Genomic DNA, 72,089 nt, shown 5'->3' with positions numbered 1-72,089 from the left:
TAATTCATCACCATGGCAACCAGATTGCGTCGTTTTTTTCAACCCACTTCAGATGAAACCAGTTTAGAGGAATTTACTGTTTATCGGACCACAAATGAGGTAATCATTTTTGCAGCACACCGTCTCTGTTTCTCTCGCCCTCTTCTTACTTCCTCATTTCCTCCTGGTGAGGTGTCCGTCTGGCTGCTGCTGCACCGAGGAGCCGCACCGCCGCATGCCAGCCACAGCGCACCGGAGGACGGATAGACATGTTGCCGAGGTCCGTCGTTTGAAATTAAGTTTCAGGACGTTTTATAGGTGCGCCGTCCACCAGCACCAGCAGCTCTCGCCTCAGATCACAGCACCGACACCGCACCGGGCTGCACTGTGATTCATTTATTTCTCTAACGGGACTTTTCTCTTGTTTTCTCTTGAGCTGAAAGTTGTGCTCCCCGTCGTTCGGACCTGTTAGAGACCGGCAAACCTCCAAAACGACATCGACTGCTTTCCGTTAATTTATCTCCAGCAGGAGGAGGAGGAGACGGTAGAGAAGAGAGCGAGTGAGAGAGACATTCAGTGTGTCGGGTTAATTCTGCCGGTGGGATTTTGTGTAATTCACTGTATTGATTTCACCTGTTCACCGTGCACACAAATGCCATTGTGAAAATAAACACATTAAACTAAGGTGGAGAAACCTAAAAGATAAAATGAAAACCCTCAGTTAGCTGATGCAACAAGTTGGGCTAACTAACTACATCTAACTAGCTAACTAACTAGAAAGACTGACAGAAAAACTGATTGCTGCTGCTCTGACTCAAACGAGCATGAGTGCGCCTGCAGCGTGGAGGATGACGTATGACCTGCAGCTTCTACTATAGTCATAAGTCATATTCCCATTTTTTTTTTTTTTAACTTTGAGCACAAAATGACACAAGTTATTTGTCCCAAAAAATTGGTGTTGCTAATTAACTTCAGTCAGTAAATGACAAGCAATGGCAAAATAGACTGGAGGAGGACTTTAATCTTTTTTTGTTGGGTTTCTGTCTACACCGTCAAACCTTCAGCTAACGCTGTACTGCTGGCTACAGTAGCCAGGACACTCCTACACTAATAATCATAGTTTCCCAGTACAAGAAGCAGTTAATGACTTATACTATGCTTATACTTTGATCAGTATGAATATCTTAAAGTTAGCTAGATCAGTGCAGAGGTATTAGTATTAAGAATATGCTTGTATGAACTAGATTTTTGGTATGTGTCTGTACAGATTGTGATCCAAAATGTTACTGAAAGGCATCACAATTCTTCAAAATATTGAATTCTTAGAAGGAAAACTGTTTTGTTGTTCGTTGGCAATTTCCAGTGAGAAGAGCAGGATGTGTGCACAGGAACAATTTACTATTTTGCATACTCAAATGTACTGTGCTACTTAAAGTTTGAACAAGCAACAAGCGTCAGAACTGGTATTGGTACATTTCCAAACACACCCAGCTCAATCAAAATGACACATTCAAATCACAGCCTCTCGTACTCTAACCAGATCATTTTCCTTCACATATCTTTTTTCCTATACTGGTAATGACGGCGGACCGATTTCTGCTCTACAGGTGGGCCGATCCACGTCAGCTTTCCGTCGGGGCTCACTCTAGCAGAGGTTCAGAGGAAAAATCCACTGGTGGTGCGCGGAGGACGCTACAGGCCGCCCGACTGTGAGGCGAGGCACAAAACAGCCATCATCATCCCCCACAGACACAGAGAACACCACCTGAAGTTCCTGCTGTACTACCTGCACCCTTTTCTGCAGCGGCAACAGCTGAACTATGGGATTTACGTCATCCATCAGGTGAAACACAAACACAACCAAGGCATATGTTATACACTAAAGCAGGGGTCAGCAACCTGCGGCTCCGGAGCCGCATGCAGCTCTTCAGCTCCTCTCCAGTGGCTCCCTGTGGATTTTTAAAAATGGAAATGAATTACTGCTCTTTGTTTACATTTTCATTTTTATTTATCATTGTTGTAGGTCTATGGTACAACGGTACAACGGAGTATTAGGGCCACATCGAGGAAACAAAATAAATCTGGGATTTCGCGAATAAAGTCATAATATTTCGAGAATGAAGTCATAATATTTAGAGAATAAAGTCATAATATTTAGAGAATAAAGTCATAGGTTTACGAGAAAAAAAGTCGTGATATGAGGATAAAGTCATAATATTATAAAGTAGTAATTCTAAGTGTTATTTTCTTTTTTCTCGTAAAGTTATGACTTTATTCTCGTAATATTACGACTTTTGTTTCTCGTAAAGTTATGACTTTATTTTTGTAATATTCCGACTTTTTTTCTCATAATATTATGACTTTATTCTGGAAATCTCAGATGTTTTTCCCCCTCAATGTGGCCCTAATACTCCGTAGTACATTTACACTGTGGCCCTCGCTGCATTAGACTTATATACTATAGACTTAGACTATAAACTTCATCTACCTTCATCACAATGATCAAATGTTTTGTGGCTCCAGACAGATTTTCTTTATTTTTTTTGGCTAAAATGGCTCTTTTGATAGTAAAGGTGGCTGACCCCTGACCTAAAGGAAGAGTCAACAGGTGGATAATAACATTTAACCCAGTATTAAATGTTATTATATACATAAGGTCATTTTCTGTTGGATGTTATCAGCTATCATCTAGTTGATCTACCTCGTTTGGTGTCCGCTACAGTTCAGACTGGATGAAGAGTGCCCTCTAGTGTGCTGTCACTGCATGTGCATGTTGGAGGATAAGAATGCTCAAGTGGTTTAGAGGGTTTAATCTCCTGAGCTGCTTGTGGGAATTGATTTGTGTGTACTCCTCAGCACTTTATCTCTTACACGTCTTGAGCTGGATTTTGTCATATTATTGAATCTTATGATCTGTCTCGTCTCTGCTTAGCGGATACCTCAAAATAAGTCTGGTAGGTTGATAATTAAGGAATAAAAACACCTGGATGAGGCGGATAGAAGAATATGATGCAACATTAACATTGTGGTAGAAGTAAGTAGTATGTCTATTATGTATATTTACTCAAGTGTATATCATGAGATATTTTTATATTGGGAATCGTGACGTACTATTTTGTTTATTAAATAGGGCTGTCACTCAATTAAAATATGTAATTGTGATTAATCACACATTTTATATTTGTTCAAAATGTACCTTAAAAGGGAGATTTGTCAAGTATTTAATCCTCTTATCAACATGAGAGTTGGCAAATATGATTACTTGATGCAAATGTATGTATATATTTATTACTGGAAATCAATTAACGACACTAAACAATGACGGATATTATCCAGAAACCCTCACAGGTACTGCATTTAGCATAAAACAATATGCTCTGATCATAACATGGCAAACTGCAGCCCAACAGGCAACAACAGCTGTCAGTGTGTCAGTGTGCTGACTTGACTGACTTGCCCCAAACTGCATGTGATTATCATAAAGTGGGCATGTCTGTAAAGGGGAGACTCGTGGGTACCCATAGAACCCATTTACATTCACACATCTGGAGGTCCGAGGTCAAGGGACCTTTTTGAAAATGTAGCGTATGTTTGGAGCGTTATTTAGCCTCCTTCACGACGGTCCATCGTTGGTACCAATGGGTTCCTTAGGTTTTATATGATGCCAGTATCTTCACTCTAGCTTTAAAACTGAACCTGCTACAACCTAGAAGATGTGTTAAAGAAATTAGTGGCGTTAAAACAAATTTGCGTTAATATGTTATTATCGCGTTAGCTTTGACAACTTGAGAATTAAAACTATAAAGCAAGAATGATTAATGTGTTCCAGTTTGACTTTTCAGATTTTCCCGTATTGATATACAGTAATACTATGTTCGATTTTTTTAACTGAAGAAGCTCTGCTGGTTATGTGACATTACTTTCCATAGGACTTGTAGACTGGTGTGTAAGGTGAGAGGATTGTAACATGCAGCCAGCTCTGACATTAGTTGTCTTTGTTCCTCTGCAGGCCGGAAACTACACTTTCAACAGGGCCAAGCTGATGAATGTGGGTTTCCGTGAGGCCATGAAGGAGGAAGACTGGGACTGTCTCTTCTTCCACGACGTGGACCTCATTCCAGAGGACGATCGCAACACATATGTCTGCGACTCCAACCCCAAGCACGCAGCCATCGCCATGGACAAGTTCGGCTACAAGTACGTCCTTTCTTTGTCTGTGAATGTCCGTTGAAGGGTTTCGCTCTTCACGGGTAGACCCATGAGCACATGCTACGTTCCACATTTATTTGAAACACTTTAATCCTCTCCAGGCTTCCGTACAAGATGTACTTTGGGGGAGTGTCAGCTCTGACGCCGCTGCACTACCTCAAGATGAACGGCTTTCCAAACAACTACTGGGGCTGGGGTGGAGAGGACGACGATATTGGAGTCAGGTGAGAATAGTTTTAGGCCAGATGCTCTTGAGAATGGGAGATTCCACTGTGGAGATAATGCATCCATAGCCAGTCAGACATTTGCCCTGTTCAGACCTGGTATTAACATGCGAGTGCAGTGATCGGATCACAAGTGGACGGCTCTAAGTACAGGTGTGAACGCACTCAAGACGCATTGAGATCTGATATTTCAGACCACATTCAGAGGTGGTCTAGGCCATATTCATTTAGCAGTGTGTACGCGAATGTGTCATGGGCCACATTAAGGACCGTCTACTCAACTGATGTCCCGCTGGGATCAGCGGGTCTCTGCGCTCCTCAGGCGAGTAGACTGCCTCGCGACATGGAAACGGCCTCTGTGCTCGACTGTATTTTATTTAAATACATCTTATCTATAGGCTACATATCTACAGACTATCAGACTGGGAACAGGAAATGCATTATTATTATCATACTGTTAGAAATGTGTCTGTGTTTTTGTTCTGATGCTTTGCACGGACCTGACACCCGCCTGCTCCCTCTCATCGCCGGCTCTCTGAAGCTCTGTCCCCGCTGTTACTTGGCAAAGGCAGCGGTGCCGGCGGCTCAGAGGTCTCCGGGGACCGCCGGTACAATAACCTTTTATTTTGATGTTAATAAAATGTACCAGAATTCACGTATATGTCGGATATTACTACTGACATTCATGTAATAGTACGTCACAACGTCTTCTGTATTAGCCGTGTGTTTACTGCGTGTTTATTTGCATATAGAGCGAGGCAGTGAGATCGGATCACAAGTGGAACTGGAGATGCATTCTAACGCCAGGTGTGGACAGACGTACTTGGAGCTGTCCACTTGTGATCGCATCACTCAGGATGCACGTTAATGCCAGGTCTGAACAGGGCCATTGAGGTTTCCAGTCTCAAAGCTCTGACTGAATGACGTCTGAACTGTGAATTCAGAGTAGATCTCTGATATGACATTAAATTTGTGCCCAAAGACTAGATTTAGTTTGATAAGGAAAAGTGCCGCAACATTTGTTCTGATTGGTCAAAAGTCTTGAAATTTGGTACAGACATAGTTTGGGAAAGTATTTAACAACAACTTTTACAACATTTTTAGGCCACATGAAAAATCTCACTTTTATTAATAGTCAAAATCAGGATTTTTTGATAAATGAGTAAAAACACTGACATTGTGTTTATATAATGTTTTCCATATGAACTATTTTTTTTTTTTACACTGCACATGTGTGCATAGCTTTGATATTCAACTTGAGTTCATAGATACCAAATACTTACTATCAACTGTAGTTTCTGAGATATTATCATACTTTATCTAGTCTTTGGGCACATGGGACGACTGTTTTTTCCTATTATATAATGGAGTTTATTGCAAAAACAGTAGTCTCATGTGCCCAAAGACTTTATATAGTATGATAAGAAAAAACGTTCTTCACGTTTGTGCTGAGGAAAGAACACTTCCACAAAAGGAAATTTAAAGTTCCAGTTATGGGCACAAATGGGTTAATACTAAACACTACTACTATACTGTTCTGTAAAAACAATGAAAAGATGTAAAAATGATCACATTCCAACTCCACGATCCATGTTTTGGGTCATGTCCTCTTGAACCACATAAGGAGATGTGTGTTGGTCTGTTTGAAAGACTGACGTTTGTTGCTCGTCTTCTCAGAGTGACTCTGGGGGGGATGTACATCACTCGTCCATCAGTGAGGGTCGGCCGTTACAAGATGATTAAACACAAGCTGGACAAAGGCAACGGTGTGAACCCAAAGAGGTACGGTAAACAAATTGATGCATTTGGTTTCATGTGAGCCGAGTTTGAATTTAATTTGCATGCAGACTCATAAAATCTGAAATGTGTTGAAGGGGACAAAGTCTGTACTGCATCATGGAAACAGCAAGACACTTTTTGCTAAGTCGTTGTTTTTACCGTCCTCGGTATTCTCCATTTAAAGGTTCAACATGCTGGCCAAGACACGTCAGACCTGGAAGATGGACGGGATGAACACAGCTGAATATGAGACAATCGCACGTCAATACATGCCTCTCTACACCAACATCACCGTCAACATCGGCACCGAGGCCGGTCTGCATCCGCCTCCCCCGACACAACCACCGCCTCCTTCCAAAGCTGCAGGCAAACCTGCAGTCAAAGCGCCTGCCGAAGTCCAAGAAAAAGGCCCAGCCAAAACCCCTGCCAAACTCAAAGAGGGCCTCTCATAGGAATAGTCTACCCAGAAGAGAGCGCTAATCATGTTCCACTCTGCCATAACTTCAATGGGATGATCCCATTAGTACATGCTGTAGGACGGCATTCCCCCCCACTTCGTTTTAAGCTTTTTCATCAGAATCAACATCGTACTTCCTGCGGATAGCGGAACGCTCATTTGCGTGATTAAAACACCTGATTTATTAAAAAAAAAACAATTTCCTCAACCCTGAGGTGACGGTTCTCCACCCTGGATCCTGTCACATTCTTCTTCCAAGGGAGCCACAGTGAAGAGTGGAGGGTAAAAGTTGGACTCTATGAGTTTATATATCTACAGCGCTGTGGTCGCTGGTTAAACCTTGTGATGCCTTAGAAGCTTGTTCTTTTTTTTTTGTCTTTTCACTCGTACCTTACATTATTTAGAATATTGGGTTTGGTAGAGCAGTAGCTGCGATTTCCAGCAGTCACACTAATTTTTGTTGTCTCAACGCCAATGAACACATAAGGGACAGGGACGGTTTCTGGTTTCCAGTTGAGCGTGTGAAGCTGCTACAACGAATGAAGGAACTTGACAGATTTGTGTGTTACTGTTGCTACTATTACTGCTTCTGACATAACTGCGCACATATCCCGTCTGTCTGCAAATATCTGGGTTCTCGTTTAGAAGCGGTTCCTCCTACGCAGAACTACAGCTGATCTGTTCAGTCTAATGTTTTCAAAGTTGTGAATGCTGCACACAGAACTTTGCCTCCTTTAGTGCTACATTTCAGTGCCGTACACCAAGACCAAGGTACGGTTCCTCTATGTAGCGTTAGTGCGTTCAGTCCAGCCTTTCAAATTTCAGCCAATATCTACAACATTTGATTGAGTTTTCTTTTTTTTTGCGTGTTTTTGTGTATTTGCCTTTATCAAATAGAGCAGGTCTTGGTGACGGTGATCAGTCTTCTGCCTTCAGATGAGCTTGAGATTCACATCAAAATGGAGTCTGTCTTGCTTATCATTTCTTTATATACAGTATATGTTGATTATGTGCAGTGTACTCTATATATATATTTATATATATATATATCTCCTTATGTAAATGTGCCCCTAAAGAGTGCTGGCTCCCTCCCGTTAACACTTTATATGCAGTCAATATTTATAATGTATCTTTTGCCCATCTCCTGTCTTTAATCTAAACATATCGTTGAGAAATGAACCAGAAAAAAAACATTTGCTCTGCACAGAAAAAGAGTAAAAGAAAAGTCACTTCTGCAGCACTGTCAGGTCCACAAGTAGAGATTAGTAAATGCTGCTGTTTCAAGCTCAAGGTACTGTAGCCAAATGTATCCATGTAGACAAACGAGTTAGTTCAGTACCTTGAGTACTACTCATGATTTAACTGGAAATCTTAAGAACAGTTCCTGATATCTTTAACAATGTTGTTATCCCAGTTAGAGGCTCACCAATAAGGAAACAAGCCGTGTTTCTTTCCCCCTTTTTTGTTCTTTCAATCTTTTCATTTCGAAACAATTTGTCTCCTGGTGTAAGCTTCAATATTGACCCAGTTTCTCCTCAGCGGGACTCTGAAAGCCAGTTCCTTTAATAACAAGTTATCACACGGAGACGTCCGCTATTTCCTTTTCCACTAGTGCCCGTATTCTGCATGTCGACTCTCCTTCTCTCCACTCTGACACATTTGATTGTAAAGACGAGAATACGAAAACAGCCCCCTCCCTCCAGTGAGAGCGGCGCCGGCTGCGCTGGCAGGTGAACGGGCTGAAGCCAAAGACGACTGCATGGAAAGCTGTGATGATAGATACAAAAATGTGAGCGTGTGTGCGGTATACTTCATATGTTATGAATGATTTCTTTAACACTGTAGTATTCTAGGCCCATCATCTCTTCCTATCAATATGTGTAGCATTTTTTAATTCTGTTCAGAGAATCTCAAACCGACATGTATTCAGATTTCCCCAAATTTACGAACCACAGATGGAAAAAACAACCTTTTCTTTCAGTGAAGGGATGAGGAGGGTTTATGATGATTATAAAGTGGTTTCTTTCTTTTTTAAAAAGCTGTACTGAAAACTTACTTTTATCTTCATGTCATTGTGGTATTTGTCTGCAGAAGTGGACGACACAAGCCTGTGATTTTCATAAATAGATGACTATATTCTGTATTATCATTTTGATGTGAATTCATATTCAACCCCTGTGGCCTTAGCAACACACACAATACTCGTATTTCATCACTTAGCCACTAATACGATAGCATCTTTATATAAAGACTGAATATGCATGGCAACGAACCTGTTAGTGATGGAATGTACTGAGAGCACAATGTCGGGACGATACATATCAGTGCTCATCTAGATAATAGGAAGCATGCTGAAGTGTCTGTGTTGTGAACTGGAAAACTGTCTCATTGTGACTGTAAATGCAAGTTTCCATCTGCCGTGCTGAGCGCTCCTCACACATTCGAGGATAAAAGCGGGGCATTTCTGAGCAACATATACAAAGGAAGCTTCTATTCCCAAAGTCACAACGTACAGTCCTCCATCATTATTATCATTTGTTTTAAGCTGCTTTATATGTTTGATGTGACTCCGTTTTGATGTGGATAAGCTCAGCAGCAATAGAAAGCAGTCATCACAGGGTAGTACTGAAGCAACCAAGGGCAATGTGACTTTGTGAGTTATTTCTGCTCTCTTTATGAATTCTGCACAGTACAGAGTGGCCTTAAATTCATTAATAAACTGATTATTCAAAAGATTTTTGTTTTTGTTTTCTATCTTTTAAAACAAAGTAGAGCATGGGTCAGAAGCATATGTCCTTCCCGATACATACAGTGCATGCCAAGTGCAAGGGAAGCAAATACAAATGTATATCAACAAAAAGTATCCAAGGAAATAATTTGAAATAAGAAATCTACATACTTCTAGTTGAATTTCTAAACATTTCAGAAAGTCTTGGAATGTAAACAGACCATCTTGTCTCTCAAAATTGTTTAATGTGAGGACACACTTTTTGCTCATTTCTGCAGAAGTGTAATGCATTCACTTTAGAAAGAAATATTTGCAGTGTTCTTAATTAATGAGAAATTAAATAAAATATATATATATATTTATATAAATATATATAATGTGTATATATATATTTGTATTTATATATATTTATTTATATATATATGTATATATATATACATATATATATATGTATATATATATACATATATATATATGTATATATATATATATATATATATATGTATATATATATATATATGTATATATATATGTATATATATATATATATGTATATGTATATATATATATATATATATATATATATATATGTATATATATATATATATATATATATATATATATGTATATATATATATATATATGTATATATATATATATATATGTATATATATATATATATGTATATATATATATATATGTATATATATATACATATATATATACATATATATGTATATATATATACATATATATATATATATATATATATATATTAACTTCTCAAGTATTGTGAGTATGTTATGAAATTTTGATGACAAGTTGTTTGCAGCAGTACCGGTAGGCTATGGAGCTTCAAGCAGTCCAACCAGAGCGCTGCAGAGGAAACCACACATCCCACTTCCTCTCAATTTGTGGCTTAGATAGACTGAAGGATAGACCCCTTTTCTGTTAGTAAACGGGATGAAGTATTTTTTGGGCGGAGCGTTAAGTGGAGGCAGAATAATTCTCTGAACACGTCAGTTAACGCTGGTTAGCAACTTTTGTTGGCTTTTTTTAGTTGTTTTTTTTAAATAGCTGAAGAAAATACGAATGACTTTCAATATATTCAGTCATTCACTCTCCAGGACTTGTTAGTTGAGAAAGTTAACATTAACCAACGGGACTAGATTAGCCAACCCCTAGCCAACGCACAGTGGCTGTTAATAGCCAAGGTTTTTTGAGAACACCTAAATTATGCTCAGTAAGGATGACTTGTGCAACCTTCAAAGTCAGACTCATACCTACATACCTATACGTGAAAGATTATCACATTTTGCTGGGTTGTTTGGAGTTGGTTTATGCATGTGTTGTCTAAATTTGCACAATGTGCTCAAAAGTTTTAAAGCTGAAGTAGGCGAGATATGATTAAAAAGTTATTTTTATAAAACGGTTGCTATACCGTGACAGTAGTACATGAAACAGGTAACCTGGAAAAATTCATGTTCCTCTGTGTCCTCCGTTGCTCCGTTGATCATCTGCAAGATTTCACAGACCGGAGGAAAACAAGCAGTCAGAGCTGATCTGAGGTCTGCTGTCCAGCTGACGTCTCTGAGAGCCGGCTGTCAATCACTCGCAAACTCCGACCAAACGGTCAAACTAGGCACCGCTGATCAAATATGAATCAATATTCTGTTACGTTAATGCCTATTTCTCTCCTCAGATGTTGTCAGAATCATCTTGTAGTGCATGGTTTAGCTGTAAAATGAAAAAAGTTTGTGACGCGGCCACCATTGAGAAATCTGGTGAAGGAACGCCAAGTTCCGGTCAAATGACACTCTCTAAATGAAATGACCTGTGATTGGTCAAAGTCTCCCGTCACGGGCTGCCATGAGGAGGTGCAGAAGTCTAGTTTTCTCTCAGAACACTTGAACTACAATATGCTGAAAGGTTATTATGGGATTCTTGCCCAATGATGCCAAATATATATATATACTGCCTACTGACACTGTAACTGTCAAAAAAATCTGACTGTAATGAACCAAGTTTGGGGAAGATTGGATGAATATACGTCATTTAGCCACAAAATCAAAATGACAGAAAATCTGTTTGGTTTGATTGCCAAAAACTTTCCACCAAGTTTAATTGACATTTTAAGAAATTTGAGATATCTAGTTAACTTACAAACACTGAAAATCATCCATTAATTGGGGCATTTAGTAATATCACCATATTTTTATTGTTCAGCTAATGGGGGTTGAAATGTGATGATCACCCTGAGACGTTATTGGCCCATAAACGAACCATGTAACTTGTAAGTTCAGACATAGAAGTCACCAATATTGCAGTAACACCAGTATTTTTATGATTTCAGTAACCTCTTTAGTTTTTTCAGACCTCAGATTTTATGATTATTAAAATGGCTAATGACAATCTAATGGAAAAAGGTGCGATAAATAAGAACATGAAGCATCCCAAAGAAACAAAGTCTATCTCTGCAATTGAAATTTCAGAATTTATTTATAAACATTAACATACACATAATGTTTGAGCAGTGTTCACAGTCTTATGCATTCAGATGCTGAAAAACATTCACAGATGGTTGTTCGTGCCTGCAGACATTTCTTTCTTGGCAAGTAAAGGAGCTATCAATCAAATTCCTGACATGGCTGACGTTGATGTTAAAGCACAACCAAAGCTATTTCAAGATGTCCTCTTATTACCGCTTCAAATTACCAAACTGTATTTCGAAGTTTGTAACAGGTTTTATTACAATATTTATGTGTGCAAAAATGAGGTGCCTACTCTCAGTTTACTCTTTAGCTCAGTGGAGATGCATTTTAGATGCTATCTTAGGAAGATACCAAAAGTTAGGTGACCCTGACCTACCCTGAATTATCTGTAACCGCTTATCCTATTCAGGCTCGCGGAGGGTTGGGGGGCTGGAACTGATCTCAGCTGATATTGAGCGAAGGCGGGGTACACCCTGGACAGGTCACCAGACTATCACAGGGCTGACACACAGAGAAAGACAGCCATTCACGCTCACATTCACAGCTATGGGACATTAAGAGTCAACAATGAACCTGCATGACTTTGGACTGTGAGAGGAAGCTGGAGAACCTGCAGAAAACGCACGCTAACACAGGAAGAACATGCAAACTCCACACAGAAGGGCCCCAAGCCGGGTTTGAACCTGCTTGAACCCTCTTGCTGTGAGGCGGCAGTGCTACAACAAATCCTTAAATGCTTATTTTTTAGCTGCTGTTAAACTTGATGTCATCGAACTTGACTATCTTCCCGTCACGAGTCACCACTTCTTTCTGCTCCCATGTTCCAACCTCCCCGTTTTTCTCCTCAAAGCGCCGCACCACCACCCTCCCTGTTGTGGGTAGTTTGCAGGGCAGATCCTTGGCAGCCTCTTGGTACAACTGCATTTTCATGAAGTCTCGCGTGAGCTCGGATCCGCCTGTCGGCACCAGAGCCTGGTTTTTATTCTTGTCCTCTGTGCTCCGAGGGAAAGGAGAGAGGTGCATTGCGGCTTGAGGGTGCAAAGTTTTGAACTCTGGTTTGGGTAAACGCTCCCAGCTCAGCGGCGATGGAGACTTATTGTGTGTTAATGGATCTCTGTTAAACGGTGAAGGATCTCTTTTAAACGGTGCAGGATCTCTTCGGTTCATTGGTGATGGATCTCTGTTCGCTGGTGAATGAGCTCTGTTCATTGGTGATGGATCTCTGTTCGCTGGTGAATGAGCTCTGTTCATTGGTGATGGATCTCTGTTAAATGGTGAATGAGCTCTGTTCATTGGTGATGGATCTCTGTTAAATGGTGAATGAGCTCTGTTCATTGGTGATGGATCTCTGTTAAATGGTGATCGAGCTCTGTTCATTGGTGATGGATCTCTGTTTGCTGGTGACGGAGAAGGGTTTCTGACATTAATTTGAGGTGTAGGTGGCTTAAGGTGCTCTTTCTGAACGGGCGTATTGGTGACGTTGCCTGCACCTGCGGCCCTTCGTATCTCACTCATGACCCCACCCACAGAGGCCCTCAGACTAGGGTCGGGGTCCACCATCCTACACACAGCATGGCAGTACGGCTGACCCTGATCCTGCAGGATCTCCTTGATCTTGGCGGGACAGACGCTGGGCGTGTACAGCCGAACCCGGGCCCAGAGCTCAGCGATGATCTTACCCATGGCCCACACGTCTGAGCGCTGGTCCCTCTGGCTGCCCCTCTGCAGCACCTCGGGGGCTGAGTAGGCCTCGTTTCCCATGTCAATGGCAGAATTGAGACCAAATCGGAAGAACTTGGCCAGTCCCAGGTCGATGATGACGGCTCTGTTTGTGTTATGCTCTACCTGGAGGACAAATGATGTTTAGTCTGTTTGAAATATTGTCTTACAAAATTACAAAGCATGTCTCAGAGCTTTAAAAGAGGGATAACACTACAATAAGACCATCATTCAGTTTCAGCTTCTGCCCAATGATTATAAGTTTCATGGAAGCAATGCTGAAGAACTAGCAGAACTCTGTTAACCCTCGAGAAGACCATCAGGTTAAAGGTCCCATATCGTGCTCATTTTCAGGTTCATATTTGTATTTTATGTTTCTGCTCGAACCTGTTTACATACTTAAATGTTAAAAAAAACTTTATTTTCCTCATACTGTCTGCCTGAATATACCTGTATTTACCATCTGTTCGAAACGCTCCGTTTTAGTGCATTTCAACGGAATTGCAACAGAATTGTGTTGCTAGGCAACCGTTTGGGTCCATGTTTACTTCCTGTCAGCTGATGTCGTTTATGTTTGAAACTGAGTAATGGTCTAAACATTGTAGATTTGTGACATCACAAATGGACAGAAATCCTGACAGCTTGTTTCAAAAGGCAGCGTTTCTGAATTCAGGCTGTGTGTATTTCTTAATGGATTGAGCCTTTTGAAACTTTAACAGAATTTATATAGCACTTAAACTTGCTTTATAATATAAGAGACATACAAATGTCACTTCTTACAATATGGGACCTTTAAAACGTGTTATCTATCTTGCAGCAACCTTATTAACAACCTCATTTTACTTGAGACAGAGCCCAGGTTTTCTTTATGTACCACTGTTTTAGAGCTCTTTATTGTATGTATCAGCCTTCAGAGCACCTATATGCAAAATTAAATCTTTTATGTTTTAGAAATTTTGATAAATGAATATGTGGCTGTAACACTTTTGACATAAACCCTTCGTACAGTAGGCTGCTGACAGCCTGCGCAGGCCTCCACTCACCATGATGTTCTCAGGCTTGAGGTCTTGATGGACAATATCTCTGGAGTGGAGGTGAAGCAGCCCTTCACACATGCCAACGATGATGGAGCCTTTAATAGACGGAGTCAGCTGCAGAAACGGAAATTTGAGATCAAGTTTAGCTGGACTGGCATCAAGTGTCACTCACATGATTATTGAAACTTCCTCACATTGAGTCGCACACCCTTTTCCTTCAGGCCTGAATGGAACGGCTTTTCTGAAGTCAACAAGGCGCCGGTTGCATAAAAACAGACCTAGTCTTTGTCTTAAATATAACTTCAAGTTAGACACTTAAATTAACGTGTTGCATAAAGCTTCCCTATGATTGACTAATGTAAAGATAGCCTGTCGCGCAATGCATTATGGGTGAAATAAGACAAGAGAAACAATGGTGGATGCAACAGAAACAGTGACACCACACCAAGTAGCCAATGGGAGAAAAATAACAGAGAAGGTGAACAGTAGTAAAGCAATGGATAAACAGTTGAAATTTGCTAAAAGTAATGGATTAATAGTCTTAAACTAAGTTCATGCAACTGGCCTCCAGATGTGATGTGAACTACAAAGTCACATTTAGATTTGTCCAGATTTCAGTCCTAAAATTCAAGCATGAGATGATATGATGACTCTGAGTCTGATGTTTGGTCCATGTAAGAAGGAGATTTTAATGCTAAACCAATACACACTAAAAGAACACAACGTGTCCCAAATGTCCATGGTGACCTGTCTTATTTTTGTGCAAACCATGCAGACAGGGTTTTAAAAGAGTCGTCATCATGGCCAAATTGGGCTTACACACAGACTTTAAATCATGTAGTGTTACTGGCTTTTCACAGTTTCATAAGAAGCAAATGTGGTTTTACAGTTGTTTGTACTCTAGGTACTTAATTACACCTTGAAATCATGTGTCTTTAGTCTGTTGACATGATAACTTTACCTGTATTTTAGACTTTGATGCTTTGAAGATGGTGGTCTCCAAATCCTCTCCGAAGATGAACTCGAGAGGAATAACCCATTTCGCGTCTTTGAGAGTTATGTTGCCCAGTAGTTTTACTATGTTGGGATGAGTTGCCTTGCTGCAGGTCAGTGTTAGTCATGGAGAGAAAGAGAAATTGACAAATTAGCATAAAATGAGGAACCAAAAAGATACTTTACTGAGTAAAAGTAATTAGGGAATAAGGGGGTAAACAAAATGTAAGCGTTTAAAGGTCACATATTATACTCCATTTAAACTAGTTATTATAGGTCTCAGACACCTCCAAACCATGTCTCTGAAGTTTTTTTTTCAAAAAAACAATCAGATCATGCATTCCAGCATGTCTCTATAACCTCTGTTTCAGCCCATTTCCAAAAGTGCTGATTTCTGTGTCTGTAGCCTCTGTCTCCTCCCACTCTGCTCTGATTGGTCAGCGTTTTCTGTCAATCAAACGTCCTCAACAACAGCGTCACCCTCCCCCTCCCTCCCGGAGAAGCTCTCGAGTGGAGAGATAGCAGCTAGAATAAAGTTTATAAACCACTTTAAAGTTTATAAACCAGAAACTTCACCCAGCGCACGTTACCGGAGGAATCTGATCAGAAATCGGCGACACATGATGAACATCTGCGGTCCAGATTCCAGGTTTTCCTGACGGTTTCTCTCAGGTAAATAATACTATTTATATCTCTGTTAGTTAGCTCAGTGTTTACCTCATGCATCAACTCTGTAAACCGTAAACATACACTCTGTTTTACGTCTGTCTTTACAGATCCATCTGTGAGAAATGACCGACAGAATCATCCCAGAGGAGAGCAGACAGCTGAGAGCAGACAGCTGAGAGCAGATAGCTGAGAGCAGACAGCTGAGAGCAGACAGCTGAGAGCAGACAGCTGAGAGCAGATGGCTCTGTTTACATGGAGATACAAAGCTAACCCGGTAGCATGTAGCTAACCCGTTAGCATGTAGCTACATGCTAACGGGTTAGCTACATGCTACCGCTATGACACGGTGTGTAAACACAGCGACCATCAGGGTGGAAAATAGAAGATGTGAAACAGTAGTCAGTTCATTATTTCTGCTAAAAGATAAATGTATGGAAGATCAGAGTAATGGTATATTATTTACAGTAGTAGCTGTCTCTGTGTTACCATGACTACAGACCACCGGAGCTTAGCTTACCATAGTTTACCAGAGCTGAAGACTTTCTCCTGTACCATGTTAACATAACTAACTAACAGGTGAGATGATTACAAATGCTGTGAATAATTAATATTGTCATCTGTCAACTCAAATAAAGTTTGACTGTGAAACAGAAATGTGTTGTGTTGCTTACAAGTCACTATTTATTTTTCGGTTGTGAAATGATTTGCACATACCAACAACTTCTTTGAAACATGTCTGGGCATAGCACCAGCGAAAATAAAGTCCATCCACTGGGTCTTCAGAGGATCCGAAGTGGGTACATGGTGCAAGCTTTTGTGTGGAGTATTGCAGCCAACAACAGAACAAGCGGGTTTTCCTTTCAGCATGTTTACTAGTAAACAGTCGAAATAACAATGGCGGACGCAGCTTGCTGAGCCGGCTACTCCGTGGGCGGGGTTACCAAGCCGGGGTATGGGGGGGGGTTGCTGTTCTGTTTCACTGGAAACAGGAAAGCCATATATGGCTTGCATTTCTGCCTAATGACGTCAGAAGACTAGGAAAAAAGCGAATTTTTTTTCTGCACCCATTTCCGGACAAACGGAGGAGGAGAAAAAGAGAGAGGATGGTCTTTTATGATACTATGGTGGCCTGTAGACACACTGGGGACAGATATTGATGTTTAAAAGACATGGAAAAGTGCATTTTGCATAATATGTGACCTTTAAGAGAGACCTAGATGTAAACTTCTCTATAAATACTTTTTAAATCATCATATTCAAAACGTTTTACAATAACATTTTTTACATCTTTTCTTGTAAGTATATCATAATTAGAAAATAAATGATTTACCATAAACCCAGTAACAACACTGGGTACTTTTTGAAAATGTTAATTACTATGCATCTTCCTTACGAGAAATTAGGAGTTTTTGAAAGAATGGTTTGACCTTAGCACATATTTTGGTTGTGAGAGGCCTTTATTGTTATTATACTCTATTTTCTATTATTTCTATAATGGCTTTATAATGTAGGTTTAGTTTAAACCTGCATTAAAGTTTTGTTAAATGCGAGATTGGGAGCATTTCTATTGCCTCTGCACGGCTCTCAACATGGCAACAGCTGAGCCGACAGCTGGTATATACTGGTGCTGACAGCGCTAACAGTGTAAACAACGGCAACCTTATTGACAGAGCTAACATTGTTAACCTGGAAGGGAACCAGAGGGTGGGCTGCAACGGCACCGTCAGTCAGGATGCCGTTATCAGCTGCATCGATGCAGAGCGGCGACAGCGAGCTAGCCGGTGGGGCACGCTCACATGCACTAAAAGCATGTGCCGCTGACCCAGCGATGCCAACAAAGCACAGAAAAGCTAAAAAAACAACAACACACACACAGAGGGAGACTTCATTCTCTGCTCAGGTAGACATTACTCCTCTATTTGTTTAGCAAATATTTGCTGCTATATTAACGCTTTGAATACCGTATAGCCTAGAGCACCTTTAAAGTCTCTGAACACCCACACAGGTGTTTTCAGTTATTCTGGCTGATTAGAGCTCTGCTCAGGTGGAAGGTAGGTGGAGCTGTGATGGGAATTCATTATGTATTATATAACAAATCTTCATCTACCAATAAGAATGATAAAGGTGTAATTTGTCCTGCCCTAACAGGTTCAACGAAGCTCACAGGTATGTATGTCAATCAATGAGTTTGTACATGCCCACACAGTCCTAAGAAGAGCTCTTATCAGCCAGAAGAACTGAAAACACCTGTGTGGGTGTTCAGAGGCTTTAAAGGGACTGTTTGTAACTCTTGTAAGCGTATAAATGTACCGGGTCGGGACACATGCGCGCTCGCCTGTGGCCGGAGTCTCCGCTGCCTGCCTTCGCACACACACCGCGCGTTCTCGCTCCATCTCTAGACGTGAACGCGCGCTCACTACATACTGCAGGAGAGTTAGTTTAGCTCTGAGAATATCTAGTGAATGATCAGTGGACGTTTGTGCAGAAATAACTGCTGCAGCTCCTCCAGACCAACAGAGGTTTTCCGTGTCTTGTGAAGTGACGGGGCTCCGCAGCGAGAAACGTTATCGTCTCCGACCGGGAGCCGGTGCCGGTGTCTCACTGCGGGCGCGCTCGGAGACGATAATGTTTCTCTTCCTTCTTCAGCCAGCAGGAAAAGCCAACACTAGTATCAGCAGTGATTCATGGAGAGACCTCCGTCTGGTCAGCTAACATTACTGTCAAGCAGGTGAAATATGATATTGTGGTTTTAGCTGACGTGTGTCGCCTCACTGTTTTGAGCGATGCTCGTTCATGTCTATGTAGAGCGAGCACAAGCGTGAGCAACAGGACGCTGACTTTCGTTGACTTCACGGCCAAAGGTGTCGCTGTTAACAAGCAATTCTGAAAGTTACAAATAGTCCCTTTAACTGTAAATGTATACTCTTTTTTTTGTGATGGGATAGGAGTTTAGGCTAAGGAATTGAGGCTTTATTGTACAATAAGTACGCTGGGATGATTACACAGCTGTCTTTTTCTGATATTTTGAAACTTAGGTGTTTTACCTTACAGCATTTTAAGAAATCAGCATACTCCCTTCATCTTTTTAATGTTCCACTCAGCTATTTTTGAGTCAAACATTAAGAAAAAAAACCCTTGTACTTACTTGTACACTGCACACTCTCTCTCCAGGTCCTTCTTACTGATGAGATGTTGGGGGACCTTCTTTATTGCAGCCCAGGTATCATTGTACTTCTGCTTGTACACTTTCCCAAAACAGCCCTCCGCGAGAGTGCTGGTAGAGTACGCCATCACTGCAGAGTGAGGGTGAGCTCATTTTAATAAGCATGTTGAAGGTCAGAACCAAACACTGTAATTACAGGAGTAGACTAAACTCAGACATAACTTATTTCCAGAACTAAATGGTTCTTTGGTGAAGAACATAATGTTTTGTTTATTGATGCTGTCTAGTGGACACCCTGTATCCTATTTAGCAAGCTGGGTAACATAATGCAGGAAATGCAAAGTCATAATGACAGAGGAGGAAGATGAGGCCGTTGGGAATATCAACATTTTCCTCAGACATATTATAAAATTACGGAGAAAAACAATATACGACTAAAATAACAATATATTGACTTATTATGCACCGAAAAATGAACTTCCATGGCCTCTGCAGTTTCTGACAACGTCAACAAACACGTCACAACTCGTAAGCCCGGAGCTTTCAGAAACTCTCCACTTATGAGGTTGTAAATACCACAAGAAAGTGGGCGTACGTATGGACTCATCTCGTAAACACGGTAAACACGACCCCATTTGAAGGCACCATGAAATCTTAAGGATTGCCACTTTGAGTGAAATTGTAAAATGTTTTTTTTACTTTAGGTAATACTATTTCTATTTAAGTAATAGAAGACTCAATACTTCTTTCACCACGAACAGTCTTGATGAACTCAACATCAAACAATAAGAGATTCACAGAGCCACTTTGTTGTTTTGTGAAATGTCTCTACACGTACTGTATCTCTCATCCAAGCTTCCTTTCAGCATGAATAAACCTGTCAGAGCAAATCGGTTCAAATGATAAGAAATAGGAATTCTCAGGAAGGGAGTGTCACCCCTGTTGAGTAAGACTGGATCTCCGTTGCACTTCAAAAAGTCAGAGCCCGAGAATGCGACTGAAACGTCAGTCACTTAATTGGAATCAATATTTGAACTGCTAAACAAATTAGAGATGCGATGTGGGCGGTGATTAAAAAAGTCTGGAACCAGGATATCCTGAATCCTGAAGTAACCTACAAAAAAAAACACGAACATGAATAAATAATACAAGAAAGCTGCTGACCTCAGTGGCCGCGTAAGTGAACCATAACTGAGCCTGTTGTGTAAATAATAGCTCCCAGGCGCTGATCTAAACAGACATGTTTAACAGAAGAGTGGCCTCCTGTCAGCATTCTGCGGCACATTTCGTACACACTTTGAGCTGTTTGTTGTATAACAGGGTGATTTAAAAAAGCTGACAAACTGGTAAGTCCACAAGAGGAAAACAAGTTTCTCTTTACATTAGCTGAGGTTGGCAGCCGGTAAAATAAACGCACCTTCGTGTTTGAGTTAAGGCCAATAGCTTGAGAATGAATAGTACCTGAGAGACAACAGTCAGTCACCTTACAGCAATTAATATTCACAAAGGACAGACTGAGGATGTTAGAAAAAACATATGAAAGGCTCATCAGCAAGCACATCATGATCAATAAAGACATTTTTGCCACACTTTAATGGAATCTAATGGATCCAGAGCTGGGAAACCTGGCTGACTGGTTCAAAACAGGAAGGAAACACAAAGTACATTTAATTCAAATGTTCTAAAAGTGGATAAATCTACGTTGTTCCACAGAAAGCTTCTCAGGCGCCTACCTTTTTGCTGTAGCGGGGAAGCAGCTGCGTCAGGTCTGAACATGAGTTGACAAAGTTTCCTCTCTTTATACCTGTTCCACGCCTTCTTCTATCCAGGCCATGGCCTTTGGCAAAGGAGGCACGCCTGAGTGCTGCAGGTGAGGAATGTCAAACACACCGTAAACTGATGTAGAACTTGTGACTGTGTGGGTGAGGATGATGCATCCAACATGAGGGGGAGGGAGTATTCCCACACCGATGACAGGTGGAAATACAGGAACAACACCTATAATACAATCTAATGTAGTACTTAGTTAGTGGGGGTCTGTGGGGGAGAGGTGGACTTTGGGCTTTGTAACTTTGCGGATCTTTCACATGCACAAAAAAACTATATAACACCCTGAAGGAAAGGGAAAAAACACAAAAGCCTAATAGGTCCTCTTTAAAGCTGCAGTAGTCAGTATATATTTTTGGCATCATTGGGCAAAAACTCCATAATAACCTTTCAGCATATTGTAATTCAAGTGTTCTGAGAGATAACTAGACTTCTGCTCCTCCTCATGGCTCTGTTTACAGGCTTTAGAAAATGTAGCCCGTGACGGGAGACTTTGACCAATCACAGGTCATTTCATTGAGAGAGCGTTCCTATTGGATGTGCTCCGGTCATGTGACCAGAACTTGGCGTTCCTTCACCAGATTTCACACGGGCGGCGTCACAAACTTTCTCATTTTACAGCTAAACCGTGCACTACAAGATGATTCTGAAAACATTTGAGGAGAGAAATAGACATTACAGTAACAGAATATTGATTCATATTTGATCAGCGCTGCCTAGTTTGACCGTTTGGTCGGAGTTTGCGAGTGATTGACAGCCGGTTCTCATAGACAGCAGATGGACAGCAGACCTAAGATCAGCTCTTACTGCTTGTTGTCCTCTGGTCTGTGAAATCTTGCAGATGCCATTAGGAACACCGGAGGACACAGAGAGGATGAACATGAAGAAGTGTGAGGAGATGGGCGGTATCCCCTACCACATCAACGTCGTCAACTACATGAACGGATGTGCCAAGAGAGTTGGCGTCAGCCCGCTGCTGCCCTGCACCAATCTCATCTCCAACTAGTCGGTCCGGTCACGATTCTCAGAGTTGGAAATCTGCAACTTCTGCTTGACTTAAAGTTCACATTGAGACACTTACATTACATTACATTACATTCATTTTAACAGCACTCGTCAGGTATTCATTAAGTTTCAATAAAAATAAAACATTTATAACATCACACATCAATAATAATAACATCAACGCATTTGTCCTTTCTTAAGGGACCCCTTGAAACATATTATTTGCGTTTCAAGATGCTTCATCTCTGGCAGCAAAATACGTGCATTCCTCATCTAAAGCTTTTGTAATTTGTAGCCTGCACAGACATTCGTGGTACCCAGAGGATGAATCCTACTGACGTTGGTGACCCCTGGACTTTTCTTTTAGCGCCACCGTGAGGTTGACAGTCTTGGTTTTGAGTGAAAAGTCTCAACAAACTATTCCCATTCATTTTTGGATCAGAACACAATATTATAAAAAAACAACTTGTGTTTCTTCAAGCAGAACTGTTCTGCTGTCAAACATTTATATATTTAGCAATATAAGGGAAACATGAACACAAATACATCATTGGGACATCCCTGTTTCTGACTGAGCCACGTGACTTTCCAACAAGCATTGCTCACAGCCACTTTAACGCGTTGTTCATTTTTAATAAGGTTTTACCTACCAAAAAATACATTAGCGTACATTTAAGTGTGAGGTGGCTGTAATTGACAGCAGTATCAAGCGGCTACGCTACATTATATAAATTACGAAATCTCCTCTGACTGAGTATATTTCTATGATATAGTCCACTAAAAATGTTTTAATGTGGTAGACTGTGTGAATACAGTTTTCTAAAAGATCTCGGTACACTTTTTCATCTTTTCTTTCAAAGCCCTTTTGTATTTGTTTTACTGGTTTAGACACAGTGTGAGTAAAAGTTGCTAGGTAGATAGCAGTGCATCCATAATGTGGACTTTGCTTTACTTTTTTTGCCATAATTCCAGTCGATGTTTAATATCCTCGCTGAAGAGCATCATGTACCTCTCAGTTTTGACAGAATACTACGATGAAAGGTGGCTTTTTGGGTTTGACTTTTTAGAGAAAAGTACATTTTAGGCCCAAGTTGAAAGTCACTGATACATGATCATCAAAAATGTCATAAGATTGCAGAAACAGGCAACTTTAAAGAAGATGATACTGCCGTTAATCACAGACAATTCAAGATAAGACATATTTAATATTTGTATTTCTTTTTCTGTGGTTAGTAATTCCTTTTTGAAGTCATCAAATGTTACTAGAAGAACGCTACGTAAATAAAACTATGTACAAAAGAGCAACTTTCTCTGCTTTATTCTTTGGTAAGTCTGGGACTTGAAGCCTGATGTGTACATATAACTTTATTCCGTGCAGTGGAATTTCAACATTCCATGAAACCTTTATTTATTTGAGCTTTTCTTTTACAAAGTGATCTCTCATATTGCTCCAAAGCCTGCAGCAGAAAGCCTCTTCTAACCCCAGTGTGTGGCCTCTTTCTTTTAAAGAATTCAATGACGTGTCCGTGTGGTCTCTCAATGAGCAGTCGTACAGGCGTCTGTACAGTAATACACCCGTGGTCAGAGAAAAAATATTATTCCGATTCAAATTAGTCATTTATTCAGATGTTTCCTTTAAATTGTCATTCATCTGTATGTTTATATGAAGCACTAAAGGCTGTTTCAACTCCACATCCAGTTCCAATGAAACAAGCTGTTTGTGGCATTATGAGTAACAAACTATGAATACTACTGTAATACTACTGTGACTTACTAATAATATTGCTCTCATTTCTTGTTTCTGGAAATTATATTTCACTGAGGAGCCGTTCAGAGAGTCACGGTGCAGATGCAGTGTCATTACATCAAAAAGCTTGTGAGACACAGTGAGTTGTACCAGCTTCCTGCCGTAACCACAACATTGAAATATCTTCTTTGATAGCAAAATCCACCTCAAATCTAGACACTTCTTTAATGTGTTCTGACATCTTCATATATAGCCTCAAAGTAATATTGTACTTTGATTGTGACACCAAACAAAATGTACTCCAGCCCTTTTCTTTGTTTACTTACTGTCCTGTTCTGTTTGCATTTCTGTGACCAAATAATCAACTGTTGTTGCAGTGATATTAAGATCCTAAAATGGTTTGCATGAATATAATTGTGAGGATTGCAATCACGTTGGTTACCACAGAAATAAAGCACATGCAGAGAAAACACCCGACAGAAATGAAAGGGTTGACAAAAGTAGGCGAGGACTGTGCTGCAGACAGAGGGGAGAAAGAGGAAGTGTAGGGTTTGTCATGCTGAAGTGGTGCATCTTCAGTGCAATATATACGTCTAAGTTGAGTACAAAACATGCTTGGGGGTAGGTTATGTTCAAATGCATGTTTAGAGCACTCTGCCTGTGGTCACCCAGGTATAAACTGGGCCTCTCTTTCACTTTCTTACGGTTTGTCGCACATTATGAAACATGTTAATTTGAGGAATCCCTCAAAACGAAACCAAATTCTGTTTTTTATAAACGACTAACTCTTAGTTAAGGTTGACTAATACGGTGAAGAAAAGGTTAAAGAAACAAATAAAACACTGTTTCTCCTGTGCTTAACCTTCTCTAGACTGCAGTGGAGTGGACTTCATTCGTTTCTTCCACCAGATGGAGTTAGTGACTTGTATCATAATTAATTTTCTCAGAGGATGTCATGAGCTGTATTTCCTGGATTAGCCATTCTCCATTCAAACCGGTCCCCAGCAACAACTTATCACTCTGTGCTGTTGCTCATTTTGATTTAAAATGACCCACCCAACGGATAATGTTTTCCATCCTGGACAAAAAAGTAAGTTTGCTTTTTTAAATTACGTTATCTGACTGCTTTGGGCGGGAAAAAGAAATGCTTTTTACTGTGCTGATCTTAAAGGCCTGCTGCATGGCTCATTCATTCTCAGCCTGCACAACTGCTTTGACAAGATTTCGGTCTGCGAGCTCGGAGGATTAAACTCACGTAGTTTTTGATCAAATCACAAGTATTAACACAAGTAGTTTTTTTTTAACTTCAGCGACCAAAGAAATGATTTTGTTCATATTTTTAAATGCTTAAATGGTGCCAGTAACAAACTAACCGTAAAAATAAACAACACGAGACGCAACCGTGTCGCAGTTGCAATTACATTCCTATACAGGCAGTTGTTGCCGTTATCAGGTTTTTTTATTTTTTAAGGATCAACATTAGACTGTAAAACTTTTTATCAGCTGAAGAGATTATTTAAAAAAAGTACACAAAAAATATCCCTGACCAGATGTTTTTCTGGTAATTTGCTCTAGTCAGTGCTCAAAGATAAAACAAACCAAAAAAAACCTTGAATGTTTTTAAATAATAACGATTATTAGTAGTTTTACTGTTTTTCTGTTTTGCACTTGAAGGTGTCCGGGGCCTACACACCCAGGAGAGCGGGTATGCTTCTTTTCTTATCTTGTTTGGATGAATCTGAATGTCATGAAAGTGTTGCTCCACCAGTGATGGCTGGATTCAGTTTGATGTTAGTGGCTTATTGTACTTGTTTCCTTTTTTTCATATTACAGCGAGGATGGCCTCTCCTCCAACATGGAGCACAAGATCAGTGATGTGAATTATGCTGAAAGTGCTTTGTCTGTACCAGTTAAAGTCGTTAGCTGTGTGAGACCCATTCCTAAAGAGGAATTAGACATCTTTGATGCGACGCCAGGAAAGGTCTTGCCACATCCATTAGGGTGTCGCCCTGTGTCTGCTGAGGAGCGGGTAAATAAACCGTCCACTCTAGTTGTGGTTCAAAAACAAAATTTTCCACCACAAGCCATGTCAGAGAACAACCCGGAAGAGGAAACCGTTATGGTTTTGCCGGGAACAGCAGCCATTTCAGAGGGGCAGCCATATGTAGAGGTAGTAGCAGAAGGAAGCTGCAACAAGATGGACACCGGGGAAATACCTCTTGCAAAACCAAAAGGTCAACCACTGGGATGGAGAAACAGCAGCCGCAGGAAAAGAACTGCTGGGAAGTACCAAAAACGTAATTAAATTTCAATTTTAATTAATTTTAAATTGTCACTTTAGTGCATTTCTTGAACAGTTTAAATTTTCCTAATTATTATCATATGTGATAATATATACATTTTATGCAGAACTATTTACACTCGGTGGCTACTTTATTTGGTACACCTGCACAAGCTTTTTTTCATTAATAGAGAATATTTAAAACATTTTTATATAAGCACAAATAAACAAAACAATCTATTGCAGTTCAATGCAGCAGCTCTGCCATAAATTCTAACAAAGCTTATAATGTTCGGTTGTTGTTGACATTGTCAGAAAGGTGTAAATTCAATTATATGTTTATTATTGAGGTCACAGTAAAAGGTGATGTCTTGGACTACATTATCGAGAGGTGTTTATTATTTTTTTGTCATACTTGACAAACACTTTTCATTATAATGCAGTCCAGTACAACACATTACTATATGACCTTAATACTAAAACATATAATTAACAACTCTGTGACAGTGTAAAAAAAAAGACTTTATGACAGAGCAGTTGTATTAGATTGCATTATATTGGACAGGTGTACCTAATAAAGTGGCGACTGAGTCTCATGTTAATCCTGTGTCTCAGTAATAATATGCAGTAATCAATACAGTACTATCTTGGAGTGTAATACAGAACTTCATGAGGAGAATACATGTGTAATTCATGTGTCTGTATTTCCAGTGTACCTTCTATGTATGATGGCAGTCATGCTGCTTGCTGTCTCTGAGGGCTTGCCTGGTATGTTGTGAACTATGTGCAGTGCATTATTTCATATTTATTTAAGTTTAATTGTTTTGAATAGGAGCCTAGAATTACTTTTTTTAATAATGCACTCTGAACACTGTTTTGATTATGCAGTGTTTTTTAAACTGCTTGATATTTTCTGCCATATAGGTGCTCAGCCTGCAGCAGACCTTTTTGCAGACCAAAATCGTGAGTTAAGACATTTTGTAAACCTGTTGATAGAACCAAGCAATTTTTAATATTTCAAGTTTTGTTTAAGCCCCCTGTTGTCCTCGGGTGAAATTTGACCTGTTTTCAAACTTCATTATATCATAAATATGGATTTCTTTAATCTAATTGCCCCAAAATAACATGCATGGTTAACCACTGTGGTCTTTGCAAAATATATATTGACCACTACTTTCGTTGAATTGTGGTTGTTTTATTCAAATCTATAGCATCTGTGATCTTCCAGGGTCAAAATTGACAGGAAGACCACCGGTGTCCTTATGTGCTGCTATTAAAAAAATGTAAATGCTTTCAAAACAATATTCTGACTAAAAGTTTACATAAACCAGTATGTGATATCCATCAACTTTACGTTCCTCTGATAATAACTGTAGTCAAAATAATTCATTTTATCTGCTTTTTTTTTTTTTTACTAAAAAATTAGGTATAATTTCACGGAAATTAGGTTTATTAACTTTAATTTCCCCCCGAAAAAGTGCCAAACTTAATAATTAGGAATGAAGTTGGCCAAAAAGGTGAAACACAGAATTGGTAGTTTATAGTGTATGCTTTATAAACAGTGAAACCAGACTAGATCTTTTGTCGACCAGACAAAAGTTGCACGGTCGACGGGAAGACGACAGGAGGGTTAATCACTCTAGCTCTAAAATGTACATTTACCCCACCAGCACATTATACACGTTTTACTCATCAATGTTTTTCTCTATTTTGACCGCAGTTAATTGTTTTACCTGCATGGACAAGGCCAGATGCCCCAAGTTGATGAAAATATTCAACAAGGATGACTTTCTTCTGTACGATAAAGACCTCAATGACACGTTTCCAGAATGCTCTGCGATGCCTCCGCCTGGCTCTATGAGTTGTGGCGTGTGCCTTGACCGTTCCGAGATCACCATCTTCTGCTTTGAGGATGTTCGAGGAAAACTGGACATGGAAGCTAGCGATGGAAAAGAACTTCGCAACATCTCTTCAGTCTGTACGTATCACATGAATGTATTCAACATGAATCTCTGCTGTTTTTTTTCTAGACATCTAGGTTCAAAACTGCAGATAACTTTGGTTGAGAAGAGAAAGTTTTCAAACACTGGGGTCTAACTGTTGTTTCAGCAGCATTGACATGACAATATTACATTTAGCAAAAACTCCAAACTACACATTGAAATACAGAATGATGTTGAAACAACAGTTAACAGGGTTTCCCCCTGGTGGTGCATAGCAACCTAGACCAGGGGTCAGCAACCTGCAGCTCTGGAGCCACATGTGGCTCTTCAGCTCCTCTCCAGAGGCTCCCTGTGGATCATTAAAAATAGAAATGAATTACTGTTCTTTGTTTACATTTTAGTATTAGTGCCACATTGAGGAAAAAATAAATAATTCTGAGATTTCGAGAATAAAGTCATAACATTATAATGTAGTAATTTTGCGTGTTATTTTCTTTTTTTCTCGAACAGTTATGACTTTATTCCCATAATAAAACAATTTTTTTCTCGTTACGTTATGACTTTATTCTCGTAATATTAAGACTTTTTTCTTGTTAAATTATGATTTTATTCTCGTAATGTTACGACTTTTTTTCTCGTAAAGTTATGATTTTATTCTTGTAATGTTACGACTTTTTTTAGCGTTAAGTTATGATTTTATTCTCGTAATATCACGACTTTTTTTCTCGTAAAGTTATGACTTTATTCTCGTAATATTACAACTTATTTTCTATCCTAAAATTATGACTTTATTCCCATAATATGCCGACTTTTTTTCTCGTAAAGTTATGATTTTATTCTCATAATATTACGACTTTTTTCTTGTTAAGTTATGACTTTATTCTCGTAATGTTACGACTTTTTTCTTGTTAAGTTATGACTTTATTCTCATAATGTTACGACTTTTTTTCTCGTAAAGTCATGATTTTATTCTCGTAATATTACGACTTTTTTTCTCGTAAAGTTATGATTTTATTCTCGTAATGTTACGACTTTTTTTAGCGTTAAGTTATGATTTTATTCTCGTAATATTACGACTTTTTTTCTCGTAAAGTTATGATTTTATTCTTGTAATGTTACGACTTTTTTTAGCGTTAAGTTATGTTTTTATTCTCGTAATATCACGACTTTTTTTCTCGTAAAGTTATGACTTTATTCTCGTAATATTACGACTTATTTTCTCTCCTAAAATTATGACTTTATTCCCATAATATGCCGATTTTTTTCTCGTAAAGTTAGGATTTTATTCTTGTAATGTTACGACTTTTTTTAGCGTTAAGTTATGATTTTATTCTCATAATATTACGACTTATTTTCTCTCCTAAAATTATGCCTTTATTCCCATAATATGCCGACTTTTTTTCTCGTAAAGTTATGATTTTATTCTCGTAATATTACGACTTTTTTCTTGTTAAGTTATGACTTTATTCTCGTAATGCTACGACTTTTTTTCTCGTAAAGTCATGATTTTATTCTTGTAATATTACGACTTTTTTTCTCGTAAAGTTATGATTTTATTCTCGTAATGTTACGACTTTTTTTTAGCGTTAAGTTATGATTTTATTCTCGTAATATCACAACTTTTTTTCTCGTAAAGTTATGACTTTATTCTCGTAATATTACGACTTATTTTCTCTCCTAAAATTATGACTTCATTCCCATAATATGCCGACTTTTTTTCTCGTGAAGTTATGATTTTATTCTCGTAATATTAGGACTTTTTTCTTGTTAAGTTATGACTTTATTCTCGTAATATCACGACTTTTTTTCTCGTAAAGTTATGACTTTATTCTCGTAATATTACAACTTATTTTCTCTCCTAAAATTATGACTTCATTCCCATAATATGCCGACTTTTTTTCTCGTGAAGTTATGATTTTATTCTCGTAATATTAGGACTTTTTTCTTGTTAAGTTATGACTTTATTCTCGTAATATCACGACTTTTTTTCTCGTAAAGTCATGATTTTATTCTCGTAATATTACGACTTTTTTTCTCGTAAAGTTATGATTTTATTCTCGTAATGTTACGACTTTTTTTAGCGTTAAGTTATGATTTTATTCTCGTAATATTACGACTTTTTTTCTCGTAAAGTTATGATTTTATTCTTGTAATGTTACGACTTTTTTTAGCGTTAAGTTATGTTTTTATTCTCGTAATATCACGACTTTTTTTCTCGTAAAGTTATGACTTTATTCTCGTAATATTACGACTTATTTTCTCTCCTAAAATTATGACTTTATTCCCATAATATGCCGATTTTTTTCTCGTAAAGTTAGGATTTTATTCTTGTAATGTTACGACTTTTTTTAGCGTTAAGTTATGATTTTATTCTCATAATATTACGACTTATTTTCTCTCCTAAAATTATGCCTTTATTCCCATAATATGCCGACTTTTTTTCTCGTAAAGTTATGATTTTATTCTCGTAATATTACGACTTTTTTCTTGTTAAGTTATGACTTTATTCTCGTAATGCTACGACTTTTTTTCTCGTAAAGTCATGATTTTATTCTTGTAATATTACGACTTTTTTTCTCGTAAAGTTATGATTTTATTCTCGTAATGTTACGACTTTTTTTTAGCGTTAAGTTATGATTTTATTCTCGTAATATCACAACTTTTTTTCTCGTAAAGTTATGACTTTATTCTCGTAATATTACGACTTATTTTCTCTCCTAAAATTATGACTTCATTCCCATAATATGCCGACTTTTTTTCTCGTGAAGTTATGATTTTATTCTCGTAATATTAGGACTTTTTTCTTGTTAAGTTATGACTTTATTCTCGTAATATCACGACTTTTTTTCTCGTAAAGTTATGACTTTATTCTCGTAATATTACAACTTATTTTCTCTCCTAAAATTATGACTTCATTCCCATAATATGCCGACTTTTTTTCTCGTGAAGTTATGATTTTATTCTCGTAATATTAGGACTTTTTTCTTGTTAAGTTATGACTTTATTCTCGTAATATCACGACTTTTTTTCTCGTAAAGTCATGATTTTATTCTCGTAATATTACGACTTTTTTTCTCGTAAAGTTATGATTTTATTCTCGTAATGTTACGACTTTTTTTAGCGTTAAGTTATGATTTTATTCTCGTAATATTACGACTTTTTTTCTCGTAAAGTTATGATTTTATTCTTGTAATGTTACGACTTTTTTTAGCGTTAAGTTATGTTTTTATTCTCGTAATATCACGACTTTTTTTCTCGTAAAGTTATGACTTTATTCTCGTAATATTACGACTTATTTTCTCTCCTAAAATTATGACTTTATTCCCATAATATGCCGATTTTTTTCTCGTAAAGTTAGGATTTTATTCTTGTAATGTTACGACTTTTTTTAGCGTTAAGTTATGATTTTATTCTCATAATATTACGACTTATTTTCTCTCCTAAAATTATGCCTTTATTCCCATAATATGCCGACTTTTTTTCTCGTAAAGTTATGATTTTATTCTCGTAATATTACGACTTTTTTCTTGTTAAGTTATGACTTTATTCTCGTAATGCTACGACTTTTTTTCTCGTAAAGTCATGATTTTATTCTTGTAATATTACGACTTTTTTTCTCGTAAAGTTATGATTTTATTCTCGTAATGTTACGACTTTTTTTTAGCGTTAAGTTATGATTTTATTCTCGTAATATCACAACTTTTTTTCTCGTAAAGTTATGACTTTATTCTCGTAATATTACGACTTATTTTCTCTCCTAAAATTATGACTTCATTCCCATAATATGCCGACTTTTTTTCTCGTGAAGTTATGATTTTATTCTCGTAATATTAGGACTTTTTTCTTGTTAAGTTATGACTTTATTCTCGTAATATCACGACTTTTTTTCTCGTAAAGTTATGACTTTATTCTCGTAATATTACAACTTATTTTCTCTCCTAAAATTATGACTTCATTCCCATAATATGCCGACTTTTTTTCTCGTAAAGTTATGATTTTATTCTTGTAATGTTACGACTTTTTTTAGCGTTAAGTTATGATTTTATTCTCGTAATATCAAGACTTTTTTTCTCGTAAAGTTATGATTTTATTTTCGTAATATTACGACTTTTTTCTAGTTAAGTTATGACTTTATTCTCGTAATGTTACGACTTTTTTTCTCGTAAAGTCATGATTTTATTCTCGTAATATTACGACTTTTTTTAGCGTTAAGTTATGATTTTATTCTCGTAATATCACGACTTTTTTTCTCGTAAAGTTATGACTTTATTCTCGTAATTTTACAACTTATTTTCTCTCCTGAAATTATGACTTTATTCCCATAATATGCCGACTTTTTTTCTCGTAAAGTTATGATTTTATTCTTGTAATATTACGACTTTTTTTTCGTAATATTACGACTTTATTCTGGAAATCTCAGATGTTTTTTCCCTCAATGTGGCCCTAATACTCCGTAGAACATTTGCTCTTTGGCCCTCACTGCATTAGACTTATATACTATATACTTAGACTATAAACTGTGTTACCTTCATCACAGTGATCAAATGTTTTGCGGCTCCAGATAGATTATTATTTATTTTTTTTGCCTAAAATGTCTCTTTTGATAGTAAAGGTTGCTGACCCCTGACCTTTATCTTGGGTTGCAGCTTATCTTGTGATCAGTTTAGTTAACAGATGAAGACCTAAATAATAGTCACAGTCACAAAAGATATGTCAGTTTCTCTGTGAAAAGGTACCTCTGCTCTTTTCCCATACATTTTAATGATTTATTTCATTAAAAGAAAAAAGAAGCTGCTCACCCGGTATTGGACTTCGCTGAGGTGCTGGAGCTATATACTGTCAAACTTAATGAAACAAGATTCGGTCAAAACCGAGTATATGTCTGGACCGTATCTGGTCAGTATGTGAATTTGTGGCTAAATTGTTACACAAATAGTCCGTGGTCATGTCTATTATGTTTTGTGAACAGTTTTTGTTCCATTATATCTTAATATTTGATTGAAAGACAACTCATAATGAAGCAAATTACATTCAGTTATATTATGCATACTGTATGTCATGCTAATACCTTTTCACCTTGTATAAAATGTATAATATACTGACTAAATGTTACCATTTACTATTGCTGAATGTAATTTGCTTCATTATGAGTTGTCTTTCAATCAAATATTAAGATATAATGGAACAAAAACTGACAGACCACGGACTATTTGTGTAACAATTTAGCCACAAATTCACATACTGACCAGATACGGTCCAGACATATACTCGGTTTTGAACGAGTCTTGTGCGTTTGTAGGGCTGGCCCTCTGCTGTCCAGCCAAAAAGACAATCAAATCTGTGCAACAATCTATTTAATAAGCGAGCTTTTGGTCAGAGACCTTCTTCAATAGGTTAATCTTTAAGGTGGCTCAACTCCCGCCTTATTATACACTCAGTTGCCTGTTTATTAGGTACATCTAGCTCAAACTAATGCAGTCTAATATAACAGTAAATTATACCTAATGGAGATTATAATGTTCATTGTAAATTATAGTCGTTTGGTCATTTTTTAACTTGTAAAACACCAAATCAGTGCTTACTGTGTGTATGCCACCGAGTATCTGTTCTTTGCTCAGGTGAGATCATCTACTGCACACGTATTGTACATGCACAGTATTACACTGTGTTTAAGTATAACTGCAACCCTTTGTCCGTCATAAAATCACCATAAAATGTCAGTGTTTTTTATTACAAATAAAAATGAATGCAAGTTAATCAGGGGGTTTTGTGGAGCTCCTGATGCTATTTTAATTTCTTTATTTCTTTAGGTGTGCCACAGCAGCAGACCCCCGACCGTACATATGTTTGGTTGATCCTTGGCTTTGGTATGTATTTAACACAAGCACTGAAGCTCTATTTAAAGGTCCCATATCGTGCTCATTTTCAGGTTTATACTTGTATTTTGTGTTTCTACTAGAACATGTTTACATGCTGTAATGTTAAAAAAAAAATCTTTATTTTCCTCGTACTGTCTGCCTGAATATACCTGCATTTACCCTCTGTCTGAAACGCTCTGTTTTAGCACATTTTGACGAAATTGCAACAGAGTTGTGTTGCTAGGCAACAGCTTGGGTCCATGTGTACTTCCTGTCAGCTGATGTCATTCACATCCACTGCAACAGGAAATAAACTGGGACACATTTAGAATTATTACATTTAAAATTGTGTCAAGAGTCTAAATATTGTACATTCGTGACATCACAAATGGGCAGAAATCCTGACAGCTTCTTTCAAATGCCGAGTTTCTGAATACGGGCTGTGTGTATTTCCCTGTGGATTGAGCGTTTCGATACTTTCACATTAATTATATAGGACTTAAGCCTTCTTTATAATAAAAAAACACATGAAAATCTCACTTTTTTATAATATGGGACCTTTAATATTGTCACTGATGAACTGCATGACTTGATATGCAAACAAACAGAACATTTTTTTTTTTGCCTTGACCCAAGGTGACAGCTATGTGTTTTCATTTTGCAACAGCCTTCTTTGTGATCGTGTTAGTAGCGCTGGTAGCGCTGGTGCTTTCCAGGGTAAGTGTGACTCAATATGTTCACTGAACTTTCAACATGTGAAATGGAGAAACAGAACTATCTCAAATCAGATTTATGCACGAGTCACTGAAGTGATTTCAGGTCTCACATATTACCAGATATAATCTATTACAACACCATTCAAAGGATTAAATGCTTGTTTTGGATATGATAAATCACATTTCACTTTTTAAATCTGTTGTTTTATTCTTTCCTTTCAGAGCTGCCAGAGAGAGAGGTAGGTTCAGTCGGTTTTATTCCATGTCTTTAATTGAACACATTTATTGTTGTTATCATTGCATAATTCAAATAAACAATGTTGGTACAAAATCATAAACAGGATTTATGCAAAATCTCACTCGAACTTGAATCTGTGTTCCTGCAAAATATTAGTTTCAAATATAACAGGAGGCCCCCGAGTGGACTCTTGATACTTGTTTTTTTTTTTTGTTCTTCTTTTTTGAAATAGGATTGAAAGTGGTCAGGAGTGAAGAACACTGAAGAAGACAGCAGTGTGCGGAGGCCGGTCTCTCGCCAAGCCAAGTTATTTCCATCTACTAACATAGCTTTAGCCATACATAAATTATGTTTGTGAGGCATCTGTTGTTTTTAATTGTATACTGTTTGAGAGAAATGCTGCTTTAGACTGATAATTTGCCTGCGACTCGTTTCTTTTTATTATTGATTCATCTGCTGTTGTTTTCTTGATAAATGCATTTATAATTTGGTCTATAGAGAGCCTTTTTTCTCTTGAAAATTACTTCCAACAATTCTTAAAATAACTTCAGATTATTTCTCTGTCAATGAACTAGTTGCTTACTTGAAGAATCAGCTATAAGCTCTATACTTGCTGCTAATGATGTTTGAAGTTAATGAGCTTTCTGCAAAAATTAGCTTCATGCATATACTGTATGTAACTGCTGTCTTAATTAAAAGCTGCTATAAACAACATATGGTTCCGTCATTATCTATAACACAGACACTGGATCAGGCAATATAGTGTTTTAGTGAATAAGCAATTGTGGAAGAAGTACTTAGGTAACTTGTACCTTGAGTAAAAGTAGCAATACCACAGTGTAGAAATACAAGTTAAAATCCTGCATTCAAATTTGTATTGAAGTAAAAGTCCATATGTATGCCTACTAGCAAGAAAATATACCTAAAATCAGTGGCGGAAGAAGTATTCAGATCTTTTACAAGCAATACTACTATGTAGAAATACTCCGTTACAAGTAAAAGTCCTGCATTGAAAATCTTACTTAAGTAAAAGTACAAAAGTACTGTTATGCAGACTGGCTCATTTCAGAATGATGTGTGCACACGTAGGCAAAATTGTTGGTACCCTTCCGTTAAAGAAAGAAAAACCCACAATGGTCACTGAAATAACTTGAAACTGACAAAAGTAATAATAAATAAAAATTCACTGAAAATTAACTAATGAAAATCAGACATTGCTTTTGAATTATGGTTCAACAGAATCATTTAAAAAACAAACTAATGAAACTGGCCTGGACAAAAATGATGGTACCCTTAACTTAATATTTAGTTGCACAACCTTTTGAGGCAATCACTGCAATCAAGTGATTTCTGTAACTCTCAATGAGACTTCTGCACCTGTCGACAGGTATGTTGGCCCACTCCTCGTGAGCAAACTGCTTCAGCTGTCTCAGGTTTGAAGGGTGCCTTCTCCGAATGCATGTTTCAGCTCCTTCCATAGATGTTCAATAGGATTTAGATCCGGGCTCATAGAAGGCCACTTCAGAATAGTCCAATGTTTTGTTCTTAGCCATTCTTGGGTGTTTTTAGCTGTGTTTTGGGTCATTATCCTGTTTGAGGACCCATGACCTGCAACTGAGACCAAGCTTTCTGACACTGGGCAGCACATTTCGCTCCAGAATGCCTTGATAGTCTTCAGATTTCATTGTACCCTGCACAGATTCAAGACACCCTGTGCCAGATGCAACAAAGCAGCCCCAGAACATAACCGAGCCTCCTCCATGTTTCACATTAGGTACAGTGTTCTTTTCTTTGGATGCTTCATCTCTTCGTCTGTGAACATAGAGCTGATGTGGCTTGCCAAAAAGCTCCAGTTTTGTCTCATCTGTCCAAAGGACATTCTCCCAGAAGCTTTGTGGCTTGTCAATATGCATTTTGGAAAATTCCAGTCTCGCTTTTTTATGATTTGGTGTCCTCCTCGGTTGTCTTCCATCAAGTCCACTTTGGCTCAAACAGTGACGGATGGTGCGATCGGACACTGATGTACCTTGACCTTGGAGTTCACCTCTAATCTCTTTAGAAGTTGTTCTGGGCTCTTTGGTTACCATTCGTATTATCCGTCTCTTCAATATGTCATCAATTTCCCTCTTGCGGCCACGTCCAGGGAGGTTGGCTACAGTCCCATGGACCTTAAACTTCTGAATAATATGTGCAGCTGTAGTCACAGGAACATCAAGCTGCTTGGAGATGGTCTTATAGCCTTTACCTTTAACATGAAGGTCTATAATGTTCTTTCTGATCTCCTGAGACAACTCTCTCCTTAGCTTTCTGTGGTCCATGTTCAGTGTGGTACACACCATGATGCCAAACAGCACAGTGACTACTTTTCACCCTTTAAATAGGCAGACTGACTGATTACAAGTTTGAAGACACCTGTGATGCTATTTACAGGACACACCTTAGTTTAACATGTCCCTATGGTCAAACTATTTTACATCTTTTCTAGGGCTACCATCATTTCTGTCCAGGCCAGTTTCATTAGTTTGTTTTTTAAAATGATTCTGTTGAACCACAATTCAAAAACAATATCTGATTTTCATTAGTTAATTTTCAGTAAATTTTTATTTATTATTACTTTTGTCAGTTTCAAGTTATTTCAGTGACCATTGTGGGGTTTTCTTTCTTTAACGGAAGGTTACCAACAATTTTGTCCACGTCTGTACGTCTAAGTTGAGTACAAAACATGCTTAGGGGTAGGTTATGTTCACATGCATATTTAGAGCAGTCGGCCTTTGGTCACCCAGGTATAAACTGGGCCTCTCTTTCACTTTCTTGCGGTTTGTCGCACATTATGAAACATGTTAATCTGTAGCTTTGTAAAAATCCACTGTCCCCTGAGGAATCCCTCAAAACGAAACCAAATTCTGTTTTTTATAAACGACTAACTCTTAGTTAAGGTTGACTAATACGGTGAAGAAAAGGTTAAAGAAACAAATAAAACACTGTTTCTCCTGTGCTTAACCTTCTCTAGACTGCAGTGGAGTGGACTTCATTCGTTTCTTCCACCAGATGGAGTTAGTGACTTGTATCATAATTAATTTTCTCAGAGGATGTCATGAGCTGTATTTCCTGGATTAGCCATTCTCCATTCAAACCGGTCCCCAGCAACAACTTATCACTCTGTGCTGTTGCTCATTTTGATTTAAAATGACCCACCCAACGGATAATGTTTTCCATCCTGGACAAAAAAGTAAGTTTGCTTTTTTAAATTACGTTATCTGACTGCTTTGGGCGGGAAAAAGAAATGCTTTTTACTGTGCTGATCTTAAAGGCCTGCTGCATGGCTCATTCATTCTCAGCCTGCACAACTGCTTTGACAAGATTTCGGTCTGCGAGCTCGGAGGATTAAACTCACGTAGTTTTTGATCAAATCACAAGTATTAACACAAGTATTTTTTTTTTTAACTTCAGCGACCAAAGAAATGATTTTGTTTATATTTTTAGATGCTTAAATGGTGCCAGTAACAAACTAACCGTAAAAATAAACAACACGAGACGCAACCGTGTCGCAGTTGCAATTACATTCCTATACAGGCAGTTGTTGCCGTTATCAGGTTGATGTTTTTTAGGATCAACATTAGACTGTAAAACATTTTATCAGCTGAAGAGATTATTTAAAAAAAGTACACAAAAAATATCCCTGACCAGATGTTTTTCTGGTAATTTGCTCTAGTCAGTGCTCAAAGATAAAACAAACCAAAAAAAACCTTGAATGTTTTTAAATAATAACGATTATTAGTAGTTTTACTGTTTTTCTGTTTTGCACTTGAAGGTGTCCGGGGCCTACACACCCAGGAGAGCGGGTATGCTTCTTTTCTTATCTTGTTTGGATGAATCTGAATGTCATGAAAGTGTTGCTCCACCAGTGATGGCTGGATTCAGTTTGATGTTAGTGGCTTATTGTACTTGTTTCCTTTTTTTCATATTACAGCGAGGATGGCCTCTCCTCCAACATGGAGCACAAGATCAGTGATGTGAATTATGCTGAAAGTGCTTTGTCTGTACCAGTTAAAGTCGTTAGCTGTGTGAGACCCATTCCTAAAGAGGAATTAGACATCTTTGATGCGACGCCAGGAAAGGTCTTGCCACATCCATTAGGGTGTCACCCTGTGTCTGCTGAGGAGCGGGTAAATAAACCGTCCACTCTAGTTGTGGTTCAAAAACAAAATTTTCCACCACAAGCCATGTCAGAGAACAACCCGGAAGAGGAAACCGTTATGGTTTTGCCGGGAACAGCAGCCATTTCAGAGGGGCAGCCATATGTAGAGGTAGTAGCAGAAGGAAGCTGCAACAAGATGGACACCGGGGGGGAAATACCTCTTGCAAAACCAAAAGGTCAACCACTGGGATGGAGAAACAGCAGCCGCAGGAAAAGAACTGCTGGGAAGTACCAAAAACGTAATTAAATTTCAATTTTAATTAATTTTAAATTGTCACTTTAGTGCATTTCTTGAACAGTTTAAATTTTCCTAATTATTATCATATGTGATAATATATACATTTTATGCAGAACTATTTACACTCGGTGGCTACTTTATTTGGTACACCTGCACAAGCTTTTTTTCATTAATAGAGAATATTTAAAACATTTTTATATAAGCACAAATAAACAAAACAATCTATTGCAGTTCAATGCAGCAGCTCTGCCATAAATTCTAACAAAGCTTATAATGTTCGGTTGTTGTTGACATTGTCAGAAAGGTGTAAATTCAATTATATGTTTATTATTGAGGTCACAGTAAAAGGTGGTGTCTTGGACTACATTATCGAGAGGTGTTTATTATTTTTTTGTCATACTTGACAAACACTTTTCATTATAATGCAGTACAAGACATTACTATATGACCTTAATACTAAAACATATAATTAACAACTCTGTGACAGTGTAAAAAAAAAGACTTTATGACAGAGCAGTTGTATTAGATTGCATTATATTGGACAGGTGTACCTAATAAAGTGGCGACTGAGTCTCATGTTAATCCTGTGTCTCAGTAATAATATGCAGTAATCAATACAGTACTATCTTGGAGTGTAATACAGAACTTCATGAGGAGAATACATGTGTAATTCATGTGTCTGTATTTCCAGTGTACCTTCTATGTATGATGGCAGTCATGCTGCTTGCTGTCTCTGAGGGCTTGCCTGGTATGTTGTGAACTATGTGCAGTGCATTATTTCATATTTATTTAAGTTTAATTGTTTTGAATAGGAGCCTAGAATTACTTTTTTTAATAATGCACTCTGAACACTGTTTTGATTATGCAGTGTTTTTTAAACTGCTTGATATTTTCTGCCATATAGGTGCTCAGCCTGCAGCAGACCTTTTTGCAGACCAAAATCGTGAGTTAAGACATTTTGTAAACCTGTTGATAGAACCAAGCAATTTTTAATATTTCAAGTTTTGTTTAAGCCCCCTGTTGTCCTCGGGTGAAATTTGACCTGTTTTCAAACTTCATTATATCATAAATATGGATTTCTTTAATCTAATTGCCCCAAAATAACATGCATGGTTAACCACTGTGGTCTTTGCAAAATATATATTGACCACTACTTTCGTTGAATTGTGGTTGTTTTATTCAAATCTATAGCATCTGTGATCTTCCAGGGTCAAAATTGACAGGAAGACCACCGGTGTCCTTATGTGCTGCTATTAAAAAAATGTAAATGCTTTCAAAACAATATTCTGACTAAAAGTTTACATAAACCAGTATGTGATATCCATCAACTTTACGTTCCTCTGATAATAACTGTAGTCAAAATAATTCATTTTATCTGCTTTTTTTTTTTTTTACTAAAAAATTAGGTATAATTTCACGGAAATTAGGTTTATTAACTTTAATTTCCCCCCGAAAAAGTGCCAAACTTAATAATTAGGAATGAAGTTGGCCAAAAAGGTGAAACACAGAATTGGTAGTTTATAGTGTATGCTTTATAAACAGTGAAACCAGACTAGATCTTTTGTCGACCAGACAAAAGTTGCACGGTCGACGGGAAGACGACAGGAGGGTTAATCACTCTAGCTCTAAAATGTACATTTACCCCACCAGCACATTATACACGTTTTACTCATCAATGTTTTTCTCTATTTTGACCGCAGTTAATTGTTTTACCTGCATGGACAAGGCCAGATGCCCCAAGTTGATGAAAATATTCAACAAGGATGACTTTCTTCTGTACGATAAAGACCTCAATGACACGTTTCCAGAATGCTCTGCGATGCCTCCGCCTGGCTCTATGAGTTGTGGCGTGTGCCTTGACCGTTCCGAGATCACCATCTTCTGCTTTGAGGATGTTCGAGGAAAACTGGACATGGAAGCTAGCGATGGAAAAGAACTTCTCAACATCTCTTCAGTCTGTACGTATCACATGAATGTATTCAACATGAATCTCTGCTGTTTTTTTTCTAGACATCTAGGTTCAAAACTGCAGATAACTTTGGTTGAGAAGAGAAAGTTTTCAAACACTGGGGTCTAACTGTTGTTTCAGCAGCATTGACATGACAATATTACATTTAGCAAAAACTCCAAACTACACATTGAAATACAGAATGATGTTGAAACAACAGTTAACAGGGTTTACCCCTGGTGGTGCATAGCAACCTAGACCAGGGGTCAGCAACCTGCAGCTCTGGAGCCACATGTGGCTCTTCAGCTCCTCTCCAGAGGCTCCCTGTGGATCATTAAAAATAGAAATGAATTACTGTTCTTTGTTTACATTTTAGTATTAGTGCCACATTGAGGAAAAAATAAATAATTCTGAGATTTCGAGAATAAAGTCATAACATTATAATGTAGTAATTTTGCGTGTTATTTTCTTTTTTTCTCGAACAGTTCTGATTTTATTCCCATGATAAAACAATTTTTTTCTCGTTACGTTATGACTTTATTCTCGTAATATTAAGACTTTTTTCTTGTTAAATTATGATTTTATTCTCGTAATGTTACGACTTTTTTTCTCGTAAAGTTATGATTTTATTCTTGTAATGTTACGACTTTTTTTAGCGTTAAGTTATGATTTTATTCTCGTAATATCACGACTTTTTTTCTCGTAAAGTTATGACTTTATTCTCGTAATATTACAACTTATTTTCTATCCTAAAATTATGACTTTATTCCCATAATATGCCGACTTTTTTTCTCGTAAAGTTATGATTTTATTCTCATAATATTACGACTTTTTTCTTGTTAAGTTATGACTTTATTCTCGTAATGTTACGACTTTTTTCTTGTTAAGTTATGACTTTATTCTCATAATGTTACGACTTTTTTTCTCGTAAAGTCATGATTTTATTCTCGTAATATTACGACTTTTTTTCTCGTAAAGTTATGATTTTATTCTCGTAATGTTACGACTTTTTTTAGCGTTAAGTTATGATTTTATTCTTGTAATGTTACGACTTTTTTTAGCGTTAAGTTATGTTTTTATTCTCGTAATATCACGACTTTTTTTCTCGTAAAGTTATGACTTTATTCTCGTAATATTACGACTTATTTTCTCTCCTAAAATTATGACTTTATTCCCATAATATGCCGATTTTTTTCTCGTAAAGTTAGGATTTTATTCTTGTAATGTTACGACTTTTTTTAGCGTTAAGTTATGATTTTATTCTCATAATATTACGACTTATTTTCTCTCCTAAAATTATGCCTTTATTCCCATAATATGCCGACTTTTTTTCTCGTAAAGTTATGACTTTATTCTCGTAATGCTACGACTTTTTTTCTCGTAAAGTCATGATTTTATTCTTGTAATATTACGACTTTTTTTCTCGTAAAGTTATGATTTTATTCTCGTAATGTTACGACTTTTTTTTAGCGTTAAGTTATGATTTTATTCTCGTAATATCACAACTTTTTTTCTCGTAAAGTTATGATTTTATTCTCGTAATATTACGACTTATTTTCTCTCCTAAAATTATGACTTCATTCCCATAATATGCCGACTTTTTTTCTCGTGAAGTTATGATTTTATTCTCGTAATATTAGGACTTTTTTCTTGTTAAGTTATGACTTTATTCTCGTAATATCACGACTTTTTTTCTCGTAAAGTTATGACTTTATTCTCGTAATATTACAACTTATTTTCTCTCCTAAAATTATGACTTCATTCCCATAATATGCCGACTTTTTTTCTCGTAAAGTTATGATTTTATTCTTGTAATGTTACGACTTTTTTTAGCGTTAAGTTATGATTTTATTCTCGTAATATCAAGACTTTTTTTCTCGTAAAGTTATGATTTTATTTTCGTAATATTACGACTTTTTTCTAGTTAAGTTATGAATTTATTCTCGTAATATCAAGACTTTTTTTCTCGTAAAGTCATGATTTTATTCTCGTAATATTACGACTTTTTTTAGCGTTAAGTTATGATTTTATTCTCGTAATATCACGACTTTTTTTCTCGTAAAGTTATGACTTTATTCTCGTAATATTACAACTTATTTTCTCTCCTGAAATTATGACTTTATTCCCATAATATGCCGACTTTTTTTCTCGTAAAGTTATGATTTTATTCTTGTAATATTACGACTTTTTTTTCGTAATATTACGACTTTATTCTGGAAATCTCAGATGTTTTTTCCCTCAATGTGGCCCTAATACTCCGTAGAACATTTGCTCTTTGGCCCTCACTGCATTAGACTTATATACTATATACTTAGACTATAAACTGTGTTACCTTCATCACAGTGATCAAATGTTTTGCGGCTCCAGACAGATTATTATTTATTTTTTTTGCCTAAAATTTCTCTTTTGATAGTAAAGGTTGCTGACCCCTGACCTTTATCTTGGGTTGCAGCTTATCTTGTGATCAGTTTAGTTAACAGATGAAGACCTAAATAATAGTCACAGTCACAAAAGATATGTCAGTTTCTCTGTGAAAAGGTACCTCTGCTCTTTTCCCATACATTTTAATGATTTATTTCATTTAAAGAAAAAAGAAGCTGCTCACCCGGTATTGGACTTCGCTGAGGTGCTGGAGCTATATACTGTCAAACTTAATGAAACAAGATTCGGTCAAAACCGAGTATATGTCTGGACCGTATCTGGTCAGTATGTGAATTTGTGGCTAAATTGTTACACAAATAGTCCGTGGTCATGTCTATTATGTTTTGTGAACAGTTTTTTTCTACTTATATCTTAATATTTGATTGAAAGACAACTCATAATGAAGCAAATGACATTCAGTTATATTATGCATACTGTATGTCATGCTAATACCTTTTCACCTTGTATAAAATGTATAATATACTGACTAAATGTTACCATTTACTATTGCTGAATGTAATTTGCTTCATTATGAGTTGTCTTTCAATCAAATATTAAGATATAATGGAACAAAAACTGTTCATAAAACTTTATAGACGTGACCACGGACTATTTGTGTAACAATTTAGCCACAAATTCACATACTGACCAGATACGGTCCAGACATATACTCGGTTTTGAACGAGTCTTGTGCGTTTGTAGGGCTGGCCCTCTGCTGTCCAGCCAAAAAGACAATCAAATCTGTGCAACAATCTATTTAATAAGCGAGCTTTTGGTCAGAGACCTTCTTCAATAGGTTAATCTTTAAGGTGGCTCAACTCCCGCCTTATTATACACTCAGTTGCCTGTTTATTAGGTACATCTAGCTCAAACTAATGCAGTCTAATATAACAGTAAATAATACCTAATGGAGATTATAATGTTCATTGTAAATTATAGTCGTTTGGTCATTTTTTAACTTGTAAAACACCAAATCAGTGCTTACTGTGTGTATGCCACCGAGTATCTGTTCTTTGCTCAGGTGAGATCATCTACTGCACACGTATTGTACATGCACAGTATTACACTGTGTTTAAGTATAACTGCAACCCTTTGTCCGTCATAAAATCACCATAAAATGTCAGTGTTTTTTATTACAAATAAAAATGAATGCAAGTTAATCAGGGGGTTTTGTGGAGCTCCTGATGCTATTTTAATTTCTTTATTTCTTTAGGTGTGCCACAGCAGCAGACCCCCGACCGTACATATGTTTGGTTGATCCTTGGCTTTGGTATGTATTTAACACAAGCACTGAAGCTCTATTTAAAGGTCCCATATCGTGCTCATTTTCAGGTTTATACTTGTATTTTGTGTTTCTACTAGAACATGTTTACATGCTGTAATGTTAAAAAAAAAATCTTTATTTTCCTCGTACTGTCTGCCTGAATATACCTGCATTTACCCTCTGTCTGAAACGCTCTGTTTTAGCACATTTTGACGAAATTGCAACAGAGTTGTGTTGCTAGGCAACAGCTTGGGTCCATGTGTACTTCCTGTCAGCTGATGTCATTCACATCCACTGCAACAGGAAATAAACTGGGACACATTTAGAATTATTACATTTAAAATTGTGTCAAGAGTCTAAATATTGTACATTCGTGACATCACAAATGGGCAGAAATCCTGACAGCTTGTTTCAAATGCCGAGTTTCTGAATACGGGCTGTGTGTATTTCCCTGTGGATTGAGCGTTTCGATACTTTCACATTAATTATATAGGACTTAAGCCTTCTTTATAATAAAAAAACACATGAAAAGCTCACTTTTTTATAATATGGGACCTTTAATATTGTCACTGATGAACTGCATGACTTGATATGCAAACAAACAGAACATTTTTTTTTTTGCCTTGACCCAAGGTGACAGCTATGTGTTTTCATTTTGCAGCAGCCTTCTTTGTGATCGTGCTGGTAGCGCTGGTAGCTCTGGTGCTTTCCAGGGTAAGTGTGACTCAATATGTTCACTGAACTTTCAACATGTGAAATGGAGAAACAGAACTATCTCAAATCAGATTTATGCACGAGTCACTGAAGTGATTTCAGGTCTCACATATTACCAGATATAATCTATTACAACACCATTCAAAGGATTAAATGCTTGTTTTGGATATGATAAATCACATTTCACTTTTTAAATCTGTTGTTTTATTCTTTCCTTTCAGAGCTGCCAGAGAGAGAGGTAGGTTCAGTCGGTTTTATTCCATGTCTTTAATTGAACACATTTATTGTTGTTATCATTGCATAATTCAAATAAACAATGTTGGTACAAAATCATAAACAGGATTTATGCAAAATCTCACTCGAACTTGAATCTGTGTTCCTGCAAAATATTAGTTTCAAATATAACAGGAGGCCCCCGAGTGGACTCTTGATACTTGTTTTTTTTTTTTGTTCTTCTTTTTTGAAATAGGATTGAAAGTGGTCAGGAGTGAAGAACACTGAAGAAGACAGCAGTGTGCGGAGGCCGGTCTCTCGCCAAGCCAAGTTATTTCCATCTACTAACATAGCTTTAGCCATACATAAATTATGTTTGTGAGGCATCTGTTGTTTTTAATTGTATACTGTTTGAGAGAAATGCTGCTTTAGACTGATAATTTGCCTGCGACTCGTTTCTTTTTATTATTGATTCATCTGCTGTTGTTTTCTTGATAAATGCATTTATAATTTGGTCTATAGAGAGCCTTTTTTCTCTTGAAAATTACTTCCAACAATTCTTAAAATAACTTCAGATTATTTCTCTGTCAATGAACTAGTTGCTTACTTGAAGAATCAGCTATAAGCTCTATACTTGCTGCTAATGATGTTTGAAGTTAATGAGCTTTCTGCAAAAATTAGCTTCATGCATATACTGTATGTAACTGCTGTCTTAATTAAAAGCTGCTATAAACAACATATGGTTCCGTCATTATCTATAACACAGACACTGGATCAGGCAATATAGTGTTTTAGTGAATAAGCAATTGTGGAAGAAGTACTTAGGTAACTTGTACCTTGAGTAAAAGTAGCAATACCACAGTGTAGAAATACAAGTTAAAATCCTGCATTCAAATTTGTATTGAAGTAAAAGTCCATATGTATGCCTACTAGCAAGAAAATATACCTAAAATCAGTGGCGGAAGAAGTATTCAGATCTTTTACAAGCAATACTACTATGTAGAAATACTCCGTTACAAGTAAAAGTCCTGCATTGAAAATCTTACTTAAGTAAAAGTACAAAAGTACTGTTATGCAGACTGGCTCATTTCAGAATGATGTGTGCACACGTAGGCAAAATTGTTGGTACCCTTCCGTTAAAGAAAGAAAAACCCACAATGGTCACTGAAATAACTTGAAACTGACAAAAGTAATAATAAATAAAAATTCACTGAAAATTAACTAATGAAAATCAGACATTGCTTTTGAATTATGGTTCAACAGAATCATTTAAAAAACAAACTAATGAAACTGGCCTGGACAAAAATGATGGTACCCTTAACTTAATATTTAGTTGCACAACCTTTTGAGGCAATCACTGCAATCAAGTGATTTCTGTAACTCTCAATGAGACTTCTGCACCTGTCGACAGGTATGTTGGCCCACTCCTCGTGAGCAAACTGCTTCAGCTGTCTCAGGTTTGAAGGGTGCCTTCTCCGAATGCATGTTTCAGCTCCTTCCATAGATGTTCAATAGGATTTAGATCCGGGCTCATAGAAGGCCACTTCAGAATAGTCCAATGTTTTGTTCTTAGCCATTCTTGGGTGTTTTTAGCTGTGTTTTGGGTCATTATCCTGTTTGAGGACCCATGACCTGCAACTGAGACCAAGCTTTCTGACACTGGGCAGCACATTTCGCTCCAGAATGCCTTGATAGTCTTCAGATTTCATTGTACCCTGCACAGATTCAAGACACCCTGTGCCAGATGCAACAAAGCAGCCCCAGAACATAACCGAGCCTCCTCCATGTTTCACATTAGGTACAGTGTTCTTTTCTTTGGATGCTTCATCTCTTCGTCTGTGAACATAGAGCTGATGTGGCTTGCCAAAAAGCTCCAGTTTTGTCTCATCTGTCCAAAGGACATTCTCCCAGAAGCTTTGTGGCTTGTCAATATGCATTTTGGAAAATTCCAGTCTCGCTTTTTTATGATTTGGTGTCCTCCTCGGTTGTCTTCCATCAAGTCCACTTTGGCTCAAACAGTGACGGATGGTGCGATCGGACACTGATGTACCTTGACCTTGGAGTTCACCTCTAATCTCTTTAGAAGTTGTTCTGGGCTCTTTGGTTACCATTCGTATTATCCGTCTCTTCAATATGTCATCAATTTCCCTCTTGCGGCCACGTCCAGGGAGGTTGGCTACAGTCCCATGGACCTTAAACTTCTGAATAATATGTGCAGCTGTAGTCACAGGAACATCAAGCTGCTTGGAGATGGTCTTATAGCCTTTACCTTTAACATGAAGGTCTATAATGTTCTTTCTGATCTCCTGAGACAACTCTCTCCTTAGCTTTCTGTGGTCCATGTTCAGTGTGGTACACACCATGATGCCAAACAGCACAGTGACTACTTTTCACCCTTTAAATAGGCAGACTGACTGATTACAAGTTTGAAGACACCTGTGATGCTATTTACAGGACACACCTTAGTTTAACATGTCCCTATGGTCAAACTATTTTACATCTTTTCTAGGGCTACCATCATTTCTGTCCAGGCCAGTTTCATTAGTTTGTTTTTTAAAATGATTCTGTTGAACCACAATTCAAAAACAATATCTGATTTTCATTAGTTAATTTTCAGTAAATTTTTATTTATTATTACTTTTGTCAGTTTCAAGTTATTTCAGTGACCATTGTGGGGTTTTCTTTCTTTAACGGAAGGTTACCAACAATTTTGTCCACGTCTGTACGTCTAAGTTGAGTACAAAACATGCTTAGGGGTAGGTTATGTTCACATGCATATTTAGAGCAGTCGGCCTTTGGTCACCCAGGTATAAACTGGGCCTCTCTTTCACTTTCTTGCGGTTTGTCGCACATTATGAAACATGTTAATCTGTAGCTTTGTAAAAATCCACTGTCCCCTGAGGAATCCCTCAAAACGAAACCAAATTCTGTTTTTTATAAACGACTAACTCTTAGTTAAGGTTGACTAATACGGTGAAGAAAAGGTTAAAGAAACAAAAAAAACACTGTTTCTCCTGTGCTTAACCTTCTTTAGACTGCAGTGGAGTGGACTTCATTAGTTTCTTCCACCAGATGGAGTTAGTGACTTGTATCATAATTATTTTCTCAGAGGATGTCATGAGCTGTATTTCCTGGATTAGCCATTCTCCATTCAAGCCGGTCCCCAGCAACAACTTATCACTCTGTGCTGTTGCTCATTTTAATTAAAAATGACCCACCCAACGGATAATGTTTTCCATCCTGGACAAAAAAGTAAGTTTGCTTTTTTAAATTACGTTATCTGACTGCTTTGGGCGGGAAAAAGAAATGCTTTTTACTGTGCTGATCTTAAAGGCCTGCTGCATGGCTCATTCATTCTCTGCCTGCACAACTGCTTTGACAAGATTTCGGTCTGCGAGCTCGGAGGATTAAACTCACGTAGTTTTTGATCAAATCACAAGTATTAACACAAGTAGTTTTTTTTTAACTTCAGCGACCAAAGAAATGATTTTGTTCATATTTTTAAATGCTTAAATGGTGCCAGTAACAAACTAACCGTAAAAATAAACAACACGAGACGCAACCGTGTCGCAGTTGCAATTACATTCCTATACAGGCAGTTGTTGCCATTATCAGTTGTTTTTTTTTCAGGATCAACATTAGACTGTAGAACGTTTTATCAGCTGAAGAGATTATTTAAAAAAAGTACACAAAAAATATCCCTGACCAGATGTTTTTCTGGTAATTTGCTCCAGTCAGTGCTCAAAGATAAAACAAACAAAAAAAACCTTGAATGTTTTTAAATAATAACGATTATTAGTAGTTTTACTGTTTTTCTGTTTTGCACTTGAAGGTGTCCGGGGCCTACACACCCAGGAGAGCGGGTATGCTTCTTTTCTTATCTTGTTTGGATGAATCTGAATGTCATGAAAGTGTTGCTCCACCAGTGATGGCTGGATTCAGTTTGATGTTAGTGGCTTATTGTACTTGTTTCCTTTTTTTCATATTACAGCGAGGATGGCCTCTCCTCCAACATGGAGCACAAGATCAGTGATGTGAATTATGCTGAAAGTGCTTTGTCTGTACCAGTTAAAGTCGTTAGCTGTGTGAGACCCATTCCTAAAGAGGAATTAGACATCTTTGATGCGACGCCAGGAAAGGTCTTGCCACATCCATTAGGGTGTCACCCTGTGTCTGCTGAGGAGCGGGTAAATAAACCGTCCACTCTAGTTGTGGTTCAAAAACAAAATTTTCCACCACAAGCCATGTCAGAGAACAACCCGGAAGAGGAAACCGTTATGGTTTTGCCGGGAACAGCAGCCATTTCAGAGGGGCAGCCAGATGTAGAGGTAGTAGCAGAAGGAAGCTGCAACAAGATGGACACCGGGGAAATACCTTTTGCAAAACCAAAAGGTCCACCACTGGGATGGAGAAACAGCAGCCGCAGGAAAAGAGCTGCTGGGAAGTACCGAAAACGTAATTAAATTTCAATTTTAATTAATTTTAAATTGTCACTTTAGTGCATTTCTTGAACAGATTACATTTTCCTAATTATTATCATATGTAATAATATATACATTTTATGCAGTACTGTTTACACTCTACTTTATTTGGTACACCTGCACAAGCTTTTTTTCATTAATAGAGAATATTTAAAAAAGTTTTTACACCAGAGATCTTTCTCATCATTACTCTTTCATATATTTTTGCAAATATATATGAGCACAAATAAACAAAACAATCTATTGCAGTTCAATGCAGCAGCTCTGCCATAAATTCTAACAAAGCTTATAATGTTCGGTTGTTGTTGACATTGTCAGAAAGGTGTAAATTCAATTATATGTTTATTATTGAGGTCACAGTAAAAGGTGATGTCTTGGACTACATTATCGAGAGGTGTTTATTATTTTTTTGTCATACTTGACAAACACATTTCATTATAATGCAGTCCAGTACAACACATTACTATATTACCTTAATACTAAAACATATAATTAACAACTCTGTGACAGTGTAAAAAAAAAGACTTTATGACAGAGCAGTTGTATTAGATTGCATTATATTGGACAGGTGTACCTAATAAAGTGGCACCTGAGTCTCATGTTAATCCTGTGTCTCAGTAATAATATGCAGTAATCAATACAGTACTATCTTGGAGTGTAATACAGAACTTCATGAGGAGAATACATGTTTAATTCATGTGTCTGTATTTCCAGTGTACCTTCTATGTATGATGGCAGTCATGCTGCTTCCTGTCTCTGAGGGCTTGCCTGGTATGTTGTGAACTATGTGCAGTGCATCATTTCATATTTATTTAAGTTTAATTGTTTTGAATAGGAGCCTAGAATTACTTTTTTTAATAATGCACTCTGAACACTGTTTTGATTATGCAGTGTTTTTTAAACTGCTTGATATTTTCTGCCATATAGGTGCTCAGCCTGCAGCAGACCTTTTTGCAGACCAAAATCGTGAGTTAAGACATTTTGTAAACCTGTTGATAGAACCAAGCAATTTTTAATATTTCAAGATTTGTTTAATCACTCTAGCTCTAAAATGTACATTTACACCACCAGCACTTTTTACACGTTTTACTCATCAATGTTTTTCTCTATTTTGACCGCAGTTAATTGTTTTACCTGCATGGACAAGGCCAGATGCCCCAAGTTGATGAAAATATTCAACAAGGATGACTTTCTTCTGTACGATAAAGACCTCAATGACACGTTTCCAGAATGCTCTGTGATGCCTCCGCCTGGCTCTATGAGTTGTGGCGTGTGCCGTAACCGATCCGAGACCAACATCTTCTGCTCTAAGGATGTTCAAGGAAAACTGGACATGGAAGCTAGCGATGGACTACAAATTCTCAACATCTCTTCAGTCTGTACGTATCACATGAATGTATTCAACATGAATCTCTGCTGTTTTTTTTCTAGACATCTAGGTTCAAAACTGCAGATAACTTTGGTTGAGAAGAGAAAGTTTTCAAACACTGGGGTCTAACTGTTGTTTCAGCAGCATTGACATGACAATATTTCATTGAGCAAAAACTCCAAACTACACATTGAAATACAGAATGATGTTGAAACAACAGTTAACAGGGTTTACCCCTGGTGGTGCATAGCAACCTAGACCAGGGGTCAGCAACCTGCAGCTCTGGAGCCACATGTGGCTCTTCAGCGCCTCTCCAGAGGCTCCCTGTGGATCATTAAAAATAGAAATGAATTACTGTTCTTTGTTTACATTTTAGTATTAGTGCCACATTGAGGAAAAAATGAATAATTCTGAGATTTCGAGAATAAAGTCATAACATTATAATGTAGTAATTTTACTTTTTTTTTTCTTTTTTTCTCGTAAAGTTATTATTTTATTCTCATAATATTACAACTTTTTTTTCGTAATATTACGACTTTATTCTGGAAATCTCAGTTGTTTTTTCCCTCAATGTGGCCCTATTACCCCGTAGAACATTGTCTCTTTGGCCCTCACTGCATTTGACTTATATACTATATACTTAGACTATAAACTGTGTTACCTTCATCACAATGATCACATGTTTTGCGGCTCCAGACAGATTTTTATTTATTTTTTTTGCCTAAAATGTCTCTTTTGATAGTAAAGGTTGCTGACCCCTGACCTTTATCTTGGGTTGCAGCTTATCTTGTGATCAGTTTAGTTAACAGATGAAGACCTAAATAATAGTCACAGTCACAAAAGATATGTCAGTTTCTCTGTGAAAAGGTACCTCTGCTCTTTTCCCATACATTTTAATGATTTATTTCATTAAAAGAAAAAAGAAGCTGCTCACCCGGTGTTGGACTTCGCTGAGGTGCTGGAGCTATATACTGTCAAACTTAATGAAACAAGATTCGGTCAAAACCGAGTATATGTCTGGACCGTAAATGGTCAGTATGTGAATTTGTGGCTAAATTGTTACACAAATAGTCCGTGGTCATGTCTATTATGTTTTGTGAACAGTTTTTTTCTACTTATATCTTAATATTTGATTGAAAGACAACTTATAATGAAGCAAATGACATTCAGTTATATTATGCATACTGTATGTCATGCTAATACCTTTTCACCTTGTATAAAATGTATAACATACTGACTAGTAAATGTTACCATTTACTATTACTGAATGTAATTTGCTTCATTATAAGTTGTCTTTCAATCAAATATTAAGATATAATGGAACAAAAACTGTTCATAAAACTTTATAGACGTGACCATGGACTATTTGTGTAACAATTTAGCCACAAATTCACATACTGACCAGATACGGTCCAGACATATACTCGGTTTTGACTGAGTCTTGTGCGTTTGTAGGGCTGGCCCTCTGCTGTCCAGCCAAAAAGATAGTCAAATCTGTGCAACAATCTATTTAATAAGCGAGCTTTTGGTCAGAGAACTTCTTCAATAGGTAGCCTGTTGAAAAGTGTTTTAATTTCTATTTGTTAATCTTTAAGGTGGCTCAACTCCCGCCTTTATGATACACTCAGTTGCCTGTTTATTAGGTACACCTAGCTCAAACTACCCTGGCAACCCTCTAGCTGTGAGGCGCCAGTGCTAACCACTGCACCACCGTGCAGCCCCTGATGCTATTTTAATTTCTTTATTTCTTTAGGTGTGCCACAGCAGCCGACCCCCGGCCGTACACATTTTTGGTTAATTCCTAGCTTTGGTATGTATTTAACACAAGCACTGAAGCTCTATTTAAAGGTCCCATATCGTGCTCATTTTCAGGTTTATACTTGTATTTTGTGTTTCTACTAGAACATGTTGTAAAGTTAAAAAAAAATCTTTATTTTCCTCATACTGTCTGCCTGAATATACCTGTATTTACCCTCTGTCTGAAACGCTCCGTTTTAGCGCATTTTGACGGAATTGCAACAGAATTGTGTTGCTAGGCAACAGCTTGGGTCCATGTGTACTTCCTGTCAGCTGATGTCATTCACATCCACTGCAACAGAAAATAAACTGGGACACATTTAGAATTTTTACGTTTAAAATTGTGTCAAGAGTCTAAATATTGTACATTCGTGACATCACAAATGGGCAGAAATCCTGACAGCTTGTTTCAAATGCAGAGTTTCTGAATACGGGCTGTGTGTATTTCCCTGTGGACTGAGCGTTTCGATACTTTCACATTAATTATATAGGACTTAAGCCTTCTTTATAATAAAAAAACACATGAAAATCTCACTTTTTTATAATATGGGACCTTTAATATTGTCACTGATGAACTGCATGACTTGATATGCAAACAAACAGATCATTTTTTTTTTGCCTTGACCCAACGTGACAGCTATGTGTTTTCATTTTGCAGCCCTCTTGTTGATCATGCTGGTAGCGCTGGTGCTTTCCATGGTAAGTGTGACTCAATATGTTCACTGAACTCTCAACATGTTAAATCGAGAAACAGAACTATTTCAAATCAGATTTATGCATGAGTCACTGAAGTGATTTCAGGTCTCACATATTACCAGATATAATCTATTACAACACCATTCAAAGGATTAAATGCTTGTTTTGGATATGATAAATCACATTTCACGTTTTAAGTCTGTTTTATTCCATGTTTTTAATTGAACCCATTTATTGTTATCATTGCATAATTTAAATAAACAATGTTGGTACAAAATCATAAACAGGATTTATGCAAAATCTCACTCGAACTTGAATCTGTGTTCCTGCAAAATATTAGTTTCAAATATAACAGGAGGCCCCCGAGTGGACTCTTGATACTTGTTTTTTTTTGTTCTTCTTTTTTGAAATAGGACTGAAAGTGGTCAGGAGTGAAGAACACTGAAGAAGACAGCAGTGTGCGGAGGCCGGTCTCTCGCCAGGCCAAGTTATTTCCATCTACTAACATAGCTTTAGCAATGAACTAGTTGCTTACTTGAAGAATCAGCTATAAGCTCTATACTTGCTGCTAATGATGTTTGAAGTAAATGAGCTTTCTGCAAAAATTTGCTTCATGCATATACTGTATGTACCTGCTGTCTTAATTAAAAGCTGCTATAAACAACATATGGTTCCGTCATTATTTATAACACAGACACTGGATCAGGCAATATAGTGTTTTAGTGAATAAGCAATTATGGAAGAAGTACTTAGGTAACTTGTACCTTGAGTAAAAGTAGCAATACCACAGTGTAGAAATACTCCGTTACAAGTAAAAGTCCTACATTCAAAATCTTACTTAAGTAAAAGTACAAAAGTACTCATTATGCAGACTGGCCCATTTCAGAATGATGTGTATTATATTACTGGATTATAATTATTGATGCATTAATGTGTTCATCACTTTAATGTTGCAGCTGATAGAGGTGGAGCTACTTTTCTTTAATTACTTTATGTTCTGCTGAGTATCTTAACCTATAATAGCATATCATAAATCATGAGTTGATTTATATTTTATATTTTTTTTTATTAATAAGAGCGCGTATGAGGACGGTGCTGTGACATGACTGTCATGTCTTCTTTACTGAGACAAACTCTTTTATAGTTTAAAAAGCTACGTACTGATCCATGTCGGTCAATCACCTTCAGTTACACAGCAGCACCGTCCTCATACGCGCTCTTACTTTGTAAATGACAACTTCCGGTCGCAGATTATGAAAAAAAACGGGGCGTTTTTTCATTTCTGTCTTTTAGTGATTTTATTTTTTGTTTTTAGAAATAGAAAATGAAAATCAACCTGTTTTTTTAAGTTTAATTCATCCCCTTTTTGACCCTGATAAAGAAAAACACCTTGTATTTCAATATTAATTTTTGTATTTTAAAATGAAAATCAAATAACCTCGAATTTTTTGTTTTTTTAGTATCCGTTTGTGAAAGGAAAATCAAATGACCAAAAGATATGCTGACCAAAAACCTCAAAGTTGTTGTACACTCGCCTACTTGGAAAAAAAATACTGTTATTTTCCACTTCTGTGAAAATTATAATACCGTGATTATACTGTAATGTGTTTTAATACTACAGGGCAGAAACTGGGCCCTAGGTTACTACACACACACACACACACACACACGCACACACACACACACACACGCACACACACACACACACACACACACACACACACACACACACACACACACACACACGCACACACACACACACACACACACACACACACACACACACACACACGCACACACACACACACGCACACACACACACGCACACACACACACACGCACACACACACACACACACACACACACACACACACACACACACACACACACCATTGTCACTTGAGATGTTATGTGGTATCCCCATCTGGGAGTAATCTCCCTTACTAAAGCCTTGGCAACAGCACTGGCATCTGCCCTAGAAGTGGGAAAAGCTTCAACCCATTTAGAAAAAACGATTACCAAACAATATTTCTTGCCTTCACTTAATGTTAATTCAATAAAATCCATTTGCAAGTGATCAAAAGGGCCGTTCGGTGGGGGATGTGCACTAATAGGCATTTGTTGACCTCTGCCAACATTGTGTGTATCACAAACAAGACATTTCTTACAGCACAAGAGACTTGACTTCATCAGGCTAAAGAAGGCTTTTGTCCATCAGTCCATCTTGTTGCTAGATAATAATTAATGTGCTGCTAAAGAAGACATGTAAATCCAGAGGACAGATGGTCATTTCATTTGGTAATGGGTTATGTATGAGTAATGGTGATGTGTTTTGTTTTTTTGTCTGATGGGTCTTACTTGTCTGTTTGTTTATGGTAACAGGATGTCTGTTGTTTATGTGTGCTTTTTCTCAAACAAAGCTGCCTGTGGATGCAAAATGAGTTTCAGTGCAAACTGACAATGACTTGTATCGTATCGTATCACACACACACACACACACACACACACACAAACACACATTGCACATCGACTCCCACATGCACACATGCACACACACACACACACACACACTTCCACACACTTCCCACAGACTGGTTGAACATTAACAAACAGTGGTGCTTTGATGTCGTTATCAGTGTCTGGGTCGTACCAACTGGTGTTGGTGTTTGGGGAGGTTTAACTTTATTATTATTATATCTTATACAGAAAAACAAAAACACGTTGACCAGGAAATAGTTTCATATTTTAAAACTTTATCACTGTTTCTCATTACCAGGTTTTTGTGGTCAAATGAATCCACCTTCTTCTACAAAAAACAACAACCTGAATCTATTGACACCCTCCTGTGTGTGTGTGTGTGTGTGTGTCGCAACCTGTTCTCTGGGAGCTCACCTGTTGGCTGAGTCCAGGTACTCCTCCTCCTCTTCCTCTCCTCCTCTTCCTCCTCCTCTTCAACGTACAAAGAAACAAAATGGAGCTGAAGCTACCTGGCTGAAGGAGAAGTACAGTTGCGCTCAATGTTATGCATCAGGTGAAGTTTAGTTTGAGTATTTGAGAGTAAATAGTGAGATAAGTCGACTGAGACTCGAGGAAAGAGGATTAAACATGTTGTGGGCGGTGATCATCGCAGCCTTAATGGCTACAGGTAAATTGGCCTTTTCTTCTTGTCTCAAACAGGGTGGGTCCTTCTTCCGTGAAGAGCCCAGAGACATAAACACTCTGCTTCTTCTAGCTGATCCAGTTTCGTTCTCTTTTTAACACTTTTATTTTGTTGTAGTTTCAGTTCTTGTATTTGTTTATATTCATGTACAGGATTATTTAGTGTTAAATTATCAAACAATTTGATCTAATGACATCTTTGAACTGTATAACTACATGTTTGACATTCCTTTACTTTACTTTCCATTTTACTTTATACTTTATACTCCACTGCATTTCAGAGGGAATTATTACACTTTAGTAAAAGTTACTTCTTCTTTTAAAAAAAATAAATAATAATATTTGTATTCCTTTTTTTCCAAACATAGCATAACTAAACATAACAAAACATAACACTTGTGCCATAATACAAAGACAAATTATACCTTACATTTAACATTTAATATGAACATACATATATACATTTATACACACATACCCATACGTCCCACACAGAGACAGGTCCAGCCTTCCTCCCACCTCTAGAGGTAAAGTTACAGAAAAAATAACATGAAAATTAAAAAATAATATTTAAAAAAATATATAAATATTTAAAATAATTTAATTAGTTAGTTAGAATTAAAAGTAATAAGTACTCAAGTAGTAGAGTTCATGGTGGTAAGATAAAAACTTTAAATTAATTAATTAATTAATTAATTAATTAATTAATTAATTAAATAAATGTAGAGAAAAAAAAGAGAAAGAAAAAAGAAAACGGCAAAATAGTAGAATTTAATAATTAAGTAAAAGTAACTTTTTAACATGCTATGCTTATATAATACTAATCTACCCAGTAATATAATTATATACTGTAAAACTGGCTCAACGTTGACCAACTAACTTTTAAAATTCTCTTTTATTTGGTTGTGATAAAAAACAGAATAATATATTATTCTATACCACTTTGAAAAGAGACATTCTGCATAATGACTTTTACTTTTGATATTCTACTGCAACATTTTGAATTCAGGACTTTTCCTTCTAATTAATTATTTTTTAAGTATTTCTACTTTTCCTTAAGTAAAAGGTCCGGGTGCTTCTTCCACCACTGTTAGTTTGTTCTTATGAATTGTTGTTTTCTTATACCTAGAATATTCCTTTAGAATAAAACTGGTTATAATTTCTCAACTGGCTCACGTTGTACAGTGTTTTTATGGAGTGGAATAATGCCTGCAAACAAAACCTACAAAAAGACTGTGAGATCACCTGGTTATAAAAGAGATACCAATACATATGTAACATAGTATTACATATTTTAACAGCATTGCTATTTTATTTAATAAAATGAGGTGACATATTTCCTCAATGTACAAATGAAGACATGTCGCAAGGAAATGTTTATGCTGAATGTGGAAAACCACAGATTTTTTTTTTATGTCTTGCATCATTCATGAAGTTCCTTTACATTTGAGATGAACAAGCAGCTGGATGACAGGAAGTTTGAGTCAGAGCGTGCTCACACTCTTTGGGGTGGAGAAATGTTTTATTGTTGTAACACATTCAGTTAAACAGCATCACAAACTACGGCCTCCAAAGAGGCATAAAGCTGAATCAACAAAGCCTCAGAGAACCTCCAATAAGCACAGCTATCATAATTTAGAAAACTGGAGCTGTAGAATAAAACAACTTATTTATAAAAATAATAAGGATATATTTCTGGTCCTTTACAATCCCACTGACTACGATTTTATGTTCTTTGACATTTGTATACTTTTTATGGCAGAAATAGTTACGCTAAACATGCTATAATGTCTCCTAAGAAAACTGCAATTACATGGTTATGAAAAAATAAAAGACAGAAATGAAACGCAGGTTCACAGCTACATTTTTATTTAATTTATTATAAAAAAATTGTTTCTAGGAAAAGTTAAAATGCTGAATGTGCCCTAAAAACAACACTTACTCCACAGTTTGTTGGTGCTGTGTTTTTATGTTTTTTTTAGGGTCTTTGTGTTTTAAGATTAGTAAGTAAGAGTGAGCACCTCCAGTAACAACTCACTGAAACAAACACAGGACTTTCACCCAGGAGACCACAGTTCATGTCCCGTGTGAAACCAAGGCAACGTTGACTTATTTTACTGTAGTTTTGTTACTTTACTTACGTACTTAACTAACGCTACGTACGTAGGTCACGTAACAACGGTATTTATTGGAACCCAAACCACGATCTTTTTCTAAACCTACTCAAGTTTTGTTGCTTAAACCTAACCAAGGAAAGGCCTTTACACGCCAAGGGCGTGTTGAATAAACAACACAAAAATGTCTAGGGCTTTTACTGTGAAAGGTAAGAACTAGGGCAGTCAATCAATTAAAATATTTAATCGCAATTAATCGCATAATTGTCCATAGTTGATTGCGATTAATCTCAAATTAAATGCACATTTTTTATCTGTTCAAAATGTACCTTAAAGGGAGATTTGTCAAGTATTTAATACTCTTATCAACATGAGTGGGCAAATATGCTTTCTCTATGCAAATGTATGTATGTATTTATTTATTATTGGAAATCAATTAACACAAAATAATAAAAAATATCATCCAGAAACCCTCACAGGTACTGCATTTAGCATAAAACAGTATGCTCCAATCATAACATGGCAAACTGCAGCCCACCAGGCAACAACAGCCCTCTTGATTTGGACTATGGAGCCTCTGTGTTGTTGTTTCTGAGACTGTGTATCCAAAGCCTGAAGCCTGTCAGGTATTCCTCTGCTCTCAGAGCACCTTAACTCTGCATAGCAGCCATACTTCACTCGACTGTAATGGTCAGGCTGAAACTCAGGTGACTCATCACACACCCACTCTCAGTGATACCGGCAGTGAGGAAATAGAGTTTGTCATATACCACGCTTTAGGGGTATTATAGAGTAATTAGAAACCTTTACCCAATAATTTAAAATGTGAGAAACATGTTGTTAATCCTAATCATCTACCACTCAGTCTCATCAATTTAAATCTCTAATATTTCTCTCTAGAGTCCACCATGGCCATCTCGGTCCAGTGCCCCACCAAGAGGTACATCGTCATCCTCTTCCAGCCCGTCACCCTCATCTGCAACTACCAGACCACCGCCACCCAGCCTCCCGTTGTCACGTGGAAGTACAAATCGTATTGCCGGGACCCCATCCAGGCTGCGTTGAATCCCAGCAGTGCCGAGAACATCCTGTCTCAGAGCAACCCCAACTACGACGCCAACATCGAGTGTGCCGACTCCCAGAGGACGGTGCGCATAGTGGCCTCCAAGGAAGGCAACGCCGTTACGCTCGGCTCGGATTTCCAGGGTCGCAAGATCAGCATCCTGAACAGTGAGTTGATCAAAACTTACACTTTGAAATCCCATTCAGATGTATAGTAAAGACTGGGTATGACTTTGTTTTAGACTGATAAAATTAGATTTAAAAAATATTCAAATGATGTCGCTATGAAATCAGTCAAAGTTATCAACATAACGAAAGAGCTGCAACGATTAGTCGATCAACAGAAAATTATCTGGCAACTATTTTGATAATCAGTTAATCATTTAAGTCAAACGTAATAGTAAATTGAATATCTTGAGATTTTACTGTTTACTGTCGAACACAACATGACATATGAGGGAGATCAACTTTAACTTGAGGAAATTGCAGTGAGCATTTTTCACTTTTCTAATGTTTTACAGACCAAATGATTAATGAGAATATTAAACCAAGTTTTATTCCTTCACACAAATTATTTGAATTGCCATTTGAACTTGATTTTATGGAAAAAGTTTAAAGACTTATAACCACAACTTATGATCTTTTACGCAGACTTTGCGCCAAACAAGTCAAAAGTGGTGAATGATTTTATATCTATTCTGTCAGTGACTGTCTCTTCCCTCATATTTAATCTCTATACACTAGTTTCTTACTGTGTCAGAGCGTTAAGTAACTCGTTCTATCTGTGTGCATCCCCTTGTCAAACATGAATCAGTATGAATATGTCCACGTGAGACAGAAAGGATGGACATGATGAGTCGTATGTGAATCAAACTGTTGCAGAAATTGAGATATTTTTAGTAAGCACAGCAATTAAATGTGGGGGTGGCGTACTCGAGGGGAACAACCTGAAACTAACACATTTATAACAGGTCCTTTCTGGAGCAACTGTCCTTCTTAACAAGTTCTCGTCAGCTACATCTGAGAGGTGGACACATAATTCATTTAGAAATGTGTTGATGTCGACTGATATAAGCTTTTAAAACAATAGATATACAGTATAATGTGTAGAGATGTTCGATACCATTTTTTTCCTCCCCGATACCACTTCTGATACCCAAACTTGTGGTATCGGCAGTACCGATCTGATACCAGCGTGATACAAAATATGGTTATTGTTATTATTATTTAACAGCTGTTTACTACTGACAATGTATGGATGTGATATGATTACTATCTGCCTCCATGCATGTGAAACAACACTGTGCCGTTTTTGTGGTATTTCTCAATCTGCAAAGTCTTTTACAGGTAAAAAAACATTAGCAATACCAAGAAAACAAGATCAGATGTAGGAATTAATAGATATGCAATATTACACAAAAGATATAGAGACAATGGTACAAGTGTTCAGTCAGTCCCTGAGATTTTAGACGTGCTGCAGTTACAGACAATGACTCAGACAATGACCTGGTGCAGAGGGACTTTACAGCTCAATGAGTTAGCTGGAGGCCTGACTAGCCGAAGGGAGGCTTTGAAAATGAGGAACAGAGTAAAAGTATCATGACAACTTATGATAGTCTAAAACTTGAACATGCATGTACTGAGGTGCAACTGCCAGATCTGCCTCCTGAGGTCCAGAATGAAATGTGTCAGGGTATGTAGTTCAGGTTTCGTGGTCATTGCAGCGTGCATATTTTCCACGCGATCTTCACGAAACAAAACAGTTTTTCACACGACTTGTTTCCAGATGTGTCCTCACAACACACACACACCCACTGCTGTGCAAAGCTTTACAGTACTTTGTCTACTCCATCGATTTTCTTTTGACAAACACCCATTTTTCTTTCTATTAATGATTGACGGGACCGGCTTAGCATTTGACAAAGACATTACTGTTTTCAGTTTTCACTTGAAATTTGTGTAAAATGTGTTAATTTTTATGTAAATGTCTGTGGAAAATGGCATTTATAGGAGTGGACCTGGATTAAAAGAAAAGTCGTAAGGATCTGTGCATTGTTCATTGTTAAATTTATAAAAATAAAACCTTGAGACCAAGAGTGTTTTCATCACGGAGACAATTTTATAGTTCTAAAGCAAGGGTGCCCAAACTTTTCCCTTGGAGGGCCAAAACTGGAACTCAATGGAGGGCTGCCAAGGACCGAATACAATGGAGAGAGCTCATTGAAGCCTTATCGCCCATAGGGGATGAAGAGGAATGATGAATGGAGGGCCATGGGCCAAAATTAAACACCTATTATATTGTATTGTATTGTATTATTAAGATGCAAAATGGTACTTCCCTTAATTGAATATGTTTTACATAATTAGTCCCTTAAAACCCACCTGCTGAATACAATTGGGCTAATTTTATGCAATTTATGCATTTCTAAGAATGTTTAGGGGCCCCAGTATGCAGAAATATTAAAATACACCATTTTTAGAATAGGCAAAAATAACACATGTATACTGCATTTAAAAAAACTGCATGTTTTTCACCAAACTGCATAGGATTATTATAAAGTGGGCATGTCTGTAAAGGGGAGACTCGTGGGTACCCATAGAACCCATTTTCAGTCACATATCTTGAGGTCAGAGGTCAAGGGACCACTTTGAAAATGGTCATGCCAGTTTTTCCTCGCCAAAATTTAACCCAATTTAGAGTGTTAGCCTCCTTCCTGACAAGCTAGCATGACATGATTGGTATAATGTAGTCCTTTTTAATGGAGGTTTTCTAGTTTCATATGATGCCACGATCTTCTAACCATAAACCCGAGCCTGGTACGGCCTTCAAAAGACAGTAAAGTCGGTTGGGTCTTTTAATAAAAAAAGAAGAATTTGCTAACATCTGGCGGGTCGAATCAAACCTGAGGGCGGGCCAACTTTGGCCTGCGGGCCCCACTTTGGACAGCCCTGTTCTAAAGAAATAGTGAGTTTGCCTCAATGTAAAAGAATACACACTCGAAATGGGCAGAAGTATTTGTTGAGTAATTTTTTTATTGCTTGAGATGTCACAATACTACAAAAAGCACCACTCTAGTCTTGTTTACCAGAGATGTGCTCGTGAGTTTCTTGGAAATTCAGCATGAAAAAAAGCATAAAAAATGACTAAGAAATCTGAGTCGACTAAGACCAAAACAACCAACTAAGAGGTGGCAGCCCTACAAAACACTGCAACTTAACAAGGATTATTATTATCATCAGATCCCATTCTTATGTGATTGTAATAATACTGTAGCCATTTGAAAACTAAAATCAAACCTGTGTCTCTGTTGTCTCTCACAGATGCAGACCTGAATATCGCGCAGACGGCATGGGGCGACAGCGGCGTCTACGTCTGCTCTGTGGTCTCTTCCCAGGACCTTTCAGGAAACGGCGAAGACTACACAGAGCTAATTGTACTCGGTAAGTTACAGTTGTAGGCGGATGTGGTCACGCATATATATATATATATATATATATATATATATAGACACAACTTGCTTCTTCTTTTTCCCTCTCTGTGATTCTCCTATGCTTCACTTTCCTCCTCCCGTTCACACTCATACAGTACGATGACACATAAGGTTTCCAAATAATTCAGAGTTCCAAATAAACCTGGCAAGTGACTAAATGGTGTGTGGTACAGTCAGCACAGAGGATACATGCCAGCAGACTGGTTCTGAATAAGTCTTTAGAGTCATTCGTTGTAGGCAATAAAAACAGATCAATACCACTTTTAAGTAATTGTGGCTTTATCTTTCTTTCACAGAGAGAAAGTCAAATACCACTGACCTCCTGCCTGGCATTGACTTACTGGTTATGGAAGGTAGTACAAGCCTGTTGATGGCGCTCAGTCATGTTTTAGTCCCACAGTAGAGGTGTATGAGGTTTATATGTAAAGGAGATTGGATTGGAAACATTTCTTACACATCACCCTGGCTGTATTTTTTGAGGTCTCTCTCATTGTGAGTTTAAAGTTGAATCATTTGGGCAGTAGGCATACCGAAGATTCCTAGCAAAGATCATACTCAAAATACACACTAACAGACAAAACACCACTATGACTCATCTTGAGCACAGGCCCCTGCACCCAAACATCCTGTTGCAGGTAGTTCAATAATACATTTATGCAAACCCAACTGTTCTGCTTCTGTTAGACTTCACTGACATACTTAACTTTCTCACTCCCTCCTTATCTAACTCTGTTTCTCTTTCTTTAATGTGGCTCAGCTCCCATGTTTGACTTTCTTTGGTCTGCAGCTGCCTGGTTGCAATAGAAGGGCATTCAGCACACATTTCCTTATCACATGTACACGGCCCAAAAAAAAGTTTTTACACTCCAAACAGTCCAGTTTCCATTTTAGTTGATTAATTTAAGCGGACATGTTGTCCCCCTCTCTTTGGTGTTTGTTGTCTCTTTGCTAAGTGGCATGTGCTGCCTGAACAGACTTGCAGAGTGAAATAATGCCCCGAGTATAAGGACGAACCGGCTTTACCGGTTTGACAAAACCTTACTACTTCTTACCACTGTAGCCAGCATGTTCTGTTGAGCTGAACGCTCAATAACAGAAATGAAATCTGAGATTTGTTTCCACTGATAAACAGCCCGGCCTATAATAAGACCGACACAAACAACCGATACTTTCTGTCCAGATAAATTTACATTTCACTACCGGGAGAGATTCTGTTCAATTAAATCAATTGCAAATTAATTGCTCATTTCTTATCTGTTCAAAATGTACCTTTTAAAGGGAGATTTGTCAAGTATTTAATCCTCTTATCAACATGGGAGTGGACAAATATGAAATATGCTTTCTCTATGCAAATGTATGTACATATTTATTATTGGAAAAATCAATTAGGAACACAAAACAATGACAAATATTGTCCAGAAACCCTCACAGGTACTGCATTTAGCATAAAGATATGCTTTAAATCATAAAATGGCAAACTCAAGCCCAATGGGGAACTGTAAGGGGAGACTTGTGGGTACCCATAGAACCCATTTTCATTCACGCATCTTGAGGTCAGAGGTCAAGGGACCCCTTAAAAAAAGGACAGTTTTTCCTCGCCAAAATTCAGCGTAAGTTTGGAGCGTTAATTAGCTTCATTCGCCAGCTAAGGTTTTGTAGTTTCATACGGTGCCAACATCTTCACTCTAGCTTTAACCCTGAGCCCGCTACAACCTCCGAAATCGCAAATTGCGTTTATGCGTTAAAGAAATTAGTGGCGTTGAAAGGTATTTGCGTTAATGCGTTATTTTCGCGTTAATTTTTGACAGCCCCAACTGTAATGTATCGGTAAATCTCACTATTAAGTAAGCAAGGCGATATATTGCGATTTTTAAAAAATCTAATTTTAGGAAGACTGTCCTAGTATAAAGAACGCCCCACCTTCTGATTAAAATATGAGAAAACAAAGTAAACATTTGAATGCAATCAGAACAGTGGGATCTGCATTTGCATGAATCAGAGTCCCTGTAACATCCAACATCACAGCACTACTTTGAGAGGGGGCATCTCTTTGCAAATCATGCAATCAAAATAAAAAATGACATGCAATCTTTGCATGTTAACTAGTATCATTGTTTCAATATCGCAATACTCTAAATTTTTGATATCTTCTTACACCCCTAATAAATATAAAAAAATGTCTTCTTGTTTTCTGGACTTATTTTACCTGTTAAAGGAGAAAAATCAAGTTTTGTGGCTTAATAAAGTAAATATTTGATATAAATAAATGTATCTATTGGCCCACACAGACTGGCTCCTGGTCGTTGTGGTGGTTTTGGGCTTCTTGTTGCTGCTGCTCCTGATCGGGATCTGCTGGTGTCAGTGCTGTCCACACACCTGTTGTTGCTACATCAGCTGCCCCTGCTGCCCCGACCGCTGCTGCTGCCCACGAGCATGTGAGTACCGACAGGAAATGCCAATGACATATGAGATGTTTCTACTGTTCCACACAGTCATGTTTTCTTTCCACTTTAACCAAATGCCATTATTTCGCAGTGTACGAGGCAGGAAAAGCAGTGAAGAAAGGAGGTATTCCAATGAGCCACTATGCTCCCACCATGTATGCTCCCAGTATGTATGCTCAGCCGGCATACGGTGGCCCGCTGATGCACCAGCCTGGTATGCCTCTGCTTCCACTACCCAACGGGGCTGGACCGCCACCTCCGCACAATGGTTACAGTCGAGATTACGACGGCGCCAGCTCGGGTGAGAGTTGTTTTTCTGTCCTGACTGAATGTCAACGGATTAGTCACTGACTAGTTTCATGACGACATAAATTTCCCCTACATAATGTTTTTAATTTAAAGCTTTGTTGAATCCTTGTTTAAAATGTGCTTTGTTGTGTCTGTGCAGTTGGACACGGCTCCCAGGTGCCTCTGCTGCATGACCACGACGGTGGAGGGGACCCTAGTGAGTAAAATGAGAAAAGAAAACACAAACTGCTGTCTTTGTATTCATGTATTCTGGCCTTGCCACCGCAAAACCTTCCCAATGAGAAATGTTTTCACACATCAAATGGTACAACAGTAAGATATGTTTCCAGTGTGGTTTCTCACTAGTATCATTCTTGAAGTGAAGCGAAAAGATCAAGCGACTTATTTAAACAGATATTTTTGGCGGTGTGATTATGTTAAAATATCATCCTAGCTTAGGTACTTTTTCTGATTTCCTTCTAGGATCTACAGCAGGTATGGGCAAACTACGGCCTGCAGGCCGTATACGGCCCGTTGGGCTTTTTAATCCGGCCCGTCGAATATTGGTACAAAATTGTCCAAATTATAGTAAAGACCGCATTCATTTTGCCTTTTTCCTGCAATACCCGGCGTTTCAGTTGATCCCACTCCCCAGTACGAACACTCTAATAGCACTTATTAAAAAAAATTAAGATCTATTTCGACCTCACTCTGACCATCACCACGGTCTTCACCTTGAATGAATGGATTGTTCTTCTAATCTGCGAGACCACTGTGTGTTATAGCTCACCTGGTAGAGCGGGCGCTCTTACCGCGGTAGGCCGGGGTTCGAATCTATCTTTCGGTACTTTTTATTTAGACAAGGTTTTTGCCTTGTATTCCCCCTTGTGTTTAAAAGGGCGTTTTCATTTTCTTTTTTCATAAATTACTGTTTTTCCCTTAAACCTCTGTGCGCAGTAGGTGGGATTGGTTTAGAATTGACACCAAACTTTGATGCACTGGCAAAAAAGGGTGACCAACAACACTGTTCCCACTGAAATTAAATGTAAGTTTTCTTTACTTTTTAGTTAATGGCTTTTACATGTAATTTATATTAGTTCACACAAACACTCTCCATCCATCTGATACTGGCCCGGCCCGTCTGTCAAATTTTAAAACTCATTGTGGCCCACCCCTGATCTACAGTATATGTGCACATGGTACGGAAAACAAGCTCTATATAAATAAAATATTATACTATTATATTTTCTATTTATATAGTAACAGTTGTAGTAGTTATATAGTAACAATATGCGTCATGACGCTAAATCCATCTGGTATTGCATTAGTAATAAACAGTATGATAATGGGATTAGCATCATGTTTGTTTATAAACGGAGCCACTAGTGTCTGACAGGCCGTGTGGATATGCCGAGCCGAGCCGAGGCCGATGACTTCGACAAAACACTCGCACCATGTCAAATCATAATTTAGTTGCTTTTTGTAAAATTATATCAAAGTATCTGATATGATATTGTCTCATATCAATCGCTGTCCCCTGAATTGAATTGGATTGAAATCATATTGTGGCTTTGTGATATCAGTAGGTATCGTATCGTCGTCCAACGAGTCGATATAATATTGTATTGTGATGAAACTTGTGATTTACACCCTTATGTATTTGCATGAAGCTGCCGAAGCTGAAATCTGACTTCCTCTCTTCTTCTCACCAGCTCGCAGCGGGTATCGTATCCAGGTGGACCCCGACGGGAACGCCACACGTGCCATTTACTATATGGAGAGGGAGCTGGCCAACATGGACCCATCCAGACCTGGAAACTACAAACGCTGTGAGTGACAGATCACTTCCTGTTCTTCTGGTCACGGTTACCGTGCCGCCCGCAGACTACTGTGGGAGGAATATAAATCAACTTCTGGTAAAAGCTGTCAAGAGTTAAGAGGCAGCCACTTAACTACTGCCTCAGTCAAGTTTACAGTTCCAGACGCTTTATATATATATATATCTCTCTCTCTCTCTCTCTCTCTCTCTCTCACTCAGCAGATGGCTGAGATAGATATATATATATATATATATATATATATATATATATATACACACACATATATATATATATATATAAAACGTCTTGAGATAACTTCTGTTATAGTTACACCATAGTTTAGAGACCCAACAGGATCCACCAAGCGCGCTCTGGCCAGGAAAAACTCCCCGATTACTGGGAAGAAACCTGGAGCAGAACCGGGCTCAGGGCGGGCGGCCATCTGTGGTTAAAATAATAGATGCCACTATGAAACTTCCCCAGTTGATTACTGACATTAACGCAATTATTTTTTGTATTACAAATTTTCCGATATTTTATGTTTAAATATGCAAATGAGACATTATCTTATTAAATATGTGCTAATTTGCATACATGTCCAGAACATAAATCTGAACGTTGGATAAAGACAGGCTCAATATTCTGGTTTTCTTTTTGTTGACACATTAGAGTCAAAGGTTTTTACAGAGATCTCTTTTTTTTTTTTATCACTGCATAAATCAGAAAATACTGTCAACAGCTATAAAACAAAAACTATTTTAGCCATGTTTTTAAGTTATAAAATGTTCTATAAATCAGGCTATCAATGATATATGAACAAAGTGCTCTGTAAAAACCTTCAGAATATAGAGAGGAATGAAACTGGAAAGTTTGGTGCATGTAAGAGCTACTGAAGAGGAGAGTTCTGGCTCAGAGTCTGAGAAAAACCTTATTTTGAGAAAACAGCCTTTAAAAATATGGATTGTAAAAGTCTATACATTTTGAAAACACTTCAGGTGAATATGGTAAAAAAAAAAAATGTTAACTAATAGATATCACCATGAAATTTCCCCGGTTGATTACTGACATTACGATTAATTATTTTTTATATACAAGTTTTCTGAAATGTTATGTTTAAATATGGCAATGAAGCACTATCTAATGCTAACTTTTGGTGAATTTAGGAGAAATCTACAAATGCAAATAGACAACGTAGTAAAATAAACACCTAAATGTGTATTTTGAATGTTTTCTGTGTATGAAAAACAATGTTTTTTTCCCTGTAGTGTCTCGCCTTAAAGTGTGAGTGTGTGTGTGTGTTCAGATTACGGTGGACTGAAGGTCGTGTGCTGCATCGTTTAACTGACATTAATAACGTCCCCGACTGTAAACATCCACAGTATTTGAATTACTCCATCGACTTGCAGAACAAGTTTGCAGCGTGTCATGCTTGACTTGAATTTTAGTAGTGATGGGGAAAACCCTAACAGTATGTCATGTTGTTGTACACTCACAAAAAGACTGAACTCAGTTTCACGTTAACGGTCATGGATTGGGTAATTTTCCACAATTACAGCCGCAAGTACCTGTTTTTAGCGTTTCATACTGGCTGGTCCTCTGGTTTGAAATTTGACCTTTGTGTGAAAATGATGAACTGAAAAGCAAAACCTCATCAAATGGGCTGCTGTAATGTCAGATACAGGTAGCTAGTTACCGTTTTCTTTTCACTGTTTTAGCCTGTATTTGTTTACATTTTGGCAAATTGGCACCAATAAAAGTATACCGAATTATCTATTAGCAGTTCCTGTTTGCAACACACCCTTTAATGTACAGACAACTATCACTGGATTACTATAATGCTGTAGGAAACTTTAAAATGTGATGATTCTCAGCCAAGTTCTGAAGCGTCTTTTCTCTATGAGCTTCTAAGGGGATTTATGGACATTTATTTGTGATGAACATTGGATATGATGATATCCTCGGGAAGTGTAAGTCACAATGAATGATATCAATGTGTCTCATGTTTGACTGAGTAATGTCTCTGAGAACTCTCCGGCGCCCCCCTGTGGAGGCGTAGTCCTGTTTAATATTGAATGTCTATTTCAGACCATATCCTGTGATTTCCTGATGGTTAAAATGCCGTCTGGAAAGAGGAGTGAAATAACTAAGTGAATATTTCATTCCACACCTTTCTCTGTGATGTTAAATCCCGTCCTAACGGGGCTTTAGTTTGCTTATCCTGCACCGTTTTATTTCCTCTGTTCAACTTACCGTCTTTTCTTCTCTGTTTTTTTCCCCGCTCAGTGGATGCTATGACCGAAGTCAGTTCCCTGCACGATGGCATGGATCCTCGAGGCCGCGGGGGGCGTTCCCAGCCGCCACCTCTGGCCACGGTCTATGACAGGGATGAAGCCATGAGCACCATCAGCAGTGTTTCCCAGCAAGGCCGCCGCCGCGACGACTACCCGCGTCAAGGTGGAGGGTACATGGGGGATCGTGTTCGTGCCCGCTCCATGGACAACCTCGACGACATCGGACGGCGCTACGGCCGAGACGACAACCCGCCACAGCGGCGTCCAGATGAGAACAGAGGCAGGAGAGGGTGAGTCTTATTTCCTTGAGTCAGACCTCCTTATTAACACCACCGTTAAGCAGTGGCAGCTGGTGGTTATTTACCTGGTGGGGCTACAGGCACTGAGCTTGTTGTCCAACTTGGAGCACTAAGCTTTGACTCCCAAGTATAGGAGACTGTTCACATTTACTCAACGATTGAATTAGAAAATCAAACGGCCAACAGCAACAACTTTAACTCTTTCACAGTGTGTTTTCACTTCATGGAAGTTAATTATTACCTTTTTGGTCGCCTGAAAATATCTTATTCAGCATTCGGTTGTGCTTAGCTCCACTCTCTTGTGTCACTTCTGGTTGCAAAACACCAACATGGTGACGGCCAAAATGCCGAACTCAAGGCTTCAAAACGTCAGTGCACAAACCAACGAGTGACGTCACTGTGACTACGTCCTCCTCTTATATACAGTCTATGTATCCATCTCAAACATCCAGTATCAGTTGGACTATAGCCTCTCTTCTCATAGCATCACAGATGATCATAGATGTTATCTTAATATAGATGCAGCTTGGCGTACAGTTTATCCATTGCTTGTTATTTGGAGCATTGGAAACAGTCCCCCGCACTACTTATGTTTCATTCTATTTAACTCTTGTACTGTATGTATGAATGTGGATTTTAATTTACTATGCACTTATGGTATATAAAGTATGTGTATATTCATTTCGTGATGTATATTTTCAAGCATCTTGGGCACAGA

At 37.7% G+C, this 72,089-nt stretch overlaps 5 protein-coding genes and 2 long non-coding RNA genes across 9 annotated transcripts in view; 6 read left to right on the top strand and 1 right to left on the bottom strand.

Moving 5' to 3' along the window:
* LOC141778408 (beta-1,4-galactosyltransferase 3) overlaps nt 1-9,381 on the top strand; it is a 26,313-nt gene extending 16,932 nt beyond the window's left edge. For both annotated transcript variants that reach the window (XM_074652646.1, XM_074652647.1), the window contains 5 exons: nt 1,587-1,822; nt 3,989-4,176; nt 4,290-4,412; nt 6,090-6,194; nt 6,376-9,381. In XM_074652646.1, coding sequence (XP_074508747.1) covers nt 1,587-1,822; nt 3,989-4,176; nt 4,290-4,412; nt 6,090-6,194; nt 6,376-6,643 — 920 coding nt within the window. In that variant the 3' untranslated portion in view covers nt 6,644-9,381. The remainder of the gene's footprint in view (nt 1-1,586; nt 1,823-3,988; nt 4,177-4,289; nt 4,413-6,089; nt 6,195-6,375) is intronic.
* Nucleotides 9,382-11,856: 2,475 nt separating this feature from the next.
* Nucleotides 11,857-21,293, bottom strand: LOC141778407 (glycogen synthase kinase-3). Its single transcript, XM_074652645.1, has 5 exons — nt 21,183-21,293; nt 19,432-19,579; nt 15,586-15,724; nt 14,631-14,738; nt 11,857-13,713 (listed from the first exon to the last, which is right to left on the bottom strand). The coding sequence occupies exons 1-5, from the start codon at nt 21,223-21,225 to the stop codon at nt 12,613-12,615; spliced, it is 1,539 nt and encodes a 512-aa protein (XP_074508746.1). The 5' UTR covers nt 21,226-21,293; the 3' UTR covers nt 11,857-12,612.
* Nucleotides 21,294-25,022: 3,729 nt separating this feature from the next.
* LOC141778232 (uncharacterized) lies at nt 25,023-28,506 on the top strand. The gene is made up of 6 exons (XM_074652426.1): nt 25,023-25,118; nt 25,703-25,733; nt 25,862-26,325; nt 27,021-27,077; nt 27,234-27,272; nt 28,030-28,506. Exons 1-6 carry the CDS (start codon nt 25,076-25,078, stop codon nt 28,404-28,406), a joined length of 1,011 nt encoding a protein of 336 aa, XP_074508527.1. The 5' UTR covers nt 25,023-25,075; the 3' UTR covers nt 28,407-28,506.
* Nucleotides 28,507-38,197: 9,691 nt separating this feature from the next.
* Nucleotides 38,198-39,347, top strand: LOC141778231 (uncharacterized). The gene is made up of 3 exons (XR_012596013.1): nt 38,198-38,293; nt 38,876-38,906; nt 39,035-39,347. It is a non-coding gene; the product is annotated as an uncharacterized LOC141778231 (long non-coding RNA).
* A 4,812-nt stretch (nt 39,348-44,159) lies between these two features.
* On the top strand, nt 44,160-46,796 carry LOC141778406 (uncharacterized). Its single transcript, XR_012596062.1, has 2 exons — nt 44,160-45,139; nt 45,798-46,796. It is a non-coding gene; the product is annotated as an uncharacterized LOC141778406 (long non-coding RNA).
* Nucleotides 46,797-49,039: 2,243 nt separating this feature from the next.
* On the top strand, nt 49,040-54,478 carry LOC141778405 (uncharacterized). The gene is made up of 8 exons (XM_074652644.1): nt 49,040-49,312; nt 49,893-49,923; nt 50,052-50,515; nt 51,256-51,312; nt 51,469-51,507; nt 51,663-51,920; nt 53,664-53,720; nt 54,366-54,478. Exons 1-8 carry the CDS (start codon nt 49,270-49,272, stop codon nt 54,431-54,433), a joined length of 1,017 nt encoding a protein of 338 aa, XP_074508745.1. The 5' UTR covers nt 49,040-49,269; the 3' UTR covers nt 54,434-54,478.
* Nucleotides 54,479-57,333: 2,855 nt separating this feature from the next.
* Nucleotides 57,334-72,089, top strand: part of lsr (lipolysis stimulated lipoprotein receptor) — a 19,794-nt gene continuing 5,038 nt past the window's right edge. The window contains exons 1-9 of one of the 2 annotated variants that reach the window (XM_074652642.1): nt 57,358-57,548; nt 60,577-60,906; nt 64,060-64,179; nt 64,526-64,582; nt 66,518-66,664; nt 66,765-66,974; nt 67,122-67,178; nt 68,674-68,790; nt 71,065-71,362. In XM_074652642.1, the coding sequence (XP_074508743.1) occupies nt 57,509-57,548; nt 60,577-60,906; nt 64,060-64,179; nt 64,526-64,582; nt 66,518-66,664; nt 66,765-66,974; nt 67,122-67,178; nt 68,674-68,790; nt 71,065-71,362 (1,376 nt within the window). In that variant the 5' untranslated portion in view covers nt 57,358-57,508. Of the gene's footprint in view, nt 57,549-60,576; nt 60,907-64,059; nt 64,180-64,525; nt 64,583-66,517; nt 66,665-66,764; nt 66,975-67,121; nt 67,179-68,673; nt 68,791-71,064; nt 71,363-72,089 lie in introns of both variants that reach the window. The other variant, XM_074652643.1, reaches the window with a different exon arrangement.

The sequence above is a fragment of the Sebastes fasciatus genome, chromosome 12, assembly GCF_043250625.1.
Source record: "Sebastes fasciatus isolate fSebFas1 chromosome 12, fSebFas1.pri, whole genome shotgun sequence".
Taxonomy (NCBI): Eukaryota; Metazoa; Chordata; class Actinopteri; order Perciformes; family Sebastidae; genus Sebastes; species Sebastes fasciatus.
The sequence above is the reverse complement of the archived record's forward strand: the minus strand, read 5'-3'. Positions and strand labels throughout refer to the sequence as shown.

Coding starts and splice junctions, on each gene's coding strand:
- LOC141778407 (XM_074652645.1), bottom strand. CDS start 21,225: ATGTTCAGACCTGACGCAGCTGCTTCCCCGCTACAGCAAAAAG. Junction 19,580..21,182: donor TTCCCCGCTACAGCAAAAAG/GTAGGCGCCTGA, acceptor CTCACTCTGCAG/TGATGGCGTACTCTACCAGC. Junction 14,739..15,585: donor CATCAAAGTCTAAAATACAG/GTAAAGTTATCA, acceptor CCGTTTCTGCAG/CTGACTCCGTCTATTAAAGG.
- LOC141778232 (XM_074652426.1), top strand. CDS start 25,076: ATGACCCACCCAACGGATAATGTTTTCCATCCTGGACAAAAAA. Junction 25,734..25,861: donor CTACACACCCAGGAGAGCGG/GTATGCTTCTTT, acceptor TTCATATTACAG/CGAGGATGGCCTCTCCTCCA. Junction 26,326..27,020: donor TGCTGGGAAGTACCAAAAAC/GTAATTAAATTT, acceptor CTGTATTTCCAG/TGTACCTTCTATGTATGATG.
- LOC141778405 (XM_074652644.1), top strand. CDS start 49,270: ATGACCCACCCAACGGATAATGTTTTCCATCCTGGACAAAAAA. Junction 49,313..49,892: donor TTTCCATCCTGGACAAAAAA/GTAAGTTTGCTT, acceptor TTGCACTTGAAG/GTGTCCGGGGCCTACACACC. Junction 50,516..51,255: donor TGCTGGGAAGTACCGAAAAC/GTAATTAAATTT, acceptor CTGTATTTCCAG/TGTACCTTCTATGTATGATG.